A 60,948-nucleotide genomic window follows, 5' to 3' on the forward strand; every position below is an offset into this window, starting at 1 on the left:
CAAGAAACTGCTGGAGGTAACACCTGTCGAACGCATGCTAACATGCTAACGTTAGCCACTATTGGATGTTAAAGATGCAGTGAAAAAAAAACATTTTCTATGTTGATTTTGATGCAAAACTTCCCAATTTTAAATGCTGGTGTATTAAATCTGGTGTTCTGTATGTTATATTATATTATTTAGTTTGGAGATGTTAAAGTTTAAGTCTGTCTGCTGTTAGTGCGTCTTTCAGTACTTTCCTCCTTCCTTACTCTGTCAATCATTCTCAGCTTCAAGAATATTGGTTCCTACTGAACATCAAATATATATCAGCTCACAAATATATAGTTTGATGTTTAAAAAGGCTCGCTGATTTCCTAAAACAGCGGATCACTGTACTTTTGATCAAACAAACAGGAGGAGAAAGTGCATTTGTTGGGGACTTTTTCAGTGGTGCTCTGTGTGGGAAAGACAATATCACAAGACTTCTTGTTTATCTTAAATCCTGAGTGTTGGATCTCTGCTGCTTTGTGTCCTTGCAGCAATTCAGTGTGGACATCGCAGAGAAAGCCTCCAACGTGTGCCTGGCTCACCTCTTCACCTATCAGGACTTCGATGAAGGCACTCTGGGTCTGGCCTACGTCGCTCCGTCCAAACCGGACATCCCTGGAGGTCTCTGCTCCAAAGGTGAGTCCTGCTGCTTCACTGAGTCCTCGTCTGATACCTGGAGATCATTTTAAAGAATAATCCTGGTTGTATTAAAATGTTTTTGTTCCTCAGGGTGTCCTTCATCTTCAAACGAACAACGAATGATCTACCTCAACACTGGACTGACCAGCACTAAGAACTATGGGAAGACCATCCTGACTAAGGTGTGTCAGCTTTGTGAATGCTGTTGTTCATACAGTGACATTTGTTTTTGTAATGATCATTTTTGACATTTCTGAAGGCATTTTGAACCTGTTAAGTTGTTTTGATCAGAGGATCTTTGGGTTAAATGTTAGCAAGTGAATTGAAACTATAAAGGACCAATAATAGAACCCTGAGGAACCCCAGAAGTTGTGATTGACACAGTTTATGGGGTGATGATGTTGCTGTCTGCTAACATGTTAGCCAGAACTTCTTTAAAGGCTGACAATATGTCAGATATTGTGTTTACAACTTGTTCTGCTGCCAACAAGTGGAAGTTCTTTTGATACAGATACCAAAATATACTTTTTTGATACCTCACTTTTGAGAAATATAAACATTTTTCTACAAAACCCCTTTTTTCTTTTAACAAAAGAGGTCACAAACAGCTGTACAGGAACGGTGCCTCAGTAAGATGCATTTATAAAATCGGGAATATTTTGTTGTGGTCTCCACAGGAAGCAGACCTGGTGACGACTCACGAGCTCGGCCATAACTTCGGGGCAGAACACGACCCCGACAACATCCCGTACTGCGCCCCCCGAGAGGACCAAGGAGGCAAATACGTCATGTACCCCATCGCTGTGAGCGGGGACCACGTCAACAACAAGGTGCTGCCTCCTGGTTTCTCCTTACTGTTACAAAAACAGACAACACGTGACGCTGTGAGATACAGAACCTGAAGCTTCAGCTGAAATATGTGGAGTTACTGTTTGATAACTGTTTATTTCAGAATTACAATCAGTTTTATTAGCCAAGTATGCAGCATAAAAAGAATATTTCTTGGCATAGAAGAATTAAGAATAAAAAGGGAACAAAAGTTAATAATATATAATGAAATAAATAAAATAATATTAAAATTTAAAATCTATTTGCACTGTGCTATGAACAAAGAAATGAAGTGTATGAAACATATGAAGGTGACGAGCAAAAATTAAACGTGACACATGCAATAAATAATTAAATTATGTAACAGCGGAGGTTGAATTCAGTGTAAAATCTAAAGTCTAGTTTGATGACAGTTCAGTTCAGAATGATGAGTAAGTGTTTCCTGTGTGTGCAGCTGTTCTCTAACTGCAGCAAGCGCTCCATAGTGAAGCGTCTGAGGTCGAAGGCGGCGTCCTGCTTCAAAGAGAGGAACACCAACGTGTGCGGGAACTCGCGGGTGGAGCTCGGGGAGGAGTGTGACCCGGGACTGCTGCACATCAACTCGGACCTCTGCTGCACCGCCGAATGCAGGCTGAGACCCGGAGCTCAGTGCAGGTCAGAGACGACGCAGAGCTGCCGCAGCACTGCTCAGAGAACATATGAGGCAATATGCAAGAAGGAGCAACGAAGCGTACATCTTCTGCAGTTAAATGTTTTTAATGCCAGATTAACACCAGATGGTGGTATTTTCCAAAAATTAAGGTGCATCAAGTTCAATTTTTCATTCATCCCATGTGCAATAAGTGCTCTTAATTCTACACATTATAAACCTCTTGGTTCTTCACACAGCTCAGCACTTTACTTTTCTTATCTTTATTCGTTTTGTTGCTAGTTTCCTTGTTTTTAGCAAACATCCATAGTGTATAGTAGCAGCACTTTTAACGTTTGAGTGTTGTGTGTTTTTATGCTGCCTCGCTGCAAAAATAAATTCCTCTTGTGGGACAATAAAGATCTGAGCAGGAGACATAAATATACTCTACTGGGAACATGTGTGGACAACGGTTAAAGATTCACTGCAACAGTATTGTTACCCAGTTTAAAGAGTCTGTTCACCCACAACACAAATTACATATCTCTTCTCCTTCTGTAAGTGATATCTATTTAGAGAAATAGTTTTATGCATCCAGGTTTGGCGATATCTGTCTCTTGAGTTTGATGCCTCCACCACAAAACCACATCGTTTTTCTTCCTTTTGATAGTAAAAGATTATTAGACTATTAGTAACACAAACCAAGAGTTGTATTGAGGTGTTGATCACTGAAAGTAGACTTGAAAGCAGGAAAAAAGTGTTGCACGCTCTGGCTTCATATGCATTTCTGTATAATTTAGATGAGGTTTCGGCACTCAGCCCTCCTTTAAGATCAACAATCTAATCACCATCAGATGTGTTACTAGGGTGCGGCCTACATAAAACACCCGTGCCTGCGTCCTACGAAAGGCCTGAGGGCTGAAACGTCATCTAAATAAAAGAGAAATGCATACGCAGCCAGAGTGTGCGATACTTTTTTCCTGCTCTCAAATAAAAGACTAAAACGTCAAAGGGCATCTGCAGGTGTTTATTTTTTGTTACGTTTATGTTTTTCTTTGACACTTAAAGACTTGAAGGCGTCTGTTAACGTTTCTCTCCTCCACTCTGCTCATCCAACGTCTCTCCGCTCAGTGACAGAAACAGCGCGTGCTGTAAAAAATGCCGGTTCGAGTCTGAAGGCGAAGTCTGCCAGGAGCCCATCGACGCCACCTGTAAAGGACACTCCTACTGTACAGGTCAGCTGGATTACTCACAGTTCTGTCATTTCCTTATAATTTCCTGCGAAGTTTCCTGGAAAGAAATATGAAATCTGGTACAAATTACACAGAAAATACTGAAGATAAGTTGTTAGATTGGTACATTTTCAATTAATTAATGCTAGTTAATAGTCAGTGTAACAAATCATCAGGTCAGCTGAACAAATATCATACAGTCAGAACAATTAGCTTTATTTTTATCTTGAATTTTAGTCCTTAAATAAAGTGTCACCAGGCTTTGAATGATTCAGCCAATCAGATTTGAGGACTGGTCTTCAGTGTGTGTGTGTTTGTGTCGACAGGAAACAGCAGCGAGTGTCCGTCGCCGGAGAACGCTCCAGATAAAACGGTGTGCTTGGACAGTGGAGAGTGTCTGAACGGAGAGTGTATTCCTTTCTGCCAGGCCGTCTTAAAGCTGCAGCCCTGCGCCTGCAACGGTACGATACTCCGATGCCCCGCCCCCCCGCTCCCCCGCTCTGCTCAAGAGTCTGAGGCGGGAAACTCAGGAAAATAAATAGATGTTTAATGATGAACTCTCTGATTTAGTTTTAGCTCCCAAAAGCCTCAAATTTACCTTCAGTGGACTGTTGAGTGTGCTCTGAAATTTTAGCTTTTCACTAGTTGATGGAAACAAATCAGGGTGAAAGTTAAAGGGTCAGTTCACCTAAATTACAAAAACTGGTCAGACTTCTTTTATCCTTTCAGATGGTCAATCTGTAAGATCTTCCTTTATTGATTGGGAGCTTAACAGTGTGCAGACATCACTTCTTTGAACTTGGATTTGTGCACACTTGATCCCTCGTCTGACAAATTAATAATGCCCATAAAAACAGATGGATGGAAATGCATTTACTGTTTCTGGAGAGAGATGTTACTGTTATTTGATTTGTTTAATGTCATTTTAAAACTTGGTGAAAAGAAAAAAAGCTCAGTTGTATTTCATTTTCTGAGGATGAATAAAAACCAAAAGTATCTGACTGGACAGACAACCAGAGGAAAAATAGGTTTTTATGTAATTTGGGTGAAATTATCCTTTAATATTTATCCTTTTATTTCTACCTTTTTTCTGTCAAGTTAAATTTTAAGAGCAACTATGAATTCAGTTGTTTTCATCACCTGTTACAAGGTGGATGTTAAACTCTGAGTGCAGTTTGTAACAGCTGCAGTAAATCGTCTTAATCTGCTTCTTTCTTCTTCTTCTTTATAGAAACAAACTCGTCCTGTAAAGTCTGCTGTCGGAGCAGCAGCGGCGTCTGCGCTCCCTACCGGGACGAGACGGGCCAATTCCTGTTCCTGCGTAAAGGAAAACCCTGCACTGTGGGCTTCTGTGATGGAGCGGTAAAACGATTCATCAGCACTTTGTCTCCTAAATTACTTTTCTCTGTGATCCAACAAACTCTCTTCACATCACAACGTTCATCATTAGCTTCATTGACGCCCCTAAAATGTCCATATCAGCGTCCTGTTCTGCTGCGTTTGTGGGCGAGTTTCATACATAAAAATGTTCCCAAGGAGTGAAAAGAAGACCATGAGGTTGCTGCTGTCAGAAATCAGCAGACACATTTATCAGTGTCGGTAGTTGTGTTAGAGGAGCTGAAACAAAGGCTTCATGAGTCCTGAGGTTACGGGGAAAGTTAAAGGAAACTTTTTATAAATAGTAATCTATTAATAAACAATACAAAGCAAAGTCTTAGCACCCTTTACAAACCACTTTCAGATTTGCAAAACAGTTATTTTATTATTGTTATAAAAGCTGCATCCAGACCACATTAAAAAAACACCTTATTTACATTTGTCTAACCTGGACTAGAGTCTCCAGAGAGTAGTCCTGTGTAAGACAGACGCCACTGAGCATGTGCAGGAACGTGATTCTTTTTAAGGCTTTGTTTGTACTGAAGGTCTTGAGAGATTTATAATCTAACACAAAGGTTGTGACATGTTGCACAACAAGCTAGTGAAGCTGTAAACAGAACCGTGTTGCCGCACATGCTCAGTGGCGTCTGTCTTACACAGAACTGCTCTCTGGAGACTGAAACTGATCGCTGTTATTAGTCTTTGGAGCCGTTTCTAAACAAACTAACGTGACAAAAGTCTTCATAATGAAGGAACATGTCACCCAGTGCAGCGGTTTGGCTCATCGATGTGTTTTTAATAGTTTTTGGACAACAACGGAGGTCTACAGCACAGAGGAATAAGATATATCAGGCTTTGGATTCACACATGATACTTGTCAGAAGATCAGTTCATTGTTGGTTTGGATCCAAACATGAGATTTGACAATAAGAAAATTATAGAAAATCACCAGAATGATCCTTTAAATCACTTGCCACTTACAAACAAATCTGTTTGCACAGTTTTTGTTCTAAGTGGTGTGAACGTTTCCCTGCCGTTGGCTCTGATCTCTGCAGGGGAAGTGCATGAAGCAGGTGCAGGACGTGGTGGAGCGTTTGTGGGATTTCATCGACAAGCTGGACATCAACACGTTCGGGAAGTTTCTGGCCGATAACATCGTGGGTTCAGTGGTGGCGTTCTCGCTGCTGTTCTGGGTTCCTTTCGGCATCCTGGTTCACTGCGTGGTGAGTTCTGTGCTGGTCTACACTTCACTGTGTCCAACAGTCCAGTCTGAACTACTGGGAATGACCAGTCCCAGTACAGAGAGGTCCTGTTCACAGTTATGAAAACATAAACACACACAGACACTAGACACAAGATTTACTCAGTTTCTAATCAGAAACTTTTCTAGTTATTCTGAGATATTTTCTCTTTATGACTAGTTTTATAACAACATATCACTGTTATCAACATATCACTTTATCTTTTTATATCAAAACCAAGAAACTTTTCACACTATAACAAGATATTTTCATGTTATTCTGAGAACATTTCTCAGTATTACTGGATATCAAATTAACCTTTTTTTTTTCACAAGAAACTTTTCTTGTAATAAGATAATCCTTTCCTGTTATTTCACAAAATAAACGTATCTCATTAAAACAAACTTTTCTGATAACATGTTCATGTCTTAAAACAAGAAAAAGCTAAAGAGACTAAAGAGATGATATTGTTACATCGACTAGAAAAAGTGAACATTTCAGGCTTTTATACTTTCATTAAGTTTTATTTCATGCTGGCGATGAGACATGAAGTATCATGTTATAACCAGAAAAGTTTGTTTTAATGAGACATGTTAATTTTTTGAAATAAGTTAACTTTTGTGATATAACAGGATAAGGTGACTTGTTGTTGTTACAAGAAGTTTCTTGTAACAGCGGAACAATTTGTTATCAGTAATAACAAGAAAATATTACAGAAGCCCAGAGCAGCCGTGCTTGCAATTAGTTTTTAATGCTGTTATCTCGAGATAACGAAAGGTCGATTTCTCAAGGTAACGACTTTTGTTTTCTCTAGATAACAGGATCATTCTGGAGAATTAAAAGAACAAACGTCTGGTTCATCAGATCAGTCACGACTGTCGAGGAGGATTCATCACTAATTCATCAAAGAGTTTATAAAAGTAGTAACTATGAGCCTTATTAACAAATGACTCGTTACCTCCATACATCCAGCTTTTAGTAAATAACCTTTATTGAATAAAATACGACAGACGACATCAGATGACAGATGACGGCAGTGAGTTTACATACTGTCATGACGTCTTTCATTGAATCCTCACATATGAAACAATGTCAGAGTTGCTCAGCAGATGTCGCCGTTTTGACTTGAACAAACGCTTCAAAACTGAACAAATTCAACACAACTGCTTCATTTGATTCACTGCTTCAGAAAACTTCGTTTCTCTCATCGCTGACGCCGTCACGACACTTCTGATGTCTGATGAACATCGTTAGTATGAAGAGGAAACGACCTTTAGTTTGTAGCGGGTTGATTCAAATAATTAACTTGTGATCTCCAGATAACGGCGTTAAAAAAATAATTGCAAGCACGGCTGTTCTTCCGTAAAATACGTCAGAATGTTAAAACGAGACATTGAGAAACTATATTTTTTGTCTCCGTAACACAAAGAATTATAGAAAAGTTCAATTTTATACGTCAGTATTTAAAAAAACACAATGTCTTGAGGACAAGAACGTTTAATCAAAGACGACATGAAACATTTTTTTATTTGTTTTAAGATGATGTTTCACTGTGATGTGTTCGGGGCTGCAGGATTTTAGGATTATACAGCTGATCGAGGCCGAAAACCAGACCGTCTCATCCTTTTAATGCACAAAATGTTACTAATAATTTGAAATGAATTTAACATCCAAAGAGATTGTGACCATCGAACATCTTGATATTCACAGTATTAATTAGTTTGCATTATGTTTAGTAATTCAGATTAGTTAGTGAATGTGAACAAAATGAATTTAGTTTTTTCTCACTTTTCATGTGTTTACTTTCAGGACAAGAAGCTGGATAAACAATACGAACAGACCACCAAGTCTCTCTTCTTCCCCAGCGTAAGTGTATATAGTTTATATGTTAAAGCCTGTTAGATATAAATCATCTCTTCTGTCAGGCAGACGTTAGTTTCACTTCATTTCTGTGAAAATCAACTCACAGAGAGAAAACTTAAAACTTCTCACGGAGAGAAAATCCATCACAGTCGACTTCGTTTAGTTTTCAGAGGTCAGAGTTACAGTTTGTTATCATCTGTTGATTTGCAGCTGTGAGTGAAATTTTAGAAAACAATATGTGCCAGAAACTGTGTGTTTCAGTTTAACAGTTGATGTTTTTTGATTTGTCTTCTGCATTTCAACAGCTGGTCAGTTTTGTTTTTTTTTTTTCCAGATTGTCCTTGAATGCACCACCAAAAACTGTTGCTGCTCAGAAGCTCGTAGCAATAATATTATCACTGTGATAAAAATGTGATTTTATCATGAAGTTGATACACAGAACTTTAGTCTGCAGCAAATCTGAAAATCTATTAATCATTTAATTTTCAAGCAAAAACACTCGTTTCAGCTTCTTCAATGTGAAGATTTTGAGCTTCTCTTTGTCTTATTTGACTGTTTAATGTTTTTTAATATTAATACTCTCCAATATTTTGGAGGTTTTGACTGTTGGTCACAAAACAAAACATCTAAAGACGTCAACTCTGCGAAATCTTCTGAACATAATTGTTAGTTATAACAAAGCAAGTTTCAAGTCTCTGCAGGTTGATTTTTTTATAGAAATTAAATGAAAATGTTTCAGTTAATGAACTACGACATGAACTTATCTTGGCATTGAGTACTTGTACATTATTACTAGATACCAAACTCCTCAGTTTTTACAAGAAACAAATCATTATAACTTGTCATAACAAGCTAATTATCAAGCTAATGAAATTATGTGATATAACAAGATACATGTTGTTATAGCAACAAATATTGGCAGATTTGACTTTATTTGATAGTGAAAATAAATGTAGATAAAATAACTTTGACTAAAACAGTTTGCAGCAAGTTTTGAGTCTCTGCAAGTAGATTTTTTTACAGAAATTAATAGAAAACAAGAAAAACTGCTCCAGTTAATAAACTAGAACATGAAAAATGGCGTTCTGCTCCTTTAATTGTGTTATTTTTTTCCCAGAATGCCGAGCTCCTGAGCAGCCTGGAGTCTGCATCCGTTCGGATCTTCAAACCTCCTCACTTCTCCACCACCTCCGCCGCTCTTCGCTTCCAGCCGTCCGGCCCCCAACAGACCAGCACGCCTCCGGTCTCCGGCCCCGGCCCCGACTCCGCCCCGGCCCCCACTAACGGCCACGCCCCTCTAGACAGCCCCCGCATGGCCACCATCGAGGAGGACCCCAGCTTCGACTCCCACCTGGACGAGGAGGCGCTGGAAGAGGCGTTCAGCCGGCCGGGCGGGTCGGCTCCGCGCTCCTTCGAGGACCTGACGGACAACAGCGTGACGGGACGCAGCGAGAAGGCGATGTTGTTCAGACTGAAGAGGCAGCATCAGATCGACACCAAGGAGACGCAGTGCTGAGGGGACGATCCGGGACCAGGACCAGGAGTCTCAGATCCTCCAGTTCTGGTGGACTGTCTGTCTGTGGAGAACTAAGAGGAGTTTTTACAGTTTTTTAACCTCTTCCTCTCCGTCCTTATTTTGGAGCAAAACCTAAAACGACCCGAATCAAAACATCTGCAGCTCCTGAACAACGGTGACTATCTGCTGAAATAAGGTCTTTCCAGGGGAGGAAACCTCCAGAAGTTTCTTGTGAAAGTGTCAGAAACACTCGGAAACAGAGCAGAAAGTCTTTGAAGTCAGTAAAAATTGAAAAATCTCGTCCTCCTAAAATGAACATTTTGTTTTCAGTCAGTCAGCAGGCTGTAAACAAAAGCCAAACATCTGAAGAAGATAACACACAATATGACGACTCAACAGTGTTTTCTTCTATGAAAAGGTTCAGGCAGATTTCCAAAAAGAACATTTGGAGTCTCCATATTTTTGTAAACACGAGGTCTTCCTGGTTGGAAGACTGGACACTGGCGTCCAAGTGGAGTTAATGAGGTTAAATCAGCTCCATCATTAAGAACACTTCACTGTCACATCGTTTCTGCGGTAAAACTGATCACTTGTTCAATAGAAATGTTTCTTAAGTGTCACGATTCTCCATATTTTTGAGATAAGATCAGATCAGAAAAGCTTAACATTCTGTTGGCAAGTGATGTGAGCAGGATAACATCCGCTCGTCGGGTTTTAACCCTCACATGTAGTGATGTAAGAAGAAAATGTAGAAAAAAGTGGCTGCAGCTGCAGATCTGTTGCAGCCTGTTAAATATAAAGGCGGACGTTAGTTTCACTTCATTTCTGTGAACAGAGAGAATCCATCACAGCAACTTCAGTTTAGTTTTCAGGGTCAGAGTTACAGTTTGTTCTCATGCTGTTGGTTTGCAGCTGTGAGCAGGAAAACACGCAGCAGCAGCAGCAGCAGCAGCAGCGTCGGCTCAGGTTTCCTAAAACTGCTTATTCTGAACATCAGATGAATAATCTGGACTTCAACATTTCCAGAAACTGTTCGCTTAGTTTAGCAGTTGTCGTTTCACAACCTTCACGTTGGATTATTTTCTGTCTTCTGCTTGTCAACAGCTGATTAGTTTTTGGATGTCAGAGTGTCTTTGAACGCACCACCGAGGACCCTGAAGTTCAGATCAGAAAAGAACATTTTTATTGTTTATAACAGCATAAACTGTCCGTCCTTCCTCGGCTTCAGGATCCGTCTTCCTCAGATCTCATATGGAACTGAAGCTGTTGCAGATGGAGCTGCGTATCGATTCCGACATTAAAAAGTTATCAAGCCATCGAATACTTGATCAGATTCTCAGGCATAAATATTCCAGAGCTGCAACTAACGATCCATCTTATATCAGTTTGGTCTTTAAAACATCAGAAAAAAGCAAAACGTCCGTCACAGTTTCTCAGACTCGAAGGCGACGTCGCGTCTGACAAAGAAAAGCTTCAAATAATCACCTTTGAGAAGCTCGAATCTGTGGAGTTTTTTTTACATTTTTGCTTGAAAAATGACCGAAATGATTAATCGATTATTATTATAATCGATAAAATATTTGTAGATTAATTTTCTGTTGATCTACTGATTAATAGACTAATCGTTGCAGCTCTGAATATGACTCATCGTTTGTGTGTTTAGAGTCTAATGACACTGACAGCTTTTCACTGCACCAGCAATAGAAATACAAAAAAAAAACAACTGAAACTTTCTGGACTTTATCTTCTGTATTTTATTGATAACAAACGATTTTTTTCTGCTTTTTAAATGGACATAAAGAGCTTTAAAAAATGATTAAAGGAACATCTGATTATGTAAAAGTCAAACTGCACTGAAAGTGAATTTTACAGCTTCAGCAAAAGATCTTTTTTTGTTTGTTTTTTATAAAATGTAAAACTAATTCAAACTAAAACTGATCTGAAGGTTTCTGTTTTAAAGTCTGTCACTGGCCGCTGAACCCCAAAAACCTGCCAGTGTTTGTGCCTTAATCAAGACTTTATGTGTAATTTAACGCTGCACAAACTACTCAGATATATCACGGTAATGTATTATTATTCTTAAAGCCACAATATGTACAGTTTTTATATGATTATTCAGTTGCCAGTGGAAAAATTGTTGAACTTGCTGATGAAAAATTGAGACAATCACAGTCGGGATGCGTTTCTGGTATCAGATCTACAAAACGAAATGTCGTGGTATCGCCCGCCGCTGAATCCTGGTTAAATTTGTTACAGTTTATTTATTGTTTCCAGACAGATGTTGACTCAGTGTCAGTTTTAATATCTACCACTAGGAGTCGCCAAAGTCTTGTGTTTAAATCTGGTGTAAAGTTTAAACCAAAAAAAGAGATTTTTACAGCTTTTATCAAACCAATGAAAACAGTTTTTTGATGGGAGACATTTTTTAAGTGTTATTTTTTGTGCTTAAGTCTTGTATTTTATTATTATTTTAATTGCCAGTCGGACTGTCATTAAATTCTTTATTACTTTTTAAATGACAATCAGCCAGTACTTGATCACCTGTGCCTTCTCTTCTTCTGTGGTATTCGAATGCACTAGTCAGTATTTTTAATGTCGCGTGATGTTTGTGTTTGTTCGCCGTGACGTTTCTGTGTCATTATATGCAGACGATCATTTATTCTATTCTGTTAAATGTTACGTTCACTGAGTATTAAACCATCTAAAGGTCTGTTTGTTGTATGTTTACGTGTCGGACCGACTGATGTTCAGTGAGTCTGATGTTGTGTTTACTGTCTGCTTTTTAATGTCTGTAAAGTCGGTGTTTGAAACTGATGAGAAATAAATTGTTTAATAATTCTTAAGAACGCTCTGTGATGTGATTTTACATCCATGTGTTGTCAGTGTGCATCTAAAGGAATAACAGGCAGAATTTTCTCTGGACTTTTTGTAAATACTATTTTAATCCCTCCAACTTTTAGCTTGTTTGATTCATTTATTTAAAATCTCTGTAAACAGCCGTCTCGGCTCTAAATTGATCAAAATGCTAATATTTTCATCTCTGGAAAAGGTTCATCCAGGTAAAAAAAATATTTTTAATCTGTTTTTATTTACAGATAAATCTCCTAAAGAGACTCTCAAATAGATAATCAATGACAGATAATGCAGGAAAAAAAAACATGCAGCGCTCTTTGTAGTTCAGATGTAATAAAACATTTTAGTGTCGAGGTTCATTGTTGACATTTAAAAATAGTCGTTTGATTTTTAAAAAGTATTGAGGACACTTCGGCTGATTTTTGGTTTGGTGTTTTATAATGTATGTGGCTTTGTTTCATTATTATGATGAACAGCATTAAAACCAATTTAATCATAACTTTAAGGCTGCAACTAAACTATTGTTTTCATCATTGATTATTGTTGATTTATTATTTGGTTTATAATACGTCCATCACAGTTACGTTTTCAAATGTCTTGTTTTGTCTGACTTAAAGTCTAAAACCCAAAGACAGAAGCAGCAAATCTTCAGATAAATGGATTATTAAAATAGTTGCTGATTAATTTTCAGTCAGCTAATTGATTAGTTGTTTCAGCTCTACAGTATTAGTTTGCTACACAACACACACTTGAAATGACTCTAAAAAAATAATGAATGGAAATAACTTTTCTTTTTTTAAAGGGAGGAAGGCGGGTTTAAGAAACTTGAGTGGTAATTAGCAAACGTTAGCATGCTAACATGCTAAACTATGATGATGAACATTGTAAACATTAGCATTTTAGCATTTAGCAGCTAGTACAGCCTAACTTAATCGTTAGTTTGACAAAACAGTCCCTTTTCAAAGTCCACTTACTAGCATTTTCCAGAGCTTTTAACCATATCATAGTTTTCATCAGTGGAGTTTGCTCAGCTGACACCGACATGTGAGCTCAGTAGCTGCTATGATTTCAGATTTGATACGTTTTCCATTTTATTTTATTTGTTAGATGTATTTTCATTACTTGTGATTCGATTCAAAGCTCTGGAAGAAGTGAGTTTTGTCAAACTTCCTTTTATCAAAGGACAAGAAAAAACTTTGGTGCCTGATACTGTTGGTGTTATTAATAGTATTAATAGTATAGTTATATATATTAATAGTATAATAGTATTAGTCTTTCTGTTCTAAAGCTGGGTAAGTTTTCAAACACAGTTGATGCAAAATGTCTATTTTTTACTTTGTTAAAGTCTTAAAGTCAAAACGTCAACTAGAAACAACAATAAAGTTCAGTTGAATCAGATTTATCTTTGAGGAAAACGACTCAAAACTCTCACTGAACAAATGCTTACAAAGAAAATCATTTTATTTTATTCTTTTCAAAACAGTTCAAGTAGAAAAACAATCAGCTGAAACTCATGATCCGTCCTGAAGATTCCTTTGGAATCGTGTTTCCAACAAAGAGTCCGTCTTTGTTAAAAAAAGTTCATCATCATCATCATCATCGTCATCATCTCTCTGTGGACACGACGAAGTCAAACCACAGAGCGGAGAGGAGACCGCCGTCCCCCCCATCAATGACATCACAGAGTGGGCGTGGCCCATCAGAAGGTGGGGCTAAGGGCGTCGTAGAGCCGATGAACGGCGACCTCCACCATCTCCCTGAGAGTCTCGTCCTCCGCACACGTCACCGACTGCAGGTCAGGACACAGAGGTCAGAGGTCACACAGGTAGATGACATCACCAGCAGACGGTAATTTAAATCAGCAGGAACGGAGCTAATTTATATAAAATGTTAAAGAGTTTTATCGGCTGCTTTGACCCGTCGGTGTACCTGCCTGCACGTTTAGTTTAAAAATAAAACTGATATGTTTTTAAGGATTTATGTCGTCAGTAGGAACCAATGAGCTTCGAGCTGCGAGACACAGACAGAGAAGGGAAGTAGGAAGGTATTGAGGGACGGACAAACATGTTGGTGGTTTGATTCTACATGAGATTTAATGAATAATAATATTCATAATAACTAAAATACAGAATAACACGACTGATTAATTAACATACAGTAATTGATAACTTGCTAACTGTAGGTGTGTTAGCATTAACGTTAGCATGCTAACACACTTAATTTACAGCTGTCGGATGAAAGTAGAGTCCAGATTGAAATGTCCTAAAAAGGCCACCATACAAACACTTTCCTCTGACGTGTTTTTTAACTTACTCAGTATGTATTATCAATAACATCTCTGTATCGTGTTGTTTGATTGGTGGATGTGTGTGTATTAATTATGTTGCGCACCATTAAAATTATGTCATTTTATTCTAATTTTAGGTTGAAAATGACACCGTGACTTAACACTGGCTGATTTACAGTTTGGTTGATTAATGAGCATTGTTCCTGTCAAATAAATAAATAAATAAATGTAAATGAATTGGAACATCCCTCAGGATTAAACTAAGAAGCTAACAATAGTTGTCTCATAATGTTTCATTCATTTTCACAATTTCTGTTGTGTAATAAACTTTTTGTGATTGTTAAAAAAACGTCTATTAGTTTAATTACATTAATTAAATGATATTTTTTCATAATATATGTGATTGTCTTACTTATTGTGTATTTTAAAAGATTATTTTTATCATTTTTTTGCCTTTATTGGATGGCGGGCAGTGAAGAGGCAAACAGGAAGAGATGAGTACGACATGAAACAAGAGTCCCTGCTGGAATCAAGTGTTTGTGATGATCGTTTTCTGTAAATTAAATATCCTGTTGTGATCTGTGTTCTTTCCTGAATGAATAAAGCTCAAAAAAAAAAAAAAAAAAGCTTTTAAGACAGTTTAAAACACAGGAAATCAAACGTAAACACTCTCGGGAGGTCTCACTCTGCTCAGTTTTCGTACTCACTCTGGTTTCTGGATCGACGAACGCGGTGACTCCGTCCACCGTCACGCTCATGTTTTTACCGTCTTTGAAATTCACGCAGTCGTCTCCGAACATGTCGCTGCAACACAAACACCAATATTCAAGTTAGTCTGTCAGTACGTTTGTTTACATCGCTTCATTCAAGTTTTTTAAAGCCGACTGTGAATAAATATTTTGAGAATAAATTAAATTTAAGTAACTAAATGCAAGAAAAGTTTCATTTAAAGTTTTACAAGATATCTCTCTTACAAAAGGTTTGATTGTTTTGTAATGCGGGGAGTGCCAGGTGGGCGGAGCTTTGGAAAACATCTGGTTGTTACAGGTAAAAAAGACCAAACAAACTGTTTTTTTAATATTTCTGCTGAACACAAATAAAACAAACATGTGAGTGAAGTTTACTCACTGCAGCATGAGCACCAGTCTCTCCACAAACACGTCCATGTCGAAGGTTTCACGTTTGCCTTCAAGAACTGAAACAAACAAAGAGCCTTTCTGTTAATCACTGCACTATATATACAGTATAGATGTAAATCTGCAGCAGTGTGTGTGTGTGTGTGTGTGTGTGTGTGTTTACTTCTTACATTTCTGAGCGTTGGGGTTGGACTGGACCTCCAGGACCACCGTAGCGACGGCGTCGGCGTACATGTCGTTGAGCGGGTTTGCGATCCACTGAGGACAAAAACAAAAAAAAACAAACTCAGTCACATTTAAACCTGATATTAAAACAGTTCACTGAGTGTGTCAACATCGTTACCTGCGACCGCATCCTAAAATATCTACAGACTGACTGACTGACTTCAGAAACGTGAGAAACGTGACTCTGACCTCCAGCAGCACCATGCCGGCTTCATGGACCAGAGTGATGCTCTTAAAGATCTTGATGGTGATCTTCTCCGCTCCGTCCACCTGCTCCACGTCTCCTGCAAACACACACACACACACACAAAACATGAGCATCAGATTAGATTTAACGCTGTAGCTGCAGCATTACTGGACGTTACTGCTGTCAAACAGATTTACAGGATAAAATAACACAGAGGAGAGAAATGTTAAAAGGTAGAAATGATTTCATGAACATTTTTGAGTTTTCATCAAGGTTTCAAATAAAGCTGAAACGATTAGTCGATCAACTGAAAATAATTTAATCATCTCAGGACTCTAAACACCAGGAAATGAAAGATCAGCGTCCATGAATGTGATGCTGCTGGTTTAAAAAAACCAACCTGAAAGTGATTCCCCCACGGGGACAAATAAAGTAAATCTTGAACAAATCTGATAATCCGTTAATAATTTCTGTCTTTTTTTAAAGCAAAAATGTCAAAAAAAAAAAGGTTTCAGCATCTCAAATGGAATATTTGTATGTTTTCTTTGTTTTTAGTGAATATTAAACTGAATATTTTGGGTTTTTGGTTTAAAAACAGAAAAAAAATTACGTTTTAATTACAAAAGAAAAAAAAAACCCAAAACGACCAAATACAAACAACACATGGACAGTACGCCAGAGGTTACAGACATAAAGCAACAACTGTTCTACCTACAAGGTTTCAGGTTTCTATTTCATTGTATTGGCTTTAATATCTTGAACAGTCAAAACTCTTCTTAACTTAAATGTCTCTTATTTATATAATCTTTCATATGTGTCCACGATCCATCTGCTGCTGCAATAACAACTCTTAATTCCTTCATCTTGCAGTTTGTCACATGCAGCTCTTCACTGTCTGGAAATGTTGTGATTATTATTTATTGTGTAAATATGTTATGTGTGCTGTATTTATGTTTATATAGTTGGATAGTGATTACTGAGCGTTTTCTTCTATCCTCTACAGCAAACACATTACACCGACTTCAGTCACGTGGACATTAAAGTGAAAAGAAGTAAAGTGAAGTAAAGATTGATAGACCAAACCATTAATCTATAAATCTGAAAATTATTCGATAATAAAAAATAATCATTCGTTGCAGCCCGAGTTGCCAAATCCTCCAGAGTGTAACTGTTCTCATCCAGTAAAGAAACAGAAGCTTGTGAAGTGCAGGTGAGGTTTCAGGTCTGCTGGACTCACCTGCGAGGCTTCGCAGCTGGCTGACCAGCAGCGAGATGGGTCCGCTGTAGGGGATCGCCTGACTCTGAGTCACCGTGCTCATACACAGATCTGTGTAGTCTGAACAAAGAGAGGAAGACAAACAACGAGTCAGGAAACAACGAGGAAAACCAGGTAACCTGAACACAACACACCAGGGATGCGTTCAGGGACACCAAGAAGCAGGAAGACAACAAACACTTTTCTCCTGTGAGGAGAGCAGACACACGATATCTGTTAGTGTTAGATATTATCAAGAATGAATTCAGTAAACAATAAACAACAATAAACACACACACACACACACACACACACACTCAGGTACTGACTGGAGAGGTCGCCGGGCGTCAGGATGTGATAGTTGAAGTTTCGTTTGACGAGGATCCCGGAGACCCGCTGACCCTGAACGCACTTCTTATCAGCCAGAGAGCCCATCACCTGCAGCAAAGCATGCTGGGAGTTAACGGGGCTCAACAACACACACACACACACACACACACACACATCATACCTGGCAGCTCATCAAAATATAATAAACACTGTTGATTATCAAGTTTACAGTATTTTATCTTCATGTTTGGATCGTTCATGTCATTTTATAAAGAGTCTCAGAAAATAAAGTTTCTAATTTGTTATTTTTATTATTTTATGTGAAGCAATTTGTAAATAAGTAATAATTAAAGCATCAACGATTAGTCGATTAATCAGTTAGTTAACTATTCAATTAATCGCCAACTATTTTGATATTTGATTTATCATTTGATCAATCATCAATTTCTCTGGTTCCAGGTTCTTAAATATGAATATTTTCTGGTTTCTTTCGTCCTCTCTGACAGTAAACTCATTCTAAGACGTCATCTTGTTCTTTAGGAAACAGTGATCAACATTTTTCACCATTATCTAACATCTACAGACCGAACGACTGATCGATTAAGTTTAAATTCTGATCGACGAGAATCTTCAGGAACCTTTGCGAGTTTCTCTCCTCTGAAGTTGAGCGTGACGGCTTCGGTGTTTCTCGGGTTGTGGACTTCGATGTCGACCTCGTCGTTGTCTTCGTACTCGCGGATCAGAGCCGCCTTCAGACGAGCCATCTCGTTCTGCTCGCCGTGGACCAGAATCTGAACACGACAGAGAAACACATCAAAGACACGAAGCTTTATGGAGCCTGATGGTGATGTTCACATGCTTACAGTTATTATTATTATTATTATTATTATTAGCATATTAACATGTTTATGTTTGCACGTTACATTTAACACTTTAACAAATGTGAACAGCATCAACATATCAAATGTAATTTACTGTTAATTGTTCATATTTTTAATACTCTATAGTTGATACTTCCCCGCCAAAATAAAACTAATTTATTTTTAATAATGTAACTGTATCTGCCACCTCGCTGCACAGGAAAAAAAAACTACATTTGTAGAGAAATAAAACAAAGAAATCATGTGTAAATAAAAAAAAAATCAGAGATTGAGAATAAAGTCAAATAGACATTATTAAAATAATTATTATATATTGAAATAAAACAACATTTCCTTAAATTATCACTTTTTTCTCAGAAGTACAACTTTTTTATCTCCATTATTATATGAAGGACTTTTTAAAATAAAACATTTACGCACCACGTGAGGAGGTTTGAGCGCTCGGATGAACTCGCTGGTCTGCTGGTAGTCAGTGTGAGCGGAGAAGGAGATGTAGTCCACCGACATCTTCAGAGGAAGCTTCTGACCCGACATGGTGGCGATCTCGTCGGGCTCCGTCATGATGTGCTGAAACATGCACACACAAAGTTATGACATCACTTCCTGTACAGCCTCTGTATTTAAGAACAATCTGTCATTCAGTGTTTTTTCTTTTGTTCTGTGAGAATGTGAAAAGTGTGGTTTATGTTTTATATTTTAGGACAAATTTGCTCAACAAAATTTACTTTTAGAAGTCGAAACCTTCAGTGATTTTAACAAATTTATAAGAAATATTAAAATTAGTTGCATAAATGATGAATCTGCAACAACAAGTTCATCACTTGATGATGTTTTTAGTTTATATTATATCTACAATATTGGTTTGTGGCAACTAAAGCCTGATTAATGCTTTTACGGTTATGTGTAAGCAATTCACTGCACTTATATTCATTATTGATCATTTAATGATGAATCACTTGATCTATAAAATATCAGTCATGAAAAATGACAGTAAGAATCTTCCAGAGTTTTGTTTTATGCAGCAAACAGTTTAAAACCCAACGAGATTCACTTCACAGTGATATAAAACAGTGAACAGAAGAAAATTCTGTGATTGGAGAATATTTGGCCGTTTACTTCTTGAATAATTATTTAAATAATTAAACAATAAAAGCGAAGGGGACATTACGATCTTGGGTCCGAGGGGCTGAGCTCACCTTGGCGAGCGTTCCCTCCACACAGTATCCGGCGATGATGACGCCGTTACGCTTGTCGGTGCACCAGCTCTCGAACAGCTCTCTGGACAAACCGCTCTGCATCATACCAGGAGACGCCATCACCACACTGGGACCGATGTCGTCAAAGTGATCCATGCTCTAAAAACCACAAATGAACAAAGTAAATAACACTAAACACAGATCATTCATTCAACAATCAGACGGGATAAAAACGCGCTCGCTGACCTTCAGGTTGCTGATGTGTTTGAAGACGAAGGGGTTGTTGATGTTGATGGCTTTGCGGATCTTGTCGTTCATGGCGTTGATGTAGGTCTGGTAGACCGCCATGCACTTCCTGGCCAGAGACGAGGCGTAGTAGATGGGGATGTCGTGGAGCTCCGGGTGGTTCTGCCAGTACTCGTCTGGATCACACACACAGTATAAATATACACTTAGTACTTATTATACTCACAGTACACATAGTAAATATACTGTATACGTAGGATTTTAAGATCAGGTCAGAAGTGAGTAAAGGTTTTAATTCTGAGACATTTTGAGCAGAGAAGAAGATTTTTTTCTAGCACATAAATTAAACTATTATCACAAAATGAATCATTTAATTTGAGGAAACTGAAATTTGAGATTAACACATTTCTTCTCGCTGTTCTGGAGCTTTTGATCGTTTCACTCCGGCTTCCTCTGCAAATTATTTGAAATTGAATTTGAGGTTTGGTGCAACATCTTATTTTGAAGGGGGTCGTCTGACACGAAAAACCAATAGATGAAATGTTTTTCTAAAGTCGACGTATAAACTAAAAAGGGAAAAAAAAAGAGAGAAGAGGGAAAAATAAATAAATAAAATATAAAGATGTTTTAACTTTGAAAATATTGGAGTAAATTTCCACGCAGACGTTATTTTGATTAATCGGCCACATATTTAAAATCTGCTGCAAGAATTCTCCAAACACAGTAAGAGTTAAATATTATAACATTTACTTGAAGGTGGGTTTAAGTGTCTTTTATCATCACTGCTACTTGATTTGAAATGCATGCTGGGATACTTGTTTACCCCCTTCAACTAAACAGATGGAGCTTAAACACTTTGAGGAACTATTTTTAGCATTTTGTACTCGGCTGTGACTTTATGACCTTTCACATAAAGAGAAAGAGAAAGAACACAAACTAATTCCACTCAGTAAATATTACTCATCATAGTTAACTGTTTGTTTACAGTGTTAGTAAACAACAATTGAAACTTATGAAAAGTCTAAAAAATAATATAAAACCTCCAGCAGCGGATGTCAGATCATCACATGATGTTTTCCAGCTGTTCCCTCGTCTGTTTTTCTTCTTCTGTTTATCATATTTCAGCGGCTGGACGCTAAGAGACGCCTAACACAGCTCACTCAGAAATCCACTGTATCTCATAAGCATTTTATCCGGTTTGAGTGACTGTTTCAGTTTCCCAGTATGAACACACAACAGACTCAAAACCTGTTTAGAATAAGTTCTGAGTCTAGATTTGAGTCTGGATTTGGGACTCGGTGTGAGTGTCGTCTCACCCAGGATGAGCAGCAGCTCCTGAGCTCGTCCCAGAGCGAAGACGGGGATCAGACAGCGACCCTCTCTGTTCACGATGTCGTGGACGGTGTTGCAGAAACGAGCCTCCCTCTCCTCCCGCTTCTCATGGATGTGAGTCCCGTAGGTCGACTCCTGACAGACAAGACAGACGCAGAATTTCACACATTTTTCAGGTACAAGTCTGGTGACAAAAAAACAAACTATGAACTGATCTAATTAAAAGTCTTGTCTAGAGCCTGATATGTTTATATTTTGACTCTATCACCACTGAAAATAGTCCCCAACAAATGCACTATTTTGTCCTGTTTATTTGTTAAAAACTACACTTACCAGCTGTTTTATGACATATTATAACATATTTGTGAGGCATTTTTAGCTCCCAGCTTCCCAATCGATGCAGCCGGTTGTGTCGGCTGCTTGGAGCTCCGTATACCTGCTCACATGTCTAGTTTAGCAGTAAAACTACATATTTGTGAGGTGTTTTTAAAGATTTACATCTTCAGTAGGAACCAGTGAGCTGAGACACAGACAACAGAGGGACGGAGGAATAAAACCAGACATAATTTAATGCCGAGAAATGTTTCCGTTGATGGTTTTCTTTTCTTACTGGAGGAAAAACTGAGCTACTGCAGCACAGATGTAAAGCGGGAACATCTGGAGAACGTAGTTTACATTTACATATAAGTATGTAAAACAGCATACGTATAAATACCACAGTGCATGGTATAAATACTCAATTATAAGTCAAAGTCCTGCAGATGAGATTTTATTTAGGTGTTATCATGTAAATGTACTTAAAGTATGAGAAGTCAAAGTACTGACGGTGATGAGGATGTCTGGTTTAACACTGGGAATCTCTGCTGCCATCAGATGTCGGTCCTCCTGACGGGAGAAATCTCCTGTGTACAACAACTAAACACACACACACACACACACACACACACACACACACACACACACACAAAGTATTTATCTATAAGCATTTTAGAAAGAAAACGCTGATAAATCATGTGACCGGCGCGTGTTACCTTGACACCAGCGATCTCGATCATGAACATGGCGGCTCCCAGGACGTGGCCGGCGTGGTAACACCAGAACTTGATGCCGGCTACTTCCTTCACCTCGTGGAAGTTGATGGTCTCGATCTTCTCCATGCTCTCCTCCAGGTCGGTCTCTGTGTACAGCATGTCGTCCGCTGAGATGTTACTGCAACGACAATTCACCTTCACTGAACCCGAATGTCTCTGCAGATACTTTTAAACGATCATTCAGGTGATTTTCTATATTTTTCCTGAGATTCGCTGACAATAAGAAGAATATAGAAAATCGTCAGACATCACTCCTGATATTTTGACGGCTCCTACCTGACTTTGACGTAGTCAGACAGCAGCCAGCGGTAGATGGCCTTGGTGGCGTGCGTCATGAAGGTGCGTCCTTTAAAGCTGGTCTTCTGCAGAAACCAGGGCAGAGCTCCACAGTGGTCCAGGTGGAAGCTGAGGGAGGAAGTGGAAACGTTTCAACCAGGAGTTATATGTTTGTCTGTGAGTGTGTTCACTAAGGCTGGGAAATGTAGTTTCAATCTGTTTCACAATATGAATACAAATATTTTTCTGATATCTATATATATATATATATATATATATATTACCATAATCTGTTGAAATATCTGTAAAGTCACATATAACATGACGTCATATCAGTCAGTTTAAATTAAAACAGCTTTGAATCTTTAATTTTGGACAAAATGTAGCAAGGGAATGAATTGATTTCAGTGTAATTTGTTCATGTTTATGTTCATTCTGTGTTGTTTGTTCATGTTCAGGAGTTGGAGGTCGTGTATTTATCTGTCAGCTGTGAGCTGAACTCACTGGCTGATGAGCAGCAGGTCGATCTCAGCCGGATCAATCAGGTCGATGTACGGAAGAGCATCCATTCCCTCCAGACCAGGATGGATCCCACAGTCCAGCTGAACAACAACAACAACAACAACAACAACACACACACACACACACACACAGATGTTTTACACACTCTGCAAACAGGCAGACTTTCAGGTTTACATCTGATGTGACGAAGGACAAAACAAAGGAAGAAGTGTTACCATGATTTTTCGCCCCTTGAACTCCAGGATGATGCAGGATCGTCCAACCTCCTGTCCTGCTCCTCTGAACACACACACACACACACACACGCGTTCAATCTCATGTCTGACTAACATCTAACTTACATCCAGAGCTTCGTTTCCCAAAAACATCTTAAAGGCTAAGATGACAGATGACCGTCAAATCCATCTTACGAACGAAGAGGTTTTTTTCCCAAAAGCGTCAAACTTGAAAAACTCTTAAAAATGATGTTAAATTAACGACTGACTCCTAAACACTCGCAGGAGGCTGAGAGCATCTTCAGGAACCAAAACTGTTACATGTTTGATTTATTTAACTTTTCAAACTATATGATATATATATATAATACCGACCTGAACAATAACGTATATATAACTTCACTAATCAATCAGATAATCAATTCTGAATTTATATAGGATCCACTGAGAAGCACTTGATGTCTGTTGATTAACAAACGCATGTTGGTGGAAGATAACAGCAGTTATTATAATAAGTGTAAAACCTTCATTTATAAGAGCTAATTGTTATTTCTGGTCGATGCCGAAGTGAAGAGTGACCTGTAAGGATTCGTTAAAATTCTTAAAAAGTCAAGCTTAACTCTGTATTTGCGTTTTTTAACAATAAAAACTCTTAAATGAGGAACTTTCTGAATGGAGTTTAGTTTGCGAGCGGCTCGCTGGTTAAAAAACATCCGTGATTAAACTCACAGCGGGCGGATGAGCAGCTGGTCGCTTTCCTCCGCAGGAACCGTGCTGTCACATTTACGTTTCGCTGCCATGTTTACTTTAATAAACCCGACAGGTGGTTAACAAACAAAAAAATTAACTCATAACTTTGCTAGCTTTGATGCTACTCGCGCGGAAGCTTTGTTTACTGCGTCACTTCCTGCTCGCGCTGAAATCTCTCCGTGTTCTGCGAGTAGTTGTGCTTTGGTTCCGTGTGATTTTACATCTGTTTTTCTCTTTTAACCAGCGTACTTTTCCGTCTGAATTTCTGTCTTAATGTCTCGTTAAACTAATAAAATCATACATTAACCTTTCACAGGATAATAATAATGATAATGATACATAAACATAAAGAAAGTCAACCTGCAAGGTGCATTATGTTGGGAGTGTGAACCAGAGTCTCAGACCTCAGATTTATGGAAGAAGAGGCCAGAAGAGAAGCTTCAAAATCTGTGAATAATGAGAATTCTTAAAATATCTTGATTTTGAGACTACTTATAAGATATTATGTCATCATTTCAATGTAGTAAGTCAGATTTATGTGCTATTAGTCATTTAGAGTTTAGAAGTTCTATTCTTTTATCTTCCTCCTTAGTTTTCAGCCTTTTTTATATTTTCCTGCCAGCTCCCACGGCATGAGACCACATGAAGCTACAGACACCACAGGATAACCAACCGGATCATTTAAAGTAAATGTTCTTTGATGATTTTTTCTTTTCTTTTCTTTTTTTTTTGTACTTTTCATTGATTTTAATTAAGTGTAATCCCGATACGTTGAAAAGAAAATGCTCTTTTATCCCTATTTATTCTGAAATGTCAAAATAAAACATTTATTTTGATCCCGTGAGGCACTTTAAATTTGTGTCTTAAAAAGTGAATATAAATAAAAATATTATATCATAAACTGATCATCTTCTGGACTTTTGGTTGGACAAAAACCAGACATTTGAAGACTTCACTTTGGACCTTGGATAAAGAAAATAATCATTATTTGCAGCCTTAAAGAAAAATAGAGGAAGGAAAGAATAAAGGAAGAAGAGAAGAAATAAAAAGATGGTGGAGATGGGAAAAGAATGAAATGCTTATGTATTATGGGACATCAAAAGAGAAAGAGGACATCTTTCTTTGTAGCATCAGAGCAGTTAATTTAAAGAACATAAATACAGAGTTTCTGAGTGTTAAAGGAGTCGTTTCAAATGTTTTAATGACACTGACATAATGACATAAGAACATGAGAATACAATGAAATCAAAGTGGAATTTCACATTTTACCTTCCAGTTAAATCTCTCAGATAAACTCGCAGCGACTCTTCAGCCAACATGTTAAAAACAACGATAAACATCGTGTTTCCGTCCGTCTGTGTTTCCAAACCTGAGTCATAAACGTGAACACATTTATACAAAGACAACACAGATTTCTGCTCTTCATCTCTTCTGTTGATGAGTTGGAATATTTCTGGGCTGAAGAGAAGCTGTAACGTCACAGGTTTGATACCTGGACTGTCTCTTGACCTCTGACCTTTTCCCGTCAATAAAAACTTAATGTAACCCTCCTCCTGTGCTGGACTGTTCTCTCCAAACATTCAGCCTCCTGTTTGTTGTGTTGATTCCTGAGTTTGTTTTTCTCCACAGAAGCAGTTTAGCAGCTGATGCGGGATTGTTTTGCTCAGTTAAAAATCACACAAACACACACATAGCAGGAACTGAAGGTTGTTATTAAGATATTTTGTCTTTACTTAAGTCTCCAATTTAGCTCTGAACATCACCGTCAGAGCAGAAGATCTCAATTCAAGTTCTGTTCATGTTTGAATTGAAGGCTCCTAAACACTGTATGATAACAGCCAACTTACAAGTTCATCGAGTCAAAAAATGCATGTCACATGACTGTTGCATCTCTTGTTTCCTGTTGCTATAATAGAGACATGAAATGCCTCCCAAAAAATTAAACTGTCATTCTGAGCAACCCTAAATCACCAGAGAGAACATTGATTTTGGATGATTCTGCTAAAACAGATTTTTTTAAACCATTATTTCTGTCAGTGGACGAGTCTCACAGAGAGATCCAGGAGCACCACGTTGCTCACATGACTCATCATCAACTTTCATCCAGGACAGAAATGACACATTTCTCAAGTGTTTCTTAAAACAACAGTAAGGTGTCCATATGCACAGTAAAAGAGGTTTTTCCTCACTGTAATCATTCCTCCTGTTCATACTGGATATTAAAAGATCCCCTTCAAATGTGCTTTCAATGTAAGTGATGTGGGATAAAACCCATCATTGTGTTCAAAAATGCATTTAAAAGTTGATGTGAAGCTTATATGAGGTTTCAGCAGTCTGAGTTAGTCATATCAAGTGGATATCTGACACATTTACAGTCTTTTTAGCATCAAATTCCCTCTTTGTGTTTCCTCGGACAGTGTTTCCTTAAAAAGAGTCACTAAAAAGACTGTAACGTTGAAAGATATCTACTAGATTTGACTCATTTGGACACTCAAGCTTCATATTAGCTTCAGATAAACTTTTAAATACATTTTTGTGCAGAAGGAGGACTGTGGATTTTGTCCTCCATTGCTTACATTGTGAAACTGTCCTTTAAATTTCCACCATAGTAGCTCTAAAGTTTTCCTACTCTGTCTGACAGTGTTATAAATATTCTGCATCACGTTGTTGCAGCTCTTTGTTGTGTTTTTATTTCATTTATTTCCCTAAAGTTCAGCCTGGCAGATTTAGTATCTTTGGAAACGTTGGGATTTCCTCTAGAATTTAAATAAAGTTCTGCAGGTTTGAACAAATCACAGACAACAACAACATGAGTTTGTAAAGACGGAGGAGGAAAAGTGTGAATGGAGCTGGCAGTCTGTGTTTTGTTTTGGTTTCCGGTCGAGCTGCAGCTCTGAGTTTCCCAGCCGATCCAGAGGAGGGTCTCTTTGAGTCTTTGTCTTGCTGGTGAACAACAGGAAGTGAGCAGTGACAAGGTGTGACGTCACTCTGTGATGAAGTGAACGAACGTGGTGGGAAACACTCCTCGTCTGGTTGGCTCTCCTTCGATGTAACCAACCTTAAACACAGCAGAGAGGAAAGTCACAAATTAGATTAGCATCACATCTCAACCACCTCCTCCTCTCCATCCTCCAGATCTCTGGACTCTACCGCACAGTGGTACAGTTTTGAGGTACTTGTACTATACTTGAGTATTTCCGTGTGATGCTACTTTATTCTTCCACTCCACTACATTTCAAAGGGAAATATTGTACTTTCTACTCCACTAAATTTATTTGACAGCTTTAGTTACTTTTCAGATGAAGATTTGACACAATGGATAATATAACAAGCTTTTAAAATACAACACGTTGTTAAAGATGAAACCAGTGGTTTCCAACCTTTTTGGCTTTTGACGTCTTACAAAAAGCAGTGTGTAGTCGGGGTCACATTTCACATGTCTATGAGTTGTTAACAGCTCCACCAAATAGTGATTTTTCCCTCTAAACTTCTCACATGCTTTCATTTCAATAAATGTTCAAATGATCCAATATTTCAGCAAAAATCAAAGATTAGAGAAAAAGTCCAAAAACTGAAAACAGATTTGTATATCAGAACTTTGTTTTCTCTTCTTTCCTCTCCCATGAATCATCTCACGACCCCTCAGATTTATCTGCTGACCCTTCGGAGGGGCCCCGACCCCTAGGTTGGGATCCACTGGACTAAACTAGCTAACTGTATATAAAGTAGTTGAAACTAGCTCCACCTCCAGCAGCTACAACAGTAACATGCTGCTCTAACACTGATGCTTCACTATTAATAATCTAATGATGTCATATATAATAATATATCAGTCAGAGGGACCAAACCACTACTTTTACTGCAATACTTTAACTACATCAAGCTCATAATACTTATGTACTTTTACTGTAGTAGGATTTTTCATACAGGACTTTTACTTGTAATGGAGCATTTTTACATTGCTGTATTGGTACTTTTACTTAAGTAAAGTATCCAAGTATTTCTTCCACGTCTGCTGTACAAAAAGACTTGACATGGTTCATATTTGCGCATCTATAATCAGCGTCTCCCTGCTTCCAGTATCTGTGCGAAGCTAAGCTAACTACTCACCCACCACTCGCTGTCCTCCTCCCCCTCCACCACGATCACCTCTCCCTCTTCGAACGTCAGCTCATCTGGATTATCAGCTTTACAGTTGTAGATGGCTTTAACCCTCTGAGGCTTCTGCTTCTACACACACAAACACATTTATTTTATTCATACCGTACATACAGTTCAGGTTTGGTTGGTTAAAAGACATTCGATTATATTAGTGCTGCAACTAACGATTATTTTCATTATCAATTAATCTATAGATTACTTTTTGATTAATTGATTAGTTGTCTGGTCTATAAAATGTCAGGAAATAGTTAAAAATGTTGATCATCATTTCCCAAAACCCAAGATGCAACCTAAAATGTTTTGTCTTGTTTAATCTTGACCAGCAGTCCACAACCCAAAGATTAGTTTACTGTCATAGACGACTAAAGAAACCAGAAAATGAGTCTGGGTCTCAATGAGTCTCAAAACGATTTATCAATTATCAAAATAGTTGGTGATTAATTTTCTGTCGATCAACTAATTGATTCATCAAAGGATTGCTGCATTAACAAATAGCTGAATGTTTTTCCATTACTGGAAGGAGCAGATTTAGATATATTGGATCTTGTTTCTGAGGGTGAAGTGAACCTCAACTTTAACTTAATGCAGAAAGAAGAAAAGAAGACAACGGTAAAAGAGGACATCTGTGTTTCTGCTGCACCTCCGTTAGTGCTGGTTTTGTGTTTGAGGACTTACAATGACGGCGGTTCTGGGTTTGGGTGTTGGAGGACCAGAACTGTGGGGGGATTTGGCCTGAGAACCTACAGGGAGCAAAAAAAAGGATTATGAACAATCCCATAGAGTTATATAATTATTATAATTATTTTGGGCTGGATCATACAAATCATAATATCTCTCTCTGTGTGTGTGTGTGTGTGTGTGTGTGTGTGTGTGTGTGTGTGTGTGTGTGTATACCTCGTTTATCCACAGATCCAGTCCTAAGAGGTGGTCTCTGTGGAGGACTCTTCCCTGATCTGAAATCAGACCAAATAAAGTCAACTGAGACTGTAAAAACTTTTAATCAAACACACTGATACTCATTGAATTTGACCAGTACAGACCACTACAGACCAATACGGACTGGGGCTGTCACTTTTTGTTCCAAATTCAAACTGTTGTTCGTATGTGGGGAAAAATTCAAACTGTAACGGCCTGTTCTGATTTAAAATTTACAGTCTATATTCACAACAGACCGTCTGAAGTAATTTGCCTTTTGATCCGGCAGAAACTGTTCTTAAAATTCACTCTCAGCTCGACCCGTCGCCTCTTGGACCTCATCAGGAAACTAAGCTAATAAATAAAAAACGGAGGACACCAGCGAGCAAAGCCGTGCTGATCGAATTATCACGACACCGAAGAATCTGAAAGACAGTGTGTGGAAGTGTTTTTTACACCGTAGATGGCAAAATTACCAACAAAGTTCAGACTGTTTGCCAACTTTGCTGCCTTATTCTACTACGACAACAAATCTGAGAACTCAGCAGCTGGTTTAACACACAGGTGAGGCAGCGGAGGCATCAAACTAACGGAGCAACGTCAACTCTACAACCTGGTCTGTCACAGTGCAACCTCAACACTCACAGTACAGTTTCATGACACCACACAGTAAAATATAAAGACTGTACTGAACGATGAGACGCTCTCTGACCGCTGACATCGCTCTCTTTATACGCCGACGACAGTCAACTGTACCTCACATTACAGTTAACAGGTTGAGTTTGAAATAATTCACACAAATTACTTTTTAGTTTGAATTTGTTCCAACTTGACTTTTTCAAAAAGTGACAGCAAAACTACAGACCAGTACTGACAAAATACAAACAAGTACACACTAGTACAGACCAGCAGAGATTACTACTGACCAGTCCTGCCTGGTGACGGCCAGTACAAAGTAGTACAGCCCAGTACGTACCCACTGGGTGATTTGGGTGTTGGCTTGGGTCCCAGCGGTCTGCTTGGCTGGTGGCTGGGGACGGGCGGGGGGAGGGTTGGAGCTTTGTGGGGAGGTGGTGGTGGGATGGAGGACGGTGTAGGGACTGGAGGTACTGGGACAACCGGGGGGACGGAAGGGGGTCCTGCTGCTGAGGGAGGAGGCAGAGGAGGGAGGGGGGTGTTCTTGGCTGACAGGGTCTTGGTCTCCAACGTGCTGGACCTCTTGTTTACTGGAGGAGGAGGAGGAGGCGGAGGAGGAGGGGCTCCTGGAAGTACTGGGAGAAGAGGGACCATTGGATTTATTTAACCAGTAGACTTAAAATCAATAAAATACAACAAAAAGTTAAAAAAAAGTAAATAAGATGTTTGTCCCACGATGAGAAAACAATAAAATTATCACGTGTCACATCATCAGTCTGGAGTCAGAATGGTGACTTATACTGGTGACCAGAGTCCAAACAATATTTATTTAATATTTTAATTGAAATTAAAAAGACTTAAAATAGACTTCAAAAAATATGAACTTGTACTTTAAATACACAGATTGCACATTTGACACTGTGATCATGATGTGCTTCGCTGTTGATGCTGTTTCTGTCGTTTCAGCTTCTAACACTTTGCTGGAAGTTTTATTTGTGTACATTTAAGCCGACAGGAAGTGACACTCACCGTACATGGAGGCGTTTCTCTCGGGGGTGTGCGGGTTCGGGGGGTCGGAGGACGATCGCTGTCTTCCTACGGTGTCCATGGCAGCAGATTTGCCGTGTCCTGGTCCTCCTGCATGGACACAGATTCACACGTCTCAGCTCGTCATTGTTTTATTCCAAATAAAATAGACAAGTTTTGCTCAGAACTTAAGGCAGGGCAACCTGGTTTGTACACCCACTGTAATGTTTTTTCAGATAAGTTAGTTAGGTCTTTTGTTTGTTTTTATCTTAAATAGAGGAGTTAGTCCGGCCAAGTTATTTTTTATTCATTTTTTATAGTTTATCCTGTTCCTCCCACATTTAGAGAACCTTTTTAGTTAATGTAAATAGTAAATAGTAACATTTCATGACTTATTTTACTGTGATGTTTTTACTGTTTCTACTTTGTTATTGTTAACTTTATCTTTGATTGAGCTGTGTCAAAGAGGAATTTCTGTTACTATGTGACAAACAATAAAGTTTCTTGAATCTTGATAAATAACACACATTTAGTTATTTCATCAACTACTTTGTTGTTCTTTTGTTCCAGTACTGTCTCCGGGTCCCCATGTAGGGACGTAACATTTGGGGTGTCCCAGACGGCTAGTGGTCTAAGACGCATGTAATCACAACGTCCCTGGTTTGATACCAGATGGGGATCTTTATTGCATGTCACAGCCCCGTTTCTCCCTACATAATACTGTAACATGGGGTAAATATTTCTTCTGGTGTGCCTCAAGGTTCAATCCTGGGCCTCATTATTTTCTGCCTGTACATGCTGAAATTTGGCTCCAAAAACATGAAATCGGTTTCCACCGCTATGCAGATGACACACAACTCTATATGTCTGCTACAGCTGATGATCTGAGCCCTGTTGACAATCTTGTAAACTGCATTTCATAATCAGGATCACAGATACAAAATGCTTTCCACAGTGTCTGACCTCTGTGTGGTCCTCTGGGCGGCAGCGGAGGTGTTGGGCCCGGCGGCGGCAGGTTGAAGTCCATCATGGTGCCGTAGGTCTCGTTGCTGATCATCATGCTGGGCACCTGAGGCCTCTGCTTGTCCCGCGCCATGCTGGCGGCGTCCCGTGCCAACACCGCCAGGTTGGACTGCATGGAGCCGCTGCCTGATACGAAGCAGCTGACCGGACGCTCCTCACGCCGGTTAGGGATGGGCTGCAGGACACACAGAAAACCCACCGTTGAAGATCATGAACATGTCTAACTGTGTGATGCAGCGTCAGATAAAACCACTCACCTTGTCCTCCATCTCGTCCTCGCTCTCATCCAGGTCCTCGTTTTGGAGACGCCACTCATACTCAACATGGACGTGGACGTTAAACTTTCCTGTCTGAGCCTGAGTCAACTGAAACACAAACACAGGTAAATTAAAAGTGCTTTAAATATGACTGACAAGCTAATAATACTAATAATACTACAATAAAAACAGCAAAATAGTTGGAGAAATAAAAATCTTGAAAAATGAATAAAAACATTGAAATAGTTAAAAGACAAAAAACTTTGTGTTGTAACAAGAAACAGCAAAAATATCAATGTCAAGAATGAACATCCATGCTAAATAAATGTCAGTCTGTCAGTTTTTTGAAATTTAGTTCATTTCATTTTAATGATTACTTTAAGTCTTTTTTGGATTTAGCTTAGCTTAGCATAGTTAGCTTTATTTATCCTATCTTTCCTTAATTTACTTCACTTTACTGTTAAAGTCAAGTTTGTGTAATTTATAAGGTTCAAGGTTTTGTCAAATTTAACATATAAAATACATAAACATACATACAAAATTTATGGTCATAAAGCTAATTGTAGCTTCTGTGCTGATGAGATAAATAAAACAAAGAGTTCTTCTGTCTTTCAGAAAGTCTCACCAGTTCTTCACACTGAGTGTGTCGCAGACGTTTGGCGATGTCCAGCGGCGTCTCTCCGGCTTCATTCGCTGTGGAGACAAATTTATGAATGAAGCAAACATATTGCTACCTTTAATGTGAATAATGCCATGTTCACATTGTATTTTTCAGACGCTCATGTCAGTCTCCTAGTTGTAACTAAATACCAGAACTCAAACCAGGTTCTTGTGGCTTATAAAGACTTAAATGTTGTTCATCAGTATCGTCTGTTTGTGTTCTTACTGATGGACACTGAAGCTTTTCCTCTCAGCAGCAGTTTGAGACATTCGCTGTTGTCGTTCAGACAACAGTAGTGCAGCGCTGTGCTTCCTTTGGTCGTCTGCTTGTCCAGGTTCCCACTGAAACACAAACACACACACAGGTTAGGATTACTATTCATGTGAGGACACGCTGCATTCACCACACACTAACCCCTGACAGGCCCACTGTAACATACTCATTGTACCATTTCCTGGTGTGACCTTTTACTCTCCTTGCCTGCTGATGTTCTAATAAAACAATAAAGCAGTGCAGTCCTGTTTGCAGTTGGCAGGATTTTAATACTATATATATTTTGGATGATTCTGATAATGGTGAAGGTTTATGTCTCCCAAAATGCCAACTTCTCAGGAATAACTGATAGTTGAAATTAAGTGAGAACATGTAAATCACCCGAACTGGAGATACAATTCATCATCAAGTTTACACTGCAGCTGTTACCTGTTTTGGGCGAGGAAGTCGACAATGTGGAGGGAGTTTCTGTCGACCATACGGACCGCCAGGTGGAGCACCGTCTCTCCAGGTTCCTGACAGAAACAGAAACACACCTTCAGTACAACAACAATAACAAGACTCACATAAATGGAATGATGGAAAATCCAATATACTGACCAGCGGTGGAAAGTACTGTACTCAAGTACAATTGTGAGGTACTTGTACTTGAGTATTTCCATGTGATGCTACTTTATACTTCCACTCCACTACTTTTCAGAGGGAAATATTGTACTTTCTACTCCACTACATTTATTTGACAGTTTTAGTTACTTTTCAGATGAAGATTTGACACAATGGATAATATAACAAGCTTTTAAAATACAAGAAATTGTGTGTAGTCGGGGTCACATATTTTTTAATCTATTAATTTATCTATTTTTTTTGTGGTCTAATTTTAAGGGGGTGTATTGGGTAGCTGGGGGTATGCTTTTTTTTCAGTAAGCTAAATGTTAAAAATTATAAATAAAACATGCAAAAACAAAAACAATCTTTCCTTATATTCCCTCACTTTTTTAAACTTCTGTTTTGCTGTTCTGTTTTATTATCATGTTTGATATTTAATGTTTTAAGTGTGAAGCACTTTGTAACTTTTGGATTGAAAAGTCTTATATGAATAAATCTTTACGTATTACCACACTATGTACAGTGTGTGTGTAACCACGGTTAATTAAAGCCATGTGTGTTGTCCTACGTGTTCGCTGGGCTGTGGGCTGGCCTCCATCAGGTCCACCCCCTCGGCGTAGACCTGGATGAGAGACAGGATGTTTCTGTTCCTGACGGCCTCGTACAGAACCTGCAGCCTGGACGCAGCGTCAGCACACCGCCGCTGGGCGAAGCGCTTCTCCGTGTACTTCGCCGTGATGTAGTCCTTCCTCATCTGCCTGGAAACCAACAACCAACCATCACGTCTTACATTCGTTTTTCTCCACTAAGTTTCACTTTACCTTCATGAAAGTCTGAGTACAAAAAGTAAAACAAGGGAGGGAGGAGGAGGAGGAGGAGGAGGTGTGCGGCTGTCACTCACATGTCACTGCTCGGATCAGGTTTGGTTACATCCTGCGCTGACAGGTCGGCCTCCATGATCTCGTTGAAGTTGGCATTTCCCACGTTCTTAGCCAACTAAAACACAACATCATCAACATCCTGAGCCAAAAACAAAACACTCACATCCTCATGCTTTGTTTTTGTTCCACAAGCAGCTCTGACTCGTCTGTGTGGACACATTGAAACATCCGATTCAACAGTCCTGCTACATGTATTTACTCTGAAAATTTCTTTAAATGCTCCTCAGTGCAAAACAGAGCAGATATATTGAGGACCATGCTACAGGAAATTAGTTTATAATTTCATTTTTAAATGTAGGTTTTCAGATTCCTCATGTTTGGAAAGTGATATACAAAAAGGGAAAATTTACCAGTGTTTGAAAGTGTATTTCTTAAATCAGTCTTTCTCAATTTTACTTTTATAATTTAATGTTTATACTAAGAAAAATGTTACAATTTTAAATAAATTAATAAAACAAATGATACATTCTAAACAATTTAAACTAATAATTGTAGCATATTAATTAAATATACAGTATATTCAGTTACATGATGAAAAGCTACAAACTGAACTGGAAAAAACAAAAACAAAGATCTAAAATGAAACAGAAGGTGTAAAAACAGAAAAAATATGATATTTCAACAATTAAGTAATGATGTTTTGAGAAAAGTTGTAATATTCTGTGAAAAAAAGTTGTAATATTTTGGTAAAAAATGATCAAGACAAAAGTCGTTGATAATAAAGTCACAATATTACATTGAAAAGGTTTGAGAACAGAAAGTCAAATGAAAATGTGAACTTTCTTCTAAAAATACTTTTTTGTCGAAATATTTGGACTTTTTCTTGTAAATTTTCAATTTTAATCTTGAAATTAATAAATTTCTGACACTGTTGTAGAAAGACACAAATTAATAAAACATTTAAAAACCTACAGACACAAAACTCTTATTTTCTCTTCATCGCTCTGATTTCCGTTACTCATCTGGCGACAGTGAAGTGGACTCACCAGCAGCTCGGAGGTTCCCAGGACATCCAGGTCCAGACTCTGGATCCTGGAGTAGTGGACCCCCATCTCCCTGTGGATCCCCGAACACTCGATGCAGATCAGCACCCCGAGGTTGGTGGACAGCCAGGTGGGACCTGACGGGGACAAGCAAGATGGTGGTTGGTGGTTTTAGCTCTTTAGCCTACGTGACATCACAGGATCCTGTTCTTCATATTCAGAAGCCGAGGCCTTTAAAGATTTCTGTATTGATCGTTACTGGTGTCCTGATTTAGTGCCTGTATCTGAGGTATTTGAGGCTCAGATACAGACACAGATGGAGACCAGGTGGAGATTTCATTCATCAACACTTCACCCAACAAATCCAGCTGCTGACAGACGGCTCGGCTGAAACTGTGAACCTCCTGCGACTGTACAGTGAAACTCTACTGTAGTTTCTTCCTTCTGAAACTCATCTGACCGGCAGGACCAACAGCTGAGGAATGCACATGTCTCTGCAGCTCGAGTAAAAGTAAACACCAGGTAACAGGTGACCTCAGTCACTTCTTTAATCTATTAACAAGTTGTTAATGAGGTCTGACTTTAGCAGAGCTGATGGTATGTTCATTTAATTTATCACAAATTCCAACACTCATCATGTACTGTTGTCATTATTATTAGTAGTATTACATGTAGTAGTAGTAGCAGTATTTATCATAAAACTAAAAATAGCAGTACAGTTACTACTAATAGCAGTAGTAGTAATAGCAGTGGGAGTAGAAATAGTAGCAACAAGAGCACTAACAATGGGAGATGCAGGTGTGCAATTAGCACCACTTGAAGTAGTAGTAGTAGTTGTAGCAGTAATCTATGTAGCAGGAGTAGCAGTAGCTGTAGCAGCAGTAATTGTGGGAGTTGCAGGAGTAGCATTAGCAGTAATAGTAGCGACAGAAACAATGGAAATAATAGCAGTAGCAGGACTATCAAAGGCTAGTCACAGTAGTAGAAGTTGTACTGGCAGCAGTAGAAGCAGTAGTAGAAGCAGCAGCATTAATATTACTAATAGTAGTAGTAGTAGAAAGTGTGGCAGTAGAAGCAGTAGCAACGGTATCAGCAACAGCAGTACTAGTAGTAAAGGCAGGTGGAGCAACCTGTAGCAATAAAAACATTTGCAGTAGCAGCAGTAGTAACAGTAGTAGCAACTGCTGTAGTAGAAGCAGCAGTAGTAGTGACAACAGAAGCCGCAGTACTACCAGTAGTAGTACTGCGTAGGTCGTCCACTAACCGGTTTGATTCCGGGCTCATCCATTCTGCATGTCGAAGTGTCCTTGGGCAAGATACTGAACCCCAAATTGCTTCTGATGGCTGTGCCATTAGTGTGTGAATGTGATTTGTAGTGTTAAAAGCACTTTAAAAGCGCTTTGAGTGGTCAGAAGACTAGAAAGGCGCTTTACAAGTACAGTCCATTTACCATTTACTAGCAGCAGAAGTACAGTAGCAGTAGTACAGTAGCAGTATTACTTACTAGCAGCTCCACAGTCGCAGCAGCTGTCGTTGCCGCTCATCCTCTTCACCTCTCCTACGATGGCTTTGGTCAGCTCCTGGACGATGTTGTTCTCTCCTTCATCTTGGTCTCCTTTAAACGCCATGTTCAACGCCTCCTCTTTACTGTTCTGCAGCACCGACACCCAGCTGAAAAACACAAAAACATTAGATTAGATATAAAAAAAAAAGGAGGTCAGAGGCTGAACTGCGGGTCAAACTACTTACATCTGACACTCGGCTTCATCCTCAGCTTGGAAATGATAAGTTCTGTCATCTGAGGGATGAAACAGACAAGAAATGAGACACAAAGTAGTTCTGTATCAACATTATATAAAACAGTTTTTCTAGGACAGGAGAGCGGGATGTGTCTGCAGCTTACGTGAGAACAGATCGAAGCTCTTCTTCTCGTCTGGGTTTCTCTTCACCTGGCAGGTGAGCAGGTTCAGTTTAGCTGGAGGTCTGTTAGCCTGAGAGACAACGAGAGGACAGGAGAGTGAGACGGCAGCAACAAGTCATACAGAACTTGACCAATATAGACATCCAAAGGCTGTTGGGATGGTAATGTAGGTCCTGTCCCCAACTTTCTCAACAAATTTTCCATCAGATTGTAAATTCAGCAGTAACATTAAATCCATCATTACAGCATGTTATATTAACCACTCTGCTGAGACTTTCTATTTTTAACAGGAATAATGTTTTCAGACTGTAAATACTGCCAGTAATTTCTTCTTTGCTCTACTGAGCAGCTGGTAGCCCCTTAGCAACTGCTTTCACTTTACAATTATCACCACATTATTGCAACGATCCGTGAAAGTTTTGCCTGCCTTCAGGGGGTAAATGTTATCTTAATAGAAAATTGCTCAATCTGGCAACATTTCTTGGGCGTAAAATTTTCCACCCCAGATCCAGTTATTTTCAGTGTGTGGTGACAACCAATCAGGGGCCACCAGGAAAAGCCGAACATACTACACACATACCGCCACCAGGTGGAGAAAAGTCCGCCCTTCGGCACGCAGACAAAGACTGTAGGCAGCGCTTTTTCATAGGTCATTGAAAGTTCTTGTAATTATGTATGATTTATGTGAGAGTAACAACTGACACACACACACACACACACACACACACACACACACACACACAACACAACAATAAGAAAAAACCTTTTTCATTGAAATATGTAGGTAGGTATTCATGGTAGCTGAAAATTGGTCAGGGAAAAAGGCAAAGTTGAACGCCTGACATGATTATTATTGTACTGATGGAATTAGTGCTGTGGAAATTGACATAATAATAATAATCATAGATTTTATTTAGAGAGTGTTTTTCAAGATACTCAAAGACACACAACAAGTTAAAAAACGTTAAGTTAAAAAATCATCAACTTTTTTAAAAAAAGACACTAAAAGCACAAAATAGCACAGTCCATTAATCATACGTTAAAGCAGTTCTAAATAAATATACTACATGTATAAAATTAAGTTTGTATCAACTGGGGAACAGCAGATATTGGATATAAAGGCCTGCTTCTCTCTGTCACTGAAGTAAATAAAGGCCCTGGACACTCCTTGGGAGTTTGTGATAATAATTAGCATGCTAACATGCTAATAAGATTGTGAACATTAAACCTGTGCAACATCAGCATTGTTACTGTGCGTGTTAAGCATTACTGATGTTAGCATGTAGCTCGTTATTTCATGTTATTAAAGATTCTGAGAGCTGAAGCAGGAGAGAGGTTGAAAGACAGCTCAGCGTGAGGATTAATAACGTTTTGTATAAGTGAGGAATAATACAGTTTTATATAAGTAACCCCCCCTCCCTCCCTCTTCATGATCTATCAGTGTCAGATTTAAATCAAAGCTCGTCCTCTTCCCACCCTTCTCTCTGTTATCCTTTTTCTTATGCTCTTCCTTCTCCTCCTCTTTCTCTTCCTCTGCTTCTTGCTCTGTCCTGATCGGCCGTTTGACTCTTCGTGTAAAAACTTCAAAATGAAAAAAAACAGAAGAAGGAAAAAAATAATAAGAAGCTAAATAAAAAAAAATAAAATAAAATAAACGTTTCCCTGGCCGCCATATGGAGACTTTTTAGTGGACATGCAAGCAAGCAAGCGAGCAAAGTTTATTTATATAGCACCTTTCACAAACACCGGTCACAAAGTGCTTCACAATCAAAGAAATGAAATAAAATAAAATAAAATGCAATCAGAATAAATAAAAAACAAAGACACCAGATGAAATATACAAGGAGAGCAGATAAATTAAGATAAAATAGCACATACTACCCAAATGCCTGTCTGAACAAATGGGTTTTTAACTGCTTTTTAAAAGAGTCTACATTATCCAAGGACCTTAAGCTTGTTGCTATTCCAAAGTTTACGGGCTGCCGACTGGAAAGCATGATCTCCCCAGATCTTAAAATGTGTATGACGTACACTAAGAAGAAAGCCCCGGGTGGAGGACCTAAGAGCTTGACTAGTGGTGTAGGGGTTCAGAAGGTCCGTAATGTACTGTGGAGCCATGTAGGGCTCTATAAGTTACTGGAAGCCACTGCAGTGAGATTAAAATAGGCCTAGCAGCAGCATTTTGGACACTTTTGTAAGCGGTGTATGGAAGATTTATTAAAGTAGGTAAAAAGAGGGTTACAGTAGTCCAAATGTGATGAAATAAAAGCATGTATTAACATCTCCATTTAATTTCTTGATACCACAGACCAGAGTTTGGCTGTTTTTCCAGTGAAAGAAACAAGATCGACTTAGTGTCTTAACATGCGCATCAAAACTCAGGGATTGGTTGAAAATTACACCAAGATTGCAGGAAGATGAGGATAAGGCACCAAGGTTCTGCCTGATTGATGACTGAAGATTATAAGGGCCAAAGATCAGGACTTCAGTTTTGTCTGCATTTAATTGCAGATAATTATTTGCCATCCAATTCCTAATTGCGTTTAAACAGTTGTTAAGTACAGAGAGTTTGTGAAGCTCATTAAGTTTAAATGAAAAGTACAACTGGATGTCATCGGCGTACAAATGGTAGGAGATGTTCTTGAAACTGCTGATGATCTGTCCCAGTAGCAGCATGTATATGGAGAATAAAATAGGTCCCGAGACGGATCCCTGGGGGACACCGCATGACAAAGCCGCAGTGTCTGATACAAATTCACCTACAGAGACTGACAAAGATCTGTCTGTGAGATATGAGGAGAACCACTCCGATGCAGTCCCAGAGATGCCCACCAGGTGACATGCAGGAAGGAGGGTGGAGCTTCACATGCAGGAAAACCAATAGGAGAAGAGGATGTGATGTCTTACCGTGCCATGGCAGATGGTCAATAAACCGTTCTTCACCGAGCACTTCCTCTTCTGCCACACCTTCCTCAGTCTGAGGTAGAGACACATTATTGATTATTTGTACCTCATGTGTACAAGTTCAACAAAGCTCATGGATCAGTACGACATCACCAACATATTAAAATAAAGTAAATGTTTGTTGTTTGTTTGTTTGAAAGCTCTACAGAAAGTTATTTTCCTGAGGGATTCTGGGATATTGAGTTCACTCACCCCTCACTTCTCTTGTAGAGGACTCCGGAGCGTTCGGTGCCGTGAGCCTTGTTGCCCTGCAGCTGATGGAGGCTGTATCCTGCGTTCTGCTTGGCCTGAGCGTCCTGTGACGACACAAAGCCGACAGTAAACCTTCATATTTATACTCTATTTTTATTTTATTGGTGCGACATACGATAAGACAGTTGGACAGTGTCAGAACATAGAGATGTTAAGTTTCCAGTAAAACAGTTCAGGACATTAAACAGTGTGATGACAGTTGAGGTGTGACAGGCTGAGCTGTTGAGGTGTTAAACTGCCGTGATGTTTGTGAGAGTGTTTGGTTTGGTTGAGTATGTTAGAAGAACCAAATGTTAAAAGAACCAAACACGGGAGAGAGAGTAGTAATGAAATGGACAATAATAATAATAATAGTCATATACAGATACACTACATGCATATTTACACTCTAAAGTAATGCTAGCGCCCCCTGGAGCAGTGGATCTATGGGGGCAGTTGTAGAGCCATTGCAGGGGGGGCATGTGGAGCGCTTCTGAAGTTAAAGGTGCAATAAGTAAGAATCAGAAATTCCTTCTCATTAGTGACACCGGTGGCCGTTAAGTGAGCTGCAGTCAGCATCCTGTCACGTGTGCTCGCACTCTGTCAGCGCGAGCGAGCAGCGGTCCTAACATTAGCAAGCTAAAACCTATTATATCACAGTATATTTTGCATGCTTTACAGTAATGTTAGCTTAACTGTCCAATAGGAGGAAAGCCAGGGGGTTGGACATTACCGAACTCCATTTCTAAGCTAATGTTAGCTAGTGTTGCACCCTGTTGGCGCTGTGGGGGGACGGGAGAGAGGCAGGGCACTCGGGAGCGCGCATAAATGTTACATCCTTTAGATTTTCCCGGCAAAACTGTTCCGAGTCCTTTACATAGAGATCAGTCCACAGGCTGTTACAGGCAGCCGAGAAGGTCAGTGAAGGTCTCATTTTATTATTTCTTCACATTCTGTTAATAATTTTTGTTAATTTTTGAAAGTTTTAAACTAAAATTCTTTCTTAATTTTTACATATTGCACCTTTAAATAAACCTGATTCATGAAGGAACAATAATCAACAAAGAGTACAAGATTCAGGTGAGCAAGATTTATTCAGACAACAAAATAGTTTTGACGCAAAGAAAATAAAAAACGGTGACGCTCATCAACACACCAACGAAACCCGAAATATAACAAAGATTAACGTTATTCTTAGGTTTACAATCTTTGTGCCTTTTGTGTCTAAAACTCTGGCAGCATGTTATATTCACTTATAAAAAGAATTAGTGTCCCTTTGGCCAATTTAGCTGATAAATAAAACAAAATTAACATACAGAGAAACCCAAAGCCAAAAGAAACATTTTCAGTGTAAGAATATGAGTACATATGTTATTAAGTTTCTCACCTCTTTATGCTCAGACTGCAGCGAAGCTTTCAGCACGTCTCTGAGCTGAATCAGCTGTTTCCTCTCTCCATCCTGCGTCTGTTTAATCTGATGAACACACAGCAAGAGACGGTATTATTATTAAATAATATATATACAGAACCAGTCAAAGGTTTGGACACACCTTTCCCTTCCCCTGAATGAGAAAGTGTTTCCAAACTATAACATATTATTTTCATGCTGCACTGTACTAAACGTCTTAGACTCTTCTCACCGCCGTCAGGTCTGTGGCCAGTTTCTCTACGGAGGGTTTCAGACTCTCCACGGCTTTCAGTCCGTCCTGGAAAAAACTGAACACACAACACCAGAAAAAACTTTAGTGGAAAGTTTTTGCACCAAAATAAATAAACACACTCTAAAAAATGCGCAAAATAGACGATACACCAAACGATATACCGAAATAAACAAAAGACTAGAAAGCACAAATCTCTAAATGTTTATTAAATTAGTTCCACATCATCATCTGCTGAAGGAAATTCAATTTTGTGGAAACTTGAAACAAAATAAAACAATGTAGAATTACTTGATTACATGTTTATAGATTTGATACTCCATGTCCATTTTTCTTGTTTTATTACTATAACTTTGCCTCTAAAGTAAGTTTGACACTTTTATTTATTCGTTTATTCACAGATTTCAGACAAAATTATTAAAAGTTGGATATTTTCTTGCTGTTGATGTGAAGAAACTGAATGATAAATGGTGTCTGGTGGTTATTTCTGACTGAAGTAAACATGCTTTTTAATGATTTTTAAATAATTTTTTGCAGAGTGACGTACTTGCACTGAGCGTGGAAATACTTGATGAGGTTCTGGAGAAAGTCGACACCTTTCTTCACTTTGATCTCGTTCACTTTCAGGAGATACTGCAGAGAAAAACCAGAGAGTACATAATTTATCTGCTCCTCCATGTAGAAGATCCTGAAGTTTCAAAATAAGAGCGGCTAAATGTTTTATCTGAATCTGAAGCTAATAAAGAAGAAATTTAAGGGAAATCAAGAAACATTAAGGCTTCAGTGTTTTTAATTTTACACATTTAAGAAAACATGAAACACTTTCTCTAACTTTTTCTATAGTTTTACACTGTAAAAAACACAAGAATCATGTGACCTCTGACCCCGCGGTGATCTTACTTCACACATCTGAAGCTGGAAGAGTCGTCTCTCCTTCTCCATCTCCTCGGCGATCTCTCCTCCGCTGAACTCGGTGCGAATCATCCCGTGTTGCTTGGCGTGTTCCCTCTTCTCCTTCTCGATCTTAGCGCTGGAGAGGTCAAAGGTCAAGTTAAGACACTGAAAGATAAAGTACTACATCTTATAGCTCTAGACATGGGTGTTAAAATGTTTTTTTTTTATAATGTAGTTTAATTCTGGCAATAAATCTTCTGAAATATGACTTTGTCTAATAAAGTGTACGAACATGTGACTAAAAAACTCCTGAAACAAACTGAAAACAGTAACAAATCCAAATATTACTTGAATTGTCTTTTTATTTTCTTTGAAGTTTTTTACTTTTATTTCTTTTATCTTACAACACTGGAATTGTTTTTTTATCTGTTTTCTCATTGTGTGAATCACTTTGTGACTTGGGTTTTAAAAAGTGCTCTGTACATAAAGATTAAGATCATTATTATTATTGTTATTATTATCATTAAAATCTGAGACAAGTTTAAAAAGGCTACGATAGAAGAGTGGAAAGGTACGGAAGTCAAGAGCGGCTGTGGTTGCAATAATTTATTCTTATCCATTATCTTGAGATGATTATCTTTTTTAAAAAAAACAACAACAAAACAAAAGATTGTTTTTTCAGGATAACAAGATGATTAACTTGTTATCTTGAGAAAACGATATTTTGTTTTCTTGTGGAAAATATAAAAGTATTCAATTATCTTGAGAAATGTTGTTTTCCCAAGATAATAGTTGTAGTAGATAATAGATAGTTAACCTGTTATGTACAAGAAAACAACTCCTGTTATCCCATGAAAATTAAATTATTAGCTCATAATCTCAACAAAAATAATCTATACATTTTTGCTGGGTAACTACGAATTAAAAACTACAAAAAACTACACACTAAAACAAAAGAGCTTCATCTGGATGTTCGGTGTCCACGTCATGAAGATTTGGGAACAATTTAGCAGTGTGTGGGTACTCTTTTGTCTCTTTTGTTCTTATAAAGTAAATATTTTGTTCTTTTAAAATAAAATTATTGCAACCACTGTCGTTCTTGGCTTCCGTAGTAACAACAGAATACTTTGTGTAATCACTTATTAATTATTAGAGATCTTTTTTTGCAAGTTATCTGATCAAGAAAGAGAAATTTAACATCAATCAAGCTGTACGTTGATGCCAAAAACAAAATCTGCAATTTTACTGTTTTCTTAAATGAATTTAAGGTTTCTGTCGTAATTTATTGTCCAGAGTTTTAAGAACTTGACACCTTTGAAAGTGGAATTACAGGTCGTTTCTTCTTTGGCAGATGTTTTACTATTTGACAGAAGATAAAAAACATGTGTTTTTTTTTATTATTCATATTTAAAGGGTCGTGAAACTTACTAAACTCAAGCATGAAGCTTTCAGAAATAAAATGTAACCATGAACTCTCTCTAAGACTTTAACCAGCAGATGAAGTCGTCTGATTTAGTTCAGAAAGTGTGTGAAGTGTTTTCTTACAGCTTGGTCTCATAATCCTTCCAGGCCTTATCGAACGGCTTCTTCAGATCCTGACGAGACAAGAGACGTCACAAACCGTCATATAAGACTCTGACCAATCACATCAAAGCTCTGAATCACAACAACAAACAAAGACAGAGAGGACTTTGACCTGTGAGTAGCTCGGGAACTATTTCATGACGATAACACGGGGAGTGTGTGAGTTTCTATAAACTGATAAAAACACAGGTGGGAACTCAGATCTGAACTTAACTGCGTTGGACTTTGACAGCCGCAGAAAAAGAAAAGAACGTGAAGACAAAAGCCAGCTTTCAACATTCATACGTTGTTTCCATCCACTCATGTTGTGTGACTATTAGGAGATAAACAGCTGGTAGCTCTGATTCTCCAGTCGGTGCCATTAAACCACTGAAGAAGAAGAGGACACAGCGAGATGATGTCATTAAAAGAGCTGCAGTCAAAGCTCAAACGATAGAAAACCGTGCGAATATATGACATTTCTGTTTGTTTCATGTATTCATTTGAGGAAGGTTAAAGTCTCCTCATCGCTCCACACAGATCTGATGTTTTTGCCTCTTCAGTGACATTTAAGTCACATGATTCATGTACGTCATCATTTATTACGTTCGCTTTTTATCCACACAACTACTTTTACAGCTCAGACAACAGGAAACACTTTTTTGAGCTTTTTTTCCAATTTCCGTTGTTTCCACTCAGGTTGTTTTACGCGCAGACTTAACATGCAAATAAAAAACACACATATTCATACAAATCACTGACAAAAATCCAAAGATGCAGAGAAGAAAAATATTCACTTCATCATCATCGTCTATGACAGTAAACTGAACATCTTTGTGTTGTGGACGAAACGAGACATTTGATGACATCATCATGGGCTTTGGTAATCAGTGATTGACATTTTTCACTATTTTTTGACATTCTACGGATCAAAAAACGGATCAATTAATCGAGAAAATAATCGACAGATTAGCTGATAATGAAAATAATCCTTAGTTGCAGCTCTACTGTAGATTCGTCACCACAAGGACCCATAATTAATATTTCTCACTGGCATATTTGAAGCATGTTTTTATGATCATAAAGAAACAAACTAACTGATAATTTTCTATTTTTTCAGTATCTTTGGGTTTTGGACTTTTGGTCAAACAAAACAAAACATTTGAAGTCGTCACCTTGGAGTCTGAGGAGGAGTAACGGCCATTTTTCTTTCTATTTTCTATATTCTGAAACTCTACGACTCAAAGCAGCAGATTAACCGATAATAAAATAAACCACATATCAGCACACTTTTATTTTAAACTGTCTGGTTGTGAGAAGCTTTCACATTGACAAGAGGAAGTTGAACACAAACCCCTTTCACTCCTTTCAGGTCTCCCTTCAGCAGGCTGTCCAGAGGGAAAGTGATGATGTTGTTCATGTTCTGCAACTGTAAACAGGAAGTCAGGTTAAAATAGAAGCGAAGAGTCAAGAGCTCGAGTGTTATATAAGCTTCCTCTAATGTTCAAAGAGGGAAACTCCGACTGTACTGAGTCTAGTAACGCTGCGTCATCGGCTCATAACAGTCAGATTCATGTGTGCGCAGGGTGTTCCGTCTCTCACCAGGTTTTTGAAGAGCGCCGCCAGCTCTTTGGTGAAAATGGCGAACTTGAGGAAGGCGGAGCCGACGTCGGCGTCCTCTCTGCTCACGCAGTTGTCCCCGAACTTCTCCATCGACTGGATGAACTGCTCCTCGTGTTCCACATGAGCTGCAACACACACACACACAGAAAGGCCGACGTGTCTTCAAGCTGTTATACTTTCAAATAAAAGCTTCATATTTAAAGTGCAGACGTGACATTTCACCCTCAGCTAGGAAGCAAATATGTGTGTTTCCTCCAAAATATTAAACAATCTGTCAGTAAGATGGATTTCCGAAAAGATAAAAACAGTTTCAGTTTTGTTTTTTTGGCAACTAAGCGACACAAAACTTCAGAAGATGTGAAACCACGAGCTGCATTCACTCATCAAACAGCTGCTTCATGTTATGTTTTGCGGTGTGGATTAAGGGGTCAAAGGTCAGCGCGTTTAGACAGACAGTGAACTGTCAGTGAACTTTCACATGTTACTTTAAGAACAGGATGATTTCTTTCATTTCTTCTTCTCTCTACTCCCAGACTGATTTTATTCCAAAAACCGCAGCACATGAAAGCTCGTCCGCATACTTTTGGCCACACACTGATTTTAAAGTATTGTTTCTGGTTCTCTCGCCAAGAACAAGTTCGTGTTTATTATCAGATGTGAAGCAGAACTTTTTTTCTTTTTATTGTTTTAATGTCGTGACACCGGTCTGAAGAACAGATCCTTGTGCCAAAAGTTATTTTAAATATCAATCAAACACAAGAAGTTTGGTTTGGTCTCTTGTTCCTCTCGGTGTCAGCAGACGGTTCAGCTGTGGAGGTCGGGCGTCTCTCCCTCGGCATGCTGGGACAGGAGAGCGGTATGACAGGAATGTTTGGGAGGTGAGACTCCACCTGCCTGAACGCACCACCAGCTGGGTTCACGACTCCACCACGTTTTAAGTGACCTGACGTTTGTAACTGACACAAAGTTTCAGGGACTTAAATTCCAGTTTTCACTTGAGATGTGTTGATCGAGTTTTAACGCTATCTGCTAAATCTGATCAGTACTTATATTGATCTAAAAGACACAGCTGATCAGTGCGTTCTCAAGTTACAACCTGAAAATGAGACGATACAGAACTAAATTCATCCAAAACTATTATTATTATTGTGCAACAAATGCTCAATAATCATATAAACAGCAGCAGGAGATACAGACGTTATTTACTTTATTTTAATCACTTATTTTATTGTATTTGTGTTGTAAAATATATATTACTCCTATCAATTTGTTCTTGTTTTTATCTACTTCATATGTTTTTTATTTCACTCTATTTTATGACTATTATTTAATATATTTTATCACATTTTCATAATTTTTATTTCTCATGTGCATTAGTCTCAAATTGTTTTACACTCTTTTTATCGGTTTGTCATCTGTGAAGCACTTTGAATCCCATTAACCTATATAAAAAGGTGGTATACTAATAAAGTTTGATTGATTGATTGATTGATTGATAGATACACAGTGTTGATATGAACTCTTGAAGGTCCTGGTTACAAACTGTTGACGTGAAGCGATCCTCTAGAGAGAAGACGTCTCACTCTGTTGGAGTTGTTGGAACTACAGAAACACTGATTGTACAGTGATGTGATGGAGTGGAGCTTCTTTCCTCACAGATGATCTTTAGGACGACTAATCCATTAATCGGGAAAATAATCGATTTAAAATATGCCCTGATCGGCCCTGATATGGATCATTAGGATCAGCTCTAGTTTCATGTATGAGAAGCATGTTGATGAGACATTCTGAGCCTTCGTAATGTCAAAAAACATACTGACAGTGCAACAGGGCTGCAACTAATACATATTTTCTTGATTAATCGATTAGTTGTTTGGTCTATAAAGTGTCAGAAACTGGTGAAAAATGTCGATCAGCTGTTTCCCAAAGCCTGAGATGACGCCCTCCAATGTCTTGTTTTGTCCACAACACAAAGACATTCAGTTTACTGTCATAGAGGACTAAATAAACCAGAAAATATTCACATTAAGAAGCTGGAATCAGAGAATCTGGACATTTTTTTCCTTAAAAAATGACTCCAAACGATTAATTTAACAGTTGGAAGCTAATCAATTAATCAACTAATCATTGCAGCTCTACAGTGCAACATGAAAAAGCTGATATTGATGATTCTTTGTCTCTCCTATTGTGAGTTTGAAGGACTACAGTTCCCATCATTCTTTGGGTGATGCAAACAGTGTTGCCACTGAGTCAGCAGTTATGTGGGCTTCACCCTTAGTCCTATTGTTGTATTGTTGTATTGTTGTTGTTGTTGTTTTTCAGCCTATATTTTTTGACATTTTGGAAAGTCAGACAACCATCACTGAATTTCTTCGATACTGAAAGAAACTTTTAAACATTAAGAACAACCGAAGAACACAAACTAAATGTTATGCAACACTTTCGTGTGTGACCAGAGTGAGTTAAAGGCAGACAGGAAGTGAGAGACAGTTTGTGGTGAGACATGTTAAATATTTTTGGACAGATTGAGGTGAAGCTGCTTCACTCACCAAGACCAGACGTGTTGATGGACTTCACCGACTTCTTGATCTTATACAGAACCGATCGGTCCACATCCAGAGCCTGAGGACGACAAACACACAGACTCTGTTTGATTCTTCATGTTTTATGATCACATTTAAATGACACCACCAGTGTTTTTGCACGTTGTAGCTGGAAACATACATTCACACATACTTAATCAGTTTTTTTTACTGATTATCTTCCTTCCTTTAATTTTAATTCGATGAAAATCAACCCACAGAGAAGTGAAACCTGCTGGTGATAGATAAGCTGTTTTTGTAAATGATGCCATGAAGCAGAAACTGGTTTGAAAACCATCGATATTTAGCCTACGAAAGGATAAAAGTGACAGTATTCTCTATTGTTTTCCTGTCAATTCTCTGATGTCAGAGTGTCTTTGAACGCACTGATATTTTCTGAAAAAGGTCAAACTTTCTGCATTCATGCCGTCATCAAAGAATTTTAGAAAATATTTTCTACTATAAACTGTAGTTTAAGTGGTGATAATCTAATTCTGAAAAGTAAAGTCGACTTAACTCTATGTAAGTTGATTTTCATAGAAATTATGGTGAATATTATATGTAAAATGATCAGAAGGGAAGTAAAAATGATTTTTTTGTGTAATTTTTATGGTATTTTTGACTTTATTTGATAGCAGAAAGAGATGAAACAGAAAGACAGAGGTGGTATGAACACTGAGGTTACATGGTAACAGAAGTGAAATAGATACACAGGACAGCTACAAAAAAATCAGGTGAATAAAATTAGACCTGCCAACTTAAGAATATGTCTGTAATGTTTATTTTAATGTCACAAACCACAGCATTTAGAGCTCGAGCTAGTGTGCACCGCCTGTCAAACCTGACCAATGACCTTTATACAAAAATACACATGAAATGAAACAACATGCAAAAAGTGATGTGAACCTGACACTGAGACCAGCCGGTTACCAGCCGGGATCCTCAGCAAACCCAAGACATGTTTTAATCAATATAAACTAATAAATGGTTACTCATATATATTTGACTCGTAACCTTTTTTACACAACACAAGACTAAAACTGAATAAAAAGTCACCGTTCAAAACAACAACTATGAAGAAATGAACAAATAAAAATAGTAAATAATGTGAAAGACAAATGAACTAATGAGTGTTTAAAGGAGCTGCAGCATCTGTGGTGTCACACACTGCAGCTCCTGATTGATCAAACAGTCTCCTCCCGCAGCCAATCATATCTCTTGTTCAGAAGTTGATTTGTCGCTCTGCCGTTAATAAGAAGCGTCTTAAATCAGTAATTTAATCAATGCTATCTGATTAAATTCATCTACAATCTACTGAGAATGAGACGAGAAGCAGCAACAAATTGTGAAAACATGCACACGTTTATGAAAAAGCTAAGCTAACGTAGCGTCTTTCCTGTTCCTATCAGTCAGTTCAGGATTAATGAACAGTCAAACATCTAAATCTTCCTCTAGCTGTTGACTAAATAAATATCACCATGTTATCTCATGTTTGAGCTTCTCCTCTCAACATAAACCCACACAGTGAACAGCTAGCTGTGCTAATGCTAATGCTAATGCTAATGCTAATGCTAGGTGAGCAGGCAGGAATCTTCTGTTCAAACAAAAGCCAGTCTGTTGTTTCACTGCAGAGGAACACTAACCTGTAACCATAGTAACTAGACTGCAAAGATTGACACAGCTGTAACCATGGTAACTGGACAACAACAAAGATGGACACAGCTGTGACCATGGTAACTGGACAACAACAAAGATGGACACAGCTGTGACCATGGTAACTGGACAACAACAAAGTAGGACACAGCTGTAACCATGGTGACTGGACAACAATAAAGATGGACACAGCTGGAGCCTCAAAAATGTTTAGAAGATTAAAAATGCAACAAAAATGTTTTTGTAACTAAAACTAATAAACATTTTCATCGAGAGACTAAAACTGAATCAAAACCAAATGCTAAAGTCTTCAACTTCACACAACAACACTAAAAGTTTCCTGTTTTATGTTGAACATTTTGACAGTAACATCATATTCCAGCTGTTAACTTCTGCTGCTGCCTTTCATAAATCATAATTTGGCAAAGTAGTTAAATCTGATAATGTGTCATTGTCCTGCAGGCCGAGCAGAGATACTGAACAGTAAACAGTTTGTCACAGACATACAAACAAATCTAAAAGCAACTTTATTGAAATGACATAGAGGTGAAAAGATCACACTGATAAAAGCCTTCTATGTACAGTCACTGTTTGTGTCCTTAATGTGCCCGCATGTAAAGTTTGTTGAGCCTCATCTGATTAAGTGAAATCATGCAAATCCGACTGTAGTTCAGCTGATACAAACAAAAAACAGAGACTGGAGGAGTCTGCTCCTGCTTGTCTTCCTGAGTTTATTCACTGGAGTTAAAACATCAGAGGAGCTCGACTTCCAACTAAACAGAAGTTATGAGGAATGAAGAACTTCAGTTGTTAATTTAAGAACAGAGATACGGCGCCGTCTGCTCCGTCATCACTTCTCTAACTGAATTCTTTTCTATTCAAACTAATTTAACTCAATTATTTTTTCTCATAAAGGCCGCGCCCGACACTGCAACAAAACATACAGGAAAGACGGATGTGAACGGGCCTGAAACTAAAAACCCGAAATATTGAAAAACGGCTGATATAATTTCCTAGAGCTACTGTACCTGAACGCCTCCTGTGGAGACACAAGATGCAGTCAGACCAGAATCTACTTGGCGAAACTTACTCGCATGTTGTGGCCCAAAGCGGACGGGACAGGAAGTAGCGTGTGTAGAGTTGTAAACATACACTGCAGAAGCTAATAACACCAGTCGAAAAGAATCTACAACGTTTTACTGTCAATCAGCATCTCTTCTTCTCTTTTATGTTTTGCATTATTTCACTCTGCAGTCATAAAACAAGAACATAAAAGATATTTTCTGAATACCTAGTCATCTTTCAAGCTAACATTTCCCGTTTACAACTTATTCAAAACGCTGCTGCCCGGTTATTAACAAGGTCCAAGAAACGAGACCACATCACCTCTATCCTCGCATCCTTCCAATGGCTCCCCGTTCATTTCAGGATCAACTTCAAAATCCCTCTAACAGTCTACAAATCTCTCCATGGTCTCTCCCCTACATACTGTATATCTAAGAACTTCTCAGCACCGCCAGACCCCTCAGATCCTCCCACCGTGGCGTGTTGGCTGCGGCCCGTCAGGGACAAGGCTTTTTCTGTAGTCACTTCTCAGCTCTGAAATAACCTGCCAGAGGCCATTAGACAGACTGAATCTGTTGGTGTTTTTAGTATGCACCTCAACCTCTTAACATCCACTGGGTTGCCGGCAACCCGCTTAAGCTTAGGACGTTTTGGAGAGGTTCGGAGACACCAGTGACATCACAAACTAAAAACTCGCTCCCCTTAGGTTTGGCCTCGAGGTCTGGAATTTTATACAGGTGCGGCTGACAAGATGTAGAAGGTATGTGGTGATTTGCATAGTTCTGGCATAAAGCGTGTCCTAGTTATTGTTATTCAAATATGACTCATTACAGACGAGGACCAAGAACACTTTTCTGAGCCAGATTTGAACTGATGTAGTTTTGATTTTGTTTTAGCCACATGCTAAACAAGCACATTTCCAGAAACTAGAGGATGTTACTTTTCAAATGAAGCCTAATACACAAACAGTTCTCTGTTATAAGCTTTTCCATTTGGGTATGCCAAATAATTCCAAAAAAACGGTGGATGTTAAGAGGCTACGACCCACTTAAGACCAACAACATCTGTTATGCACATACAGCATATGTCTTTATGCTTGTATGTGTAAACATATGTCTTTCTTTGTGAAGCATGTTGGTGCAAAACCTGTTTCCTTTTTTAAAGAGCTATAGAAATTAAATAAATTTGAAACTTGAAACTCCAACCTCTCTCAAACCAGCTGGACATCAGAGAACCTCGTGATTTCAAGAGTCAAAGTTCATCCCGATTGAAGTGAAGGAGGTGCTCAATTCAGAAGTGTCTCGCCCTGTTCCAAACAGACATGAATGGGGAGCAAATTTCACTGTGACTGCATAAACAGAGCTGCTGCTAACATGCAGGCATGTTATTTCATCTCTGCTCTGCACACTGTCAGAGCTGCTTTATCAGCTCCACCTCAGTGTTTCATGCAGCCGCTGTGAGTCACGGCTCATTGACTCAGTGCAAGAAACATGCAGAAAGTCCGGATGCTCAGTTATTGTTTTACTGACTGAAAGAACAATTTTCACAAACCGAGGCTGGTTGACATCCGTCCTAGAAGCTACACGCTGAGCTGGTTTTCAGAATCTGGAATGAAATGAAAAGGAACAGTTTTCCTCTTCCTCTGATGGCAGAAAACCAGCCTGACACGAAGACAAGGCCGACTCTCTCAGTGAGGAGTCAATGTAGAAACCAAAATACAAATGCAAACCAGTCGCAGACTTTTTAGTCACTCCTGCATCCAGACCTATAGTCCAAAATCCACAAAGATATTCAGTTTACAATCATATAAAACAGAGAAACACAGAAAATTCTCATGCAGCAGAAACTGACACAAGAGAATAATTATTAAAAAATTTCACCTTTAGTTCCTGGAAATCTTTCTAAGACCTCCATAAATCCTTAAACACCACCTGAAAATCCTTAAAGGAGGCCTGGAAACCCTGGAGCGACACTTAAAACCCCCTAAAGGTCCGCTGGAACACAACCCTACATACAGTAGAGAGAGAGAGATCTGAAAATGTTTTATCGGCTGATGATCAGTCTATCTAGATAGATGCATACAGACAAGATAGATACTTAAGATGTTTCGATTCTTATCCATAATGCAACACCATCAGATATGTGTCTGATTGTCCCAAATTTATTCTGGAGCTTGACAATGACCCAAAACATCCAGCCAGATTCATAAAGAACTATCTGCAGCAACAAGAAGAACAAGGAGTCCTGCAACAGATAGTTTGGCCCTGATCTCAACACCATGGAGTCAGTCTGGGATTAACATGAAGAGACAGATGCAACTAAGACGCCGAAATCCACAGAAGAACTGTGGCAACTTCTCCAAGATGCAGGAACAGCCGACCTGCCAACCTGAAAAACTCTGTGCAGGTGTACCGAGGAGTCTGGTGTCTCCCCGTCCTCCAAAATCCTCCTCCCACAAATCACCTTTTTTTTGGGCCTGTTTTCAAGAACCAAACAGCCTCCTCAAGGACATTGGAAAAACCATTTGGAGGACTTTAAAACCTTGATACACCATCCTAGAAACCACTCAAGAAGACACAAGTTCCTCAAAGACACCTGAAACCCTCACCTGACTTTCAGATCGCTGCCAACAGCTCTGATCATTTTCAGGTCTGGTGTTGTGCAACAACAAAATTTTTGAAGAAAGCTGAACTTCCTCAGTGACTCATGAAAAATACAAGAACCTAAAAACTTAAAATTTTACAGATCACATGATTAATCTACAATGATAATGATTGTTGGCCGCAGCTCAAATTGCGCAAAACAATACTTCTCTCTAAGTATCACACTACAATTATTGCAATAATCATGAAAGTTTCCTAAAATCCTACTTTTAGCGCTAAAATATAGTTGAATGACATCACACCATGATCACCTTGGAATTTATTCACTGTACAATGATCTGTATGTTGCAGCTTTGTTGAACTCTGCAGAAGAACTAACAGTTTCAACACTGTGAACAAAAGCAGGTTGTTCAAAGTTCAAGACAGTGTCTCTTAGATCCTACATACACTTATTTATAAGCACACACAGAGCATAATAACAGGTAGCTGATACTGTATACTTAAAAGGCAGAGCTGAAGCTAACCAGAGAGGAAGAACACGAGCAATCTTAACGCTTATAAGACTGAACACCAGTAAGTTAGCCACACTTCAGTGGCTTGATGACTAAGTGTTAATGTATTAAGTCATGTCTAGAGTAGCCAGAGCTGGACAGACAGGAGACTGGTTCTCTGGTTATTCTGCATCTGTGTGACCAGTACTGAACAAAATCAAACTGGGCAGAGAACAAGCAGGTTCTCTCAGGAAAGTGAAACTTTTAAAAATGTAGCTGAAGAGGAAGGATTTCCTCTGTTTACTGTAATAACACTGATGTCTGAAAATGAACAACGAGGTGATTTTATCCAACATGTGAAGCTAACATGATACACTGAGCCTAATTTTTACAAAGGGTTTTGATGTTGATGTTTCATGTGTTTTACAGGTTCCAGTTTCTGATCACACTTGTGTCTTTTTCAGTGTTTCTCTCTGTACTCAAAGTGTTCAGATCCTTATCGCTGTATTGACACAACTGCTGGCTGTGTTTATCTTATATACTTGACTCATGTAGTACAAATTCTGATTCCCTTAATCATCTCAAAGACAATCTGAATAGTACCTTACTCATAATGCTCGATTCTGTCACTCCTCTTACAACCAGAAAACACACTTGGATGAAATCAGTGCCATAGTTTTCAGATGACACTTAAACAGATTTGTAGAAAGCTTGAGTGTCTGACAAAACAAGGGATTTTTCACCTTGGCTGAGTTGAGAGTTTTAAGAGGTATAAACGTGCACTTTCAGCTGCTAGGACAGCATATTTCTCTCACTTGATTAACATTAATAAAAATAATCCACAGTTTCTGCTTGATACTGTTGCTAAACTCACACAGAACATCCCTGCCAATAGCTCTTCACTCAGTGCTGATGCTTTTCTGAAATTCTTCACAAATAAGACTCAATTAGAGATAACGTCACTGGTCCAAACTCCTCTCAGAATGACGGCTATGAACTCTCCAACACTTTGATGGCTGCAGGCACTGTGACTCGGCACTCTTTCACAGTTTGAAATAATTTCCCCTGAGGCCTTTACCAGCCTGGTAGCTGCTTCCAAACCTACAACCTGCATATTAGACCCAATACTGTCTAATCTTTTTAAGGAACTGTCTCCTGTTTTAAACAGTCCTATTCTTGATCTTATTAATAAGTTGATTTCAATGGGCTCTGTGCCCTCAGCTTTTAAAACTGCTGTTATTAAACTGCTGCTTAAAAAACCTAATATTGATCCACTGATTCTGAACCATTATAGACCAATTTCCAATCTTCCTTTTGTGTTGAAATTACTTAAGAAGGCTGTCGCTGATCATCAACAATCTTTTTGATATATTTCAATCTGGCTTTCGGTCCCATCATTCTACTGAAACTGCCTTGACCAGAATAATCAATGATCTACTAATTATTGTTGATTCTGACTTAACATTGTTGTTGCTGCTTGTTGACTTGAGTGCAGCTTTCTACAACGTGGACCACTACATACTTCTAGGCCACTCGGAGAAGCATATTGGTATCCAGGAGACGCTGCTTTCATGTATTAATTCATATTCATCAAACAGAACTCAACATGTAAGTTACAACAATACAATCTCTGAATATTCTGAAGTTTAGTTTAGGGTACCCCAGGGATCGGTCCTTGGCCCTATGCTCTTTTCTATCTATATGCTTCCCCTTGGTGACATCATTTGCAAATATGGTATTAATTTTCATTGCTACGCTGACGATACACAACTATATGTACCTGTAAAACCAAATGAACTTTCCCAGCTCCTAAATTTAGAGGCTTGTCTATCAGAAATAAAAAAAATGGATGGATATGAACTATTTGTGGTTAAATGCTGATAAAATAGAGTTATTAATTGTTGGACATACAACTACAACATATGGGCATTTATATGAGAACTTGAGTGTTAACATTGATGGCTGTATTACTTCTGAAAGCTCGACTCATCAAAAACCTCGGAGTGATTTTTGATTCTCATCTGACCTTCCAGTCTCATATCAAAGCTATAACCAAGACAGCATTTTTTCATCTTAGTAATATTGCCAAAATCCAACCTATTCTATCAATATGTGATGCTGAAACCTTAATCTATGCATTTGTATCTTCCAGACTTGATTATTGTAACGTCCTTTTCACTGGTCTTCCTAGTTGTGCTACTAGAAGCTTGTTCAGATTGCTGCAGCCAGAATTTGGACAAAAACTAGAAATTTGACCATATATAGTAACACCCATTCTGGCCTCTCTTCACTGGTTACCAGTGCAAGCTTGAGCTGATTTTAAGGTTCCCATTTTAGCTTTTATGACATTGCGTGGACGTGCATCACCTTACCTATCTAAACTAATTACACTATATACACCGACACGCCCTGTTTGCCCTATGGATGCTGCTCTCCTGGTCCTTCCTTCAGTTAACAAAAAATGAGCTGGTTTCAGAGGATTTAACTCTTATCTCTGGAATGACTTTCCTTTACATGTTAAAGAAGCACGTTCAGCTGATTTATCACCTTTTAACATCCCTTAAACAACCGTATTAAAAAATATAGTTGTTTTAATTCATTTTTTATTATTCTATGTGCTTGCTGTATGTTGTTTCCTGTGTATTCTCTTTAATTCTAACGTGTTTTTGGATTATGCTGCATGGTGGTTCTGCACTTTAAATAAAACTGATTGATTAATTGATTGATGTCAAAAAGATTCACAGAGCAGCTTCAACTCCTCTCACATGGTGGCTCACTGCAGACAGACATGTTGGAACAAGACTGAAGCACAGACGAGTGTTAAAACTGAACATGACTGAGAAGAAGAAGAAGAAGAAGAAGAAGAAGAAGAAGAAGTGGAAGGAAGGAAGAAAGGAAGGAAGGAAGAAAATGACAGAAATGTGGAGATAAGAGGAAATTTTAAAATAAAGAAACTAAGAAAAAGAGGTGAAGCAGAGAGGATTTAGCAGAGATGAAAGGATAACTCTGAGACACTGTGAAGGAGATGGAGGGAGAAACCAAGTGAGACGAGTCGTGTTGGGACTCGAACAGACGGGTGAGGCTCCTTCATCGCCTCGGGTCTCCTCCCAGCATGCAACGGGAGGAGGAGGACACAATAAGCTGTCCGGGCCTGTGCTTTCTACCATATATTCAAAACACTTTACCAGGCCTGTCATTAAAATATTCTATACAAGTGTAGAAAAATGTATTTTGATTGTTCTCAAAGGTCTCTCTACTTAAACTGTGAAAGAGTGATTTTGTACTCGGTGTAGTAATACTGAACATATACCTGACTACACTTAAGTGTACTTGACTGTGCTATTTTGAGACACTATTAAAGATCAGGTTCACATTTTTTATAGTGGGTCTTTAAATAACAGTCAGGTGTTCATATGAACACTAAAAAGGTTTTCCTCGCTGTCAACATTCCTCCTGTTCACACTGGCTATTAAAAGATCCCCTTCAAATGTGTATTATTATTATTTTTATAATTATTATTACTACAGATTCATGTTTGTCTGTTCAAAGCTCCACTCTGTATCTCATTTCTTCTCCTGCTGCTTTATCCTCTGACCAGTGGTGGAAAGTAACTAAGTACATCTATCAAACACTGTACTTAAGTACAATTTTGAGGTACCTGTACTTTACTTGAGTATTTCCATGTGATGCTACTCCACTACATTTATTTGACAGCTTTAGTTACTTTTCGGATGAAGATTTGACACAATGGATAATATAACAAGCTTTTAAAATACAACACATTGTTAAAGATGAAACCAGTGGTTTCCAACCTTTTTGACTTTTGACATCATACAAAAAGCAGTGTGTAGTCGGGGTCACATTTCACATGTCTATGAGTTGTTAACAGCTCCACCAAATAGTGATTTTTCCCTCTAAACTTCTCATATGCTTTCATTTCAATAAATGTTCAAATGATCCAATATTTCACCAAAAATCAAAGATTAGAGAAAAAGTCCAAAAACTGAAAACAGATTTGTGTATCAGAACTTTGTTTTCTCTTCTTTGCTCTCCCATTAATCATCTCACAACCCCTCAGATTTATCTGGTGACCCTTTGGAGTAAAGTAGTTGAAACTAGCTCCACCTCCAGCAGCTACAACAGTAACATGCTGCTCTAACACTGATGCTTCTGTATTAATAATCTAATGATGTCATATATAATAATATATCAGTCAGAGGGACCAAACCACTACTTTTACTGTAATACTTTAACTACATCAAGCTCATAATACTTATGTACTTTTACTGTAGTAGGATTTTTCATGCAGGACTTTTACTTGTAATGGAGTATTTCTACATTGTTGTATTGGTACTTTTACTTTAGTAAAAGATCCGAGTACTTCTTCCATCACTGCTTCTGAACTTTGACCTTTTAACTACTGGTTCCTCCTATCAGGACGTTAGAAAATATGCTTCATCATCATCATCGCTGTATTGCAAAACAAAGGATCTCAAAACTCTTTCAAAATGTTCAAGAGCAGCTGTTACACCATGAGGAAGTATCTCTCTCTGTTCCTCTTTTTTCAGTGAAAAACGGACACATTTTTCTAGTTTGAAATGTGTTGAGATGGACATTATCTATATTTTTATGAACAGAAACTCATTGTACAGCTTGTTTTCTATCTACAGGAGCAAGATTTATGGTCTCAGCACCCTGACAAACACTTGAATCCATAGTTTGCATAACAGGAAGTAGTCACAACCCAGCATAAGTTTAAGGAAAAGCAGAATTTAAAGCCAGCAGAGTAAAACAATGCCTTTGGTGTATACAATTTGTATGACACTGCAGTTTTCAGGCCTCACTCTGGTCAGTAGGAGCCTGTTTAACACCTTTATTTATCACAGCACTACTGGTGACAGTCTGAATGCAGTTTATTTCCCTCTCTGTGTGCTTTCTTACCTCCTCCAGAGCTGCCACTGTGTTCCTACAGTGGGACATCCGAGTGGTGAAGCTGGAGGTGGTTGGAGCTTTGTAGTCCTCATTAGTCTCTGAAATAAACTCTGTGACACTGATCAGCTCCGGCATGATGAGCTCTAAACAAAACAAACTGTCCTAATGTAGAAAACCCCGTAAAAAAAAAAAAAGTAAATACTATACTGTCTGATCCGCAACCTCAGGTACAAAAACACCTGTGAAGTAATCCAAAGTGTCAGAAACTACAGATCCGCTCCTGTGTGCAGAGATCAATTCTCCTCATCGCTCAAGTGTTAAATCAGATTTTAAATCCTCTCCGGGTGACATAGTAAAGTTGTATTTCCATGTTTTTGTTCCGCAGAGGTGAGGCCCGTCACATTCCTCCGTCCTGCTGCTGCTGCTGCTGCTGCAACCACCTGAGGAAGCTGCTGAGAGAGGCGGGGCGAACAGAGCACTCACTCTGCTGCTGTTTCCAGGCACCAGAGTGAACTCACACACGTGTTTTTAGGCAACGCCCTTAATTCAATTAAACTTTATTGTGTTTGAAATTGCTTACAACATTCTCAGGGGTGTTGTTAAAGGTGCACTATGTAGGATTTGGCCAGAATTTTAGTTGAAAACATTCAAAATTTAACTAAAATTAGTTTTGACAGTCAAGGGCGATAGTGATTCACTGTAGCGTCCAGTTTGCCTTCAATCCGAGGATGAAGAAGCAGCACTGCCCCCCCCCAAGCTGGTAGTTCCAGGTCTGAAAAGTGAAGCCAATGTGGACGTGCATTAAACCTGCATTCTCTATAGTCGCTGGCAGGGGGTGACTTCACTGGCTCCAGGAAGAAGTCGATTATCTATGAGAAAGTGACCCGTCTTCTTCAATACAGCATGATGTTCTCCTCAGCTCCATGGTCTCGTCCAAATATGGTTACCACTTATCACTTCTGGCTCCAAAAACCAAGATGGTGACGGTCAAAATGCCAAACTCAAGGCTTTAAAACGGGTGTTTTCTGGTGATATGCTGCCCTCTATTTGTTTGATGCAGGTGGCCAAATCTTTTAATTTAAAATATTATGCACATTTGTAAAAAACAAAGCAAAAAAACAGTGGATTGTAATTCTTTATTTTACAGGTC

At 38.6% G+C, this 60,948-nt stretch overlaps 3 protein-coding genes across 3 annotated transcripts in view; 1 reads left to right on the forward strand and 2 right to left on the reverse strand.

Annotated features, from left to right (window-relative positions):
* The window catches only part of adam17b (ADAM metallopeptidase domain 17b), a 14,259-nt gene extending 4,821 nt beyond the window's left edge, over positions 1-9,438 (forward strand). The window contains exons 8-18 of the mRNA XM_044376943.1: positions 1-16; positions 522-666; positions 760-851; positions 1,347-1,499; positions 1,952-2,151; positions 3,257-3,360; positions 3,684-3,818; positions 4,589-4,719; positions 5,790-5,957; positions 7,785-7,841; positions 8,956-9,438. The exon at positions 1-16 is cut by the window's left edge and continues 95 nt beyond it. Coding sequence (XP_044232878.1) covers positions 1-16; positions 522-666; positions 760-851; positions 1,347-1,499; positions 1,952-2,151; positions 3,257-3,360; positions 3,684-3,818; positions 4,589-4,719; positions 5,790-5,957; positions 7,785-7,841; positions 8,956-9,354 — 1,600 coding nt within the window. The 3' untranslated portion in view covers positions 9,355-9,438. The remainder of the gene's footprint in view (positions 17-521; positions 667-759; positions 852-1,346; positions 1,500-1,951; positions 2,152-3,256; positions 3,361-3,683; positions 3,819-4,588; positions 4,720-5,789; positions 5,958-7,784; positions 7,842-8,955) is intronic.
* A 4,206-nt stretch (positions 9,439-13,644) lies between these two features.
* LOC122999748 (cleavage and polyadenylation specificity factor subunit 3-like) lies at positions 13,645-24,317 on the reverse strand. The gene is made up of 18 exons (XM_044376944.1): positions 24,116-24,317; positions 23,387-23,450; positions 23,154-23,251; positions 22,650-22,778; positions 22,314-22,491; positions 22,108-22,197; positions 21,267-21,417; positions 19,951-20,126; positions 19,705-19,863; positions 18,929-19,075; positions 18,266-18,418; positions 17,627-17,735; positions 17,280-17,378; positions 16,045-16,139; positions 15,801-15,888; positions 15,623-15,689; positions 15,202-15,298; positions 13,645-13,996 (listed from the first exon to the last, which is right to left on the reverse strand). Exons 1-18 carry the CDS (start codon positions 24,184-24,186, stop codon positions 13,907-13,909), a joined length of 2,061 nt encoding a protein of 686 aa, XP_044232879.1. The 5' UTR covers positions 24,187-24,317; the 3' UTR covers positions 13,645-13,906.
* Positions 24,318-25,320: 1,003 nt separating this feature from the next.
* asap2b (ArfGAP with SH3 domain, ankyrin repeat and PH domain 2b) lies at positions 25,321-60,662 on the reverse strand. Its single transcript, XM_044376193.1, has 28 exons — positions 59,808-60,662; positions 49,022-49,094; positions 46,452-46,597; positions 46,204-46,278; positions 44,832-44,881; positions 43,293-43,422; positions 42,940-43,025; positions 42,375-42,450; positions 42,122-42,208; positions 40,696-40,799; positions 40,447-40,516; positions 37,522-37,609; positions 37,368-37,416; positions 37,123-37,289; positions 35,622-35,755; positions 34,596-34,690; positions 34,263-34,452; positions 33,518-33,603; positions 33,041-33,156; positions 32,780-32,847; positions 32,155-32,262; positions 31,838-32,072; positions 30,878-30,985; positions 30,189-30,483; positions 29,192-29,250; positions 28,973-29,037; positions 28,247-28,366; positions 25,321-27,194 (listed from the first exon to the last, which is right to left on the reverse strand). Exons 1-28 carry the CDS (start codon positions 59,931-59,933, stop codon positions 27,120-27,122), a joined length of 3,081 nt encoding a protein of 1,026 aa, XP_044232128.1. The 5' UTR covers positions 59,934-60,662; the 3' UTR covers positions 25,321-27,119.
* Between the last annotated feature and the right edge of the window lie 286 nt (positions 60,663-60,948).

This window comes from Thunnus albacares, chromosome 16 (genome assembly GCF_914725855.1).
Source record: "Thunnus albacares chromosome 16, fThuAlb1.1, whole genome shotgun sequence".
NCBI classification, from domain to species: Eukaryota; Metazoa; Chordata; class Actinopteri; order Scombriformes; family Scombridae; genus Thunnus; species Thunnus albacares.

Coding starts and splice junctions, on each gene's coding strand:
- LOC122999748 (XM_044376944.1), bottom strand. CDS start 24,186: ATGGCAGCGAAACGTAAATGTGACAGCACGGTTCCTGCGGAGGAAAGC. Junction 22,198..22,313: donor TCGAGATCGCTGGTGTCAAG/GTAACACGCGCC, acceptor GTGTGTGTTTAG/TTGTTGTACACAGGAGATTT. Junction 16,140..17,279: donor CCAGCTGCGAAGCCTCGCAG/GTGAGTCCAGCA, acceptor GTGTGTTTGCAG/GAGACGTGGAGCAGGTGGAC.
- asap2b (XM_044376193.1), bottom strand. CDS start 59,933: ATGCCGGAGCTGATCAGTGTCACAGAGTTTATTTCAGAGACTAATGAG. Junction 46,598..49,021: donor CATCAACACGTCTGGTCTTG/GTGAGTGAAGCA, acceptor TGTGTGTTGCAG/CTCATGTGGAACACGAGGAG. Junction 37,290..37,367: donor GATGAAGCCGAGTGTCAGAT/GTAAGTAGTTTG, acceptor TGTGTTTTTCAG/CTGGGTGTCGGTGCTGCAGA.